This window comes from Dendropsophus ebraccatus, chromosome 11, assembly GCF_027789765.1.
Source record: "Dendropsophus ebraccatus isolate aDenEbr1 chromosome 11, aDenEbr1.pat, whole genome shotgun sequence".
NCBI classification, from domain to species: Eukaryota; Metazoa; Chordata; class Amphibia; order Anura; family Hylidae; genus Dendropsophus; species Dendropsophus ebraccatus.
Window position 1 is genome coordinate 16,447,678 of NC_091464.1, and position 64,128 is coordinate 16,511,805.

The 64,128-nt window shown below is 44.1% G+C and overlaps 2 protein-coding genes across 3 annotated transcripts in view; one reads left to right on the forward strand and one right to left on the reverse strand.

Annotated features, from left to right (window-relative positions):
• Positions 1 to 13,322: 13,322 nt before the first annotated feature.
• Positions 13,323 to 40,375, forward strand: DPT (dermatopontin). Its single transcript, XM_069945754.1, has 4 exons — positions 13,323 to 13,650; positions 35,492 to 35,617; positions 38,487 to 38,594; positions 39,602 to 40,375. The coding sequence occupies exons 1-4, from the start codon at positions 13,364 to 13,366 to the stop codon at positions 39,666 to 39,668; spliced, it is 588 nt and encodes a 195-aa protein (XP_069801855.1). The 5' UTR covers positions 13,323 to 13,363; the 3' UTR covers positions 39,669 to 40,375.
• A 4,401-nt stretch (positions 40,376 to 44,776) lies between these two features.
• GPR161 (G protein-coupled receptor 161) overlaps positions 44,777 to 64,128 on the reverse strand; it is a 19,902-nt gene continuing 550 nt past the window's right edge. For both annotated transcript variants that reach the window (XM_069944555.1, XM_069944556.1), the window contains exons 2-6: positions 59,376 to 59,779; positions 54,391 to 55,112; positions 52,936 to 53,040; positions 50,217 to 50,333; positions 44,777 to 46,495 (exon numbers count right to left, since the gene is read on the reverse strand). In XM_069944555.1, coding sequence (XP_069800656.1) covers positions 46,257 to 46,495; positions 50,217 to 50,333; positions 52,936 to 53,040; positions 54,391 to 55,112; positions 59,376 to 59,737 — 1,545 coding nt within the window. In that variant the 5' untranslated portion in view covers positions 59,738 to 59,779 and the 3' untranslated portion in view covers positions 44,777 to 46,256. The remainder of the gene's footprint in view (positions 46,496 to 50,216; positions 50,334 to 52,935; positions 53,041 to 54,390; positions 55,113 to 59,375; positions 59,780 to 64,128) is intronic.

The window sequence follows — 64,128 nt, forward strand, 5'->3', positions numbered from 1 at the left end:
AGTCTTCAGTCAACATAGTTGGCCAAAAAGAAAAAGAAAAGTTATGGCTGTTAGAATACGGCGCCACAAAAAAGTTTTGTTTTTTATGAAAAAGAATGTATCATCAGGAGGAGCAAAACTTTTTTTTCCCTACACTCTCGGCGCTGTTTTCTCCTTGTGCACTGGTCCGGCGCCTCCTGTGTAACGATATCTCCTCCCCTCAGTGACACGGCTTCATGTAAATAAAGCATGGCCGTGTCAACGAGGGGGGGGGGGAATATTGTTAGGGGCCAATTAAAAAGAAGCGATTTTTTACAATTAACGATAAACGATCACGGGCTAGACTGTTTATCGTTAACCTGAAATCGTTCACCATATTACGCAGAACAATTGTCGTTAGTTACGACCGTTACTACATCGTTACTACAATTGTTTACTCCACCTTATCCCAGCCAAAGGAGGAACGATGCGGAACAGATGCGGGATTACAGCAAACGATTGACGATGATTTGGGGGTTAGATCTAAATGAACCATAAACGACATGTAGTATACCAGAGCATGGTTCCTGTGGCTGGGCTGAGGATGGCACCTGTCTACAAGCAGTTTATTGTCTATTTTAGGAGGTAACATGTTTTATGTGCAACTATTCTGTGTATTTCTCTGTACCAGTAACTGGCAGGCAGAGATGGGTTACATGCTTTACACTGCACACACCACACAACAGCGACACCTACTGTCCCTAGTGGGAACTGCTTAGGTAGTGTGATAAGCTTAGGAAGTTGCTAGAAGGGGGTGTGGTTATGTAGATAGGCCCCCTATATAAGGCTAGATGTTGCAGTGTTTAGCTGAGACAAGTGAGACAAGTGAGACAGGAGACAAGAGACCAGTGAGACAAGTGACCAGCTGTAGAGGGTATAACATCACCTCAGGAGATCACCACAGAGAGAGAAGCTGCTGAGGGGAACAGAGAAAGATCTTACACAGAGCAGCAAGAGAACAAACAGCTGGAGGTGAGAGAGAGACCTTGAGAGACAGTTTGTCAGGTGCCCCCTCAGGAAAGGGCCAGCACGTATACAGTCAGTGGGAATCCTAAAGACAGACACCCAGTGGAGAGACTTGGCTGTAGGAGGGAGCCGAGTTAACTTAGCCTCGGCACCCATCTTCCTGACATTCGGGGGGTAGGATTGACTAGGACCCCTGGATCCTCTGGGACCCGAAAGTTGTGGCCTAAGGCCCGGCCCAGTAATTTTGCAGGAAGCTCCCTGGCAGACAGGGAGGGGAAAAGCAGACTCAAGCACCATTGGGAGAAGTCCACAGGATCACAGTGCTCACCAGCGTCCCACACGTACTGGCAGACCAGAACCTAAGGCAGGTCGTCTCTCTTCACACCACCAGGCTCTCACAAGCACAGTAGCTCAGTCAAAGCCGCCAGTATTCACCACTGTATGCTAAAGGACTGTATAACACCTGCAAGTCTTAGGGCCCTATTCCACGGGACGATTATCGTTCAGATTATCGTTAAATCGTTCGAATCTGAATGATAATCGTTCGGTTGAAATGCAGTTAACGATTAACGACCGAACGAGAAATCGTTGATCGTTTAATAAGACCTGGACCTATTTTTATCGTTGCTCGTTCGCAAATCGTTCGCATTGAATAAGACATCATTCGGTCGTTCTCAATAGATACGAACGCAATAGCGAATAAATAGCGAAGAGAAACGATCGCAATTACGATCATAAGTAACGATTATCGTTCCATGGAAATGAGTGAACGTTTTCAGGTCTTTCGCAATAGCGGTCGTTTGAGATCGTTAATCGTTAACGATTATCCAAACGATAATCGTCCCGTGGAATAGGGCCCTTACAGTAAAGGAGTTGTTGTTACACTGCCTCCCTCCTTGTCTCCCTGTTGTCTGGTCCACCTGCACCACACCACCATCAAGGGCCATATTACCAGGCAGCAGTATTTTGCGGTTGGCCTCGGGGGAACTACAAGTCCACACCACCGACCACCTTACACACGGGTGCAGCCCCCCTACAGAAACCGCTGCAGCAGCCACAGAAGAGAGAGAGATACCCGGGAAGCGCCAGAGAGTCCCCCTGTACCTGCAGAAGCCCTCGTGCCCACCTGTGACCGTGACAAGTTCCAGCCATCCTGCAGGTATAGCACACTCTCCCCCTGCAGCCCTCAGTGCATCCCCTCACAGAGGAGCTCAGCGCCACACTACCAGGAGAGACTACCATCACCATCATCCTCTCCTCATTCCCCTCACTCTCTTCCCATTACCCCGGCTCGCTGCAGACATGTGAACAATTTTTCAATTGTTGCCTGCAATTACACTGGGGGCGCCAGGCCGGTGCACAAGGAGAGAACATCGATAAGCACAGGAATTGGGTGGTGTTTTGATAAAAGGACTGTGCTACCAAGATCCCAGCGCCGACTGGGTAGTGATAAAAAAAATGTCACTCCTCCTGATGGTACATTTACTTTAAACTAATAAACGTTGCTTTAATTTTATGGTACAAAGGCAGTAAAACATTAAAAAAACCATTGGCCTTATTGTATGGACCCACATAATAAAGATGTTTTTTATACCACATGGTGAACCATATCTTTTTTATTATTATTATTATTATTATTATTTTCATGACAGAATTAATATTTTTTCATCTAGCCTCCTCAAAAATGTGATAAAATCTTTCCACTATCTTTGTCAGTCAGTGTACATACACAAATGCTGCTGCTTCACTCAGGATCCATGTTTTTTTTTTTGTAAGCGGCGGGGTTCCAGCAGAAAAATAAAATAAAATGTATTAAAAAAAAGAAACTCACCCTTTCCCAATAAAGTTTTATTACCAAAAACTAAACAATAATCAAAAGGCCATACATATTAGGTATCACTATATTTGTAATGAACAGCTATGAACGGCTATGTTCACACTACGTGCCTCTGAAAATAGCCTATTCAGCTATGGGATCCCGGTACGCAGTGTGCACATAGCCTAAAACTACAATGTTATTCATCCCGCACAGTGAACTCTGTTTTATGTAGAATAAATAAAGTAAATAAAGAAAATAAAGAAAAAAACTATGGTTTACAAGAGATGTAAGGGCAAAAGAAAAGAAAGCCATCCTATGTCTATGTTCCCGCAGTGTTTTTTATTTGTCAGTTATTTGATACTCAAAACCACGACCATTTAAAAAAAAAAAACGGCCGTTCGACGTACTACAGCAACCGTCATGACAGCACTAATGACACATTCAGGCTACGTTCCCACTATTTAAAAATAAGGGCAAATACCCTTATTGATCTTGATCATTAACCCCTTCAGATGCCCATGCAGTAGGAATGTGTATGTTGCAGTGAAATGATAAAATCAGGGATTTGATGAAATCCCGGGAAATGATTAAATGACCGCACCGTTCCATCATTTCCCTGAAGAAAGTTAGGGATTTGATCAAATCCCTGACCCCTTTCAGGGAAATGATGGAATGAACTTTCTCATTTTCCTTGCAACAAAGAATTTGCTTACCTCTCTGCTCCCCCAGCCTGTCCGCTCTGCTCCCCGTCCGCCTCTGCCGCCTCTCTGCTCCCTGTCCGCTCATTTCCCCTGTTACATGTCTCCTGCTCCCCCGGCCTGTCCGCTCTGCTCCCCGCCCACCCCACCACCATATGCCTACCGGGAGATGTGCCACTCTGTTCCCTTTCTGCCTCCTGTCAGCCACGCCGCCATATGCCTGCCGGGAGATGTGCCGCTCTACTCCCCGTCCACCTCCACCGCCTCTCTACTCCCTGTCTGCTCATTTCCCCTGCAACATAGAATTTGCTTACTGTATTGCCTCTCTGCTCCCCCAGCCTGTCCGCTCTGCTCCCTGCCCGCTTCCGCTGCCATGCTTGCCAGGAAATCTGGGAAGGATTTCCGGCACCATCTTGGTCCTCCTCCTCCCCAGAGAGGACCACTGTAGAGAGCTATCTAGCTTGCGTCCTTCCTCTACAATGTCCAACACGAAAGACCCATGCACTTCCCCCCCCCCCCATGTGACTTCCTTGCTCAGCGTATCTAAAGTGTGCTGTGAGTGGGTGAAGAGTGCAACAGAAGTAAAGAGAGCGATAATAGGAGAGAAGAACAGATTTCCATTGGTTTGCAGATCCATGTGACACACAAACAATAACCCTTTGCATACTTCAGCTGGTCAGCATGTGAATACACATATCCAATACAGTGACATCTAGTGGCAAAACGTTATCACTACCTTCATTGCCACTTTTACACAATAAGTACAGGCTTTTCTAAAGAGTGTAACCAATAGTAACACCCGTGGTAGGACACCTCACCCTTATTTAAGGCACCATAAACCTAGTGACAGATTCCCTTTTATGTTCATGTCAATAATGTGCGGCTGTTATTTGGCGAACAGCGGACATTATTTTATATTGTTCATTCATGGATTTTTTTTTTTTCACCGCCCCATCTTTTCAAATAATTCAATGGACTTTTTAAAATTAGCCCCACCCAAAAGGGCCATCATCAACCTGAACTATTGTAATGTACCAATGACCGTCATTGTAACGACGGCCACAAAGTATGTAAAACAACAACCAATATTTTGAGTTTCAAATAACAGCCGCTAGCCATTGTGTAAACAAAGCCTAAAGCTATTTTTTGGACAGCCATTATTTTCATGGCAAGTAACAGGCGTTGTTACAGAACAACGGCTGTTATTTTGACTGCCATCCAGAAAACCTCCATCAAGTACATGAATGTGAACGTTACAACGGGAACATAGCCTAAAACACATTTTCCTTTTGCTAATGGTGTTACATAGTTATACTATAGGTTATTGGGTAATACACATATCTTTATTTAATCTTTTCACTAAAAAGTGACTCATCTGGTCATGCTGTTAAAGTGGTTAGGCAACCTACATGTGTCATAAAAAGCAAGCAAAGAGTGCATTTAACTCTATAATGACCAGGCCAATATTGGTCTTAAGGGCCAAGCACTATATTTCATATTTGTCTATTATGATTAAAGGTGTTTTTCGCCAAAAACACATTTTTAGAAAAAAAAAAAAAAATCTCTTCCAAAGTCTTCCAATACTTATTAGCTGCTGTATGTCCTGCAGGAAGTGATGTATTCTTTCCAGTCTGACACAGTGCTCTCTGCTGCCACCTCTGTCCATGTCAGGAACTGTCCAGCACAAGAAAAGTTTTCTATGGGGATTTGCTACTGCTCTGGACAGTTCCTGACATGGACAGAGGTGGCAGCAGAGAGCACTGTACTAGACTGGAAAGAATACACCTCTTCCTGCAGTACATACAGCAGCTGATAAGTACTGGAAGACGGGAGATTTCTAACCCCCTTCCCGCATGAGGGCGTAACTGTACATCCTCATGCGGGTGGGGAAGTTCAGAGGGGGGCTGCGCGGCGACCCCGCTCTGAACCCACCGCAATCCTGGGTGCCGCTTGTAGCCCGGGACCGCAGTCCATTTGCCGTGCCCGCTAATTAGCATTTTAAATGCAGCTGTCAAAGCTGACAGCTGCATTTAAAATGCTGCTTGGCCACTTCCCTGCTGTCCCCCCCCCATGCGACATTGTAGCGGAGGAGCGATCCCCGCATCTGAGTTGGGCCGGGGTCTGCGCCATAAAGGCGCTGATCCCCGCTCGCCATACTATCACTTTCGGCTGCAGCAGCCGAAAGCAATAGAGTGCCTATCTCATGGATCTATGCAGTATTACTATACAGCATAGATCTCTATGAGAGATCAGAGCAGTCCATAAAATGCATACAAAAAATTAAAGTACAAGCCTAGAAGTCCCCCAGGGGGAATAACCCTAACCCCAGGGGGAATAACCCTAACCCCAGGGGGAATAACCCTAACCCCAGGGGGAATAACCCTAACCCCAGGGGGGCTTCTAGTATAAGTGTCAAAAAGTAAATAAATGCTTTTTTTTTTAATTAATAAATAACCCCTCCCCAATAAAAGTTTGAATCACCCCCCTTTTCCCATTTTATAAATAAAAATAAATAAATACACATGTTTGATATCGCCGCGTGCGTAATCGTCCGAACTTTTAAATGATCACATTTCTGATCTTCTGATTTTCTCTCACAGTAATCGGTGTAAGCATAAAAAAATTCCAAAGTGCAAAATTGCGCATTTTTAGTTGCATCAAACCCAGAAAGATTGTAATAAAAAGCGATCAAAAAGTCGCATATGCGCAATCAAGGTACCGATAGAAAGAACACATCATGGCGCAAAAAATGACACCTCACACAGCCCCATAGACGAAAGGATAAAAGCGCTATAAGTATGGTAATAGAGCGATTTTAAAGGAACAATAATTTATTAAAAAGGTTTTAATTTTTTACAGGCCATCACATAAAATAAAAGTTATACATGTTATATATCGTTGTAATCGTAACAACTTGAGAAACATGCATAACAAGTCAGTTTTACCCTAGAGCAGATGGCGTAAATACAAATACTCCCCAAATTTAAAAATGTAAACATTTTCCAATGTCATCACACATTTAAATTTTTTAAGCCTTACATTGCAAAGTACAATTAGTGGCGCAAAAAATAATGGCTCATGTGGGTCTGTAGGTGAAAAAATGCGAGGAGGAAAAAACAAAAGCGCAAAAAAAAAATATGTCTGGTCCTGAAGGGCTAAATAGAGAAAAAAAAAATCACAAATATGCATAACTTTCTGACACCAGTTTATTTGAAAGAAAAAAAATTTAATTTTTTTTTCCCTTAATTTTTTCCCTTCTTTTTTGGCCATACTTAATGTAATGTTTGAAAGCCTAGCTTAGAGGTTGTTTCAAATGCCTAGTCGTTTACCTGGAGCCATGATTTTCATTGTAATAGAAACTGGTATAGACAAATGACTCCAGGGCAATGATAGGAAATAGAGTAATAGGCTGTAATATGGGATCAGATAGAAATTGTTGAGCTGGCAGGAGTTAATGAAGCTTACATGAAGCAAACATGTGGAAGTGGTCTGTGCATCGTAAGTCTTTTGATCTCTAGTCTTTTGGGTCATGAATGGATTAAACTATGAATACAGACCAAGATAAAAAGCATGAAAAAAAAAAGATTTTTTTCTAACTAAATTCTAACACAGGGGTAGGGAACCTTGACTCTCCAGCTGTTGCAAAACTACAGCCAAAGCATGATGGGAGTTGTAGTTTTGCAACAGCTGAAGAGCCAAGGTTCCTTACCCCTGATCTAATAGCACAGAGAAGAACGTTGTCATATCACTAACCGTATACATTAAAAGTTTTAATAACTGATTAAAAAAAAGGTTCTAACCCTGCACAGCAGTACAGTAAATCAAGAACATGGGAAAATGTTTGTAAAAGTTTAACATTACAGTATTTTTAAAGTGTTCCTGCCATGCCGCCCCTCTGCCGGCTAGTCTCTCTCTTCATCCTAAAGTTCGGGTCATCATGGATACGAACACACAATGAGACTGCAATGCGCCCAACCTCCACTGAATCAGAATTTACATCACTGTACTATTTTTCTCCCCCATGGACCTAATCACTTGGAGTGTGACCAAATATCGAAACAATACAGGCTCGTAAGTCTATATGTCTCAAATGGTATATATTCAGAAACTAAATATGTTTAATTTCACATAATGCCTCAGTTTAGACCTAGTCATTCTGAGTGATACAACCTCTTTAAAGTGACTGTACCACCAGGCCCAGGCTGAAGAACTGGAGGTGGACCGACCCACCCTTAGTGGGAGGAAATCCTAGCCCCTCTATGATAGGGTTTCATTGATTCTAATGGAGTCACGTCATAGAGGAGCTAGGGTTTCTTCCCACTAAGGGTGGGCGGCCTGCCTCCAGTGCTTCAGCCTGGGCCTGGTACTACAGTCACTTTAAATGGGGTATTCTCATCTCAGCTAACATAGTAACACTTGTAGGACAAATCAAGTAAAAAATTTCTGCAAATAAATTTATTGAGCACACTTGTCTCCTTCTTCTGATATGCCGATCTTTTCCTTCCATTGTTTACAGCTTGTTGTCTAGGTTACTGACCATCTGTCTGCTCTAAAAGCAATGATCTGGCTGGTGTATTTAAATCTATAATGTACATTTAGGGTCTGTTCACACGTACAGACTTGCAGCCGAAATCTTGCGGCGAGTTTTGCAGCGAGATCCGCTACGGGTCAAGGTCCTGGCAGATACCATTACTACATACTGTAATGCAGCCGCCCCCTTAACCCCTTCTGCTGCCGCCGCTCTGCTGTCTGTATATACCTCTGTATATTACCTCTCTCCTGCACGGGTCCCGGTGTCCTGCTCTCCCGCCCAGCCAATCAGTGGCTGCGGCTGGGCAACACACTGATTGGCTGGGCGGGAGAGCAGGACGCCGGGACCCGTGCAGGAGAGAGGTAATGTATACACGCAGCAGAGCGGGAGGCGGGCGGGAGCAGAAGGGGTTAAGGGGGCGGCTGCATTACAGTATGTAGTACTGGGACCTGCCAGGACCTTGACTCGTAGTGGATCTCGCTGCAGCCAGACTAGATCGTTAGCGATGTCCATGCAGGCCTTACCCAAACACCTGATACCTTACCTCTCCCAACTCCTGACGGTGCCCAACGATTTTCGCTCCAAACCTAAACCAACGAACAGCCGATAATCTTTTCTTTGGCTGATAGTTGTCTCTATTACACACAGCGATAATCGCCTAAATCGGCCGGATTCTGCCAATTATCACTCCATGTAATAGGGCTCATAGAGTCATTCCATAGTGGAGAACAAATAATTAATAGGCTTCTTTACCCCCTAATCATTGGAGAATAGAAAAGATAAGAGAATAGAACTGGAGAAATTCCACAATATCCCAGGAATTAGATTTATGTACAGTAGTTTAATGATCGGGGAGATCTTATCTTCAAAAAAATTTCAATAAGTTACCTGTGAAAGCTGCAGGTCTCCAGAGAGGACATCAGCTTCCTAAGGCTGGGAAGGAGAAGAGCTGAGATTAAGAGCTGGCTGAATGCATTGATGCTCATGTGCCAATATCCTGCACACTACACCATCTCTATGGTAAATTATTAGAAATGAGCCCAGCCGGAGCGTGCTCGAGTCTGATCCATCGGGAGATCAGGAAAACATGGATACAACCTAGGGTTTAAAGTATAGTTATTGACTAACTTACCCAGGCACTACCATAACAACCCCCTGTACCTGACCATTTTATGGGTCCTTATCCCCAACCCATAAGGCAGAAATACATTCTTCACTTAGGGTGTGTTCACATTGAGGAATAGGCGAGGCCTCGTATGAGACAGACCGTTTCCTACACATGCGTGGTTATGAGTGCCATTACTACGCATATATGAATATGCATAGTGGGCAGAGCAGGCCAAGGTGGGTGGCCTGGGAGCCCGGACAATGCCCACAGTGCTCCTAAGGCAGCAATTTGCATATCTTATTTGATCAAAATGCTCTAAAAACGCCGGGACGCATGGAAGAATTAATAATTGAACTGCCAGTATGAGGTAAAAAGCTGCTGGGGGATATCAGCAGGTTCATTTACATGAACCTGCTGATAGTTCCCCTTTAAAGGACAACTCCAGACAGGGCGATTTTTTGTAAAGGTGCTCGGGGTGCTGAGTGGCCCTGACATGTCACAACCCCAGACCCCTCTCTAACCAGGAGGTGCCCCTTCCCCCAACACTTTTACAAAAAAAATTACCATGCCCAGAGTTGTCCTTTAATGATTAAGGCCTTATGACATGTGACATACATGTTACTATGAATCCTTCACAGTCGTATACTGTGCACACAGTTTCCTCTATACACTTTGACCGGTGTTCAAAAATGCAACAAAAATGCCATGTGGGAACACAGGCCTAATGGGATGACTGGTGTGTGCTGAACATGTGTGATGTGCACCTAACAAAACCGCTCAGCAGCTGGGAAGCAATAGAAAACAGATAGGCCTTAATTTATGCCACATCGGCAATCCATAAATAATCAGCATTTTACTGCTGCCTCTTATCACCCCGTGTCATATAAGAGCACAACATGCTTACATATCTGTATATTTGTATGTCTCTTAGCCCATTCCAATGAATGAAAAAATACTGATATTACTGGTGCCAGAGAAGGGATCAACACAGTGCTAAGACCCCGATCCCCCTACACACTACCCCACCTTACCCCCATCCCCCCATGCACACACTACCCCACCTGACCCCCATCCACACCCACACACACACCCACACTAACCAACCTGACCCCCATCTCCCCCCACACACACACACACACTACCCTCCGGCCTCGATCTCTCCCCACACACACACGGTACCCCACCTGACCCCTTCCCTGAAGACCCCCCAGATCCCGCTGACCCCCATGCCTTCCCACACACACTACCACCAGAAAGCCATCCCTCACAACACACACTGCAAATTACAATACTTGTGCATCGGTCCATGCTGTTGTGAGGTGAAGGGGCTCACCTCACAATGTACGTGTGCCGGGTGACGTCTGGGCGGTACGTGGGGTGGGGAACATGTGGTGCGGCCTAGCTACTGTAATATCGGCGGAGCCAGGGCTGTGCTGGAGCTGGCATATGGCCGCATACTTTTCTGTATGTGTATGCGCCCGCGTACACTTTACTGTACGCTGGCCGCGTGTCAGCGACCATGGTTACGTATGTCAGTGCTGATACACGTGTCATAGGTTCGCTATCACAGAACTAATCCCAAATCATATACGTCCCATCCTGGGATAATGGCTGTTAAGACTATGGGGATCTTTGTTCAGAATTTATTATTATTGTTCATTATTTCCTGAATTATTTGATGCCAATAATGGCTTGTTCACACACAGCAGAATTTTTCTACAGCCCATTCCAAGCATGTGGACTTCCATACTGATTTTGTCATCCCATTCATGAACACAGATTTCAGTGCAGAAATGTAGAACAATTCCACCATCTGTAAACCTGTATTCACTTTGAGGTTATGTTCACACAACTTAGAGACTGGCTGTTCCGTGTCTCCGGCCGGGATCCCATTGGCATCGGCAACAACGCCCGTAGTTTTACGTAGTGTGAGCATACCCTAATGGAACAAAATCTGCGCCCCAAACTGGAGATGAGAGGTGCAGTCTGTGGAAGAAAGTGACCGTGATTATTTTAATACTGAATAACCCTAAAGGGGTTGATCAACCACAGGTCAAGAAAACAAGCAGTGAGTGCACGGTAGAGCATTTCACTCCCCGGCTCAAAGCAATCTCTTTTGGGGAGTGCACTGCTTCTCTCTTGTTCTTCTGATCGGTGGGGGTCTCAGCAGTGAAATCCCCACCTATCAAAACCTCTGACATGTCCCTGTGACATGTCAAAGTTTTTTTTGATGACAGATACACTAAAGGCGCTATTACACATACAGATTAATCTGACAGATTCTTGAAGCCAAAGCTAGAAATGGATTAACTATGTAATGTGGATCCTTTCGCAAAGACAGATATTAAGATAAATTAGAACAAGACATGGAGAGAGAGGAGCGGCTGCACATCACACCTATGGCTGATACTAATGCTGCTAAGCTTATTTTAAAAACCAACTTCAGGATGTTGGCATATAATTTGATCAAACCATACCGCCCCGTGTACCACGTGCAGGTCCCCTGTGGCCGCCAACCCCACAAAGCGTGCGCCTGCAGGGAAGGGAGGCCATGGAATGGCCCTGCAACCCCAATGTCACAGGACCAATCCCAAAATGGCCCACCAATACCCAGCCAGCACCACCGGCGGAGAAGGCTGCCCCCAAACAACACAAGTATGAATATGGTATTGCGCTCAGCACCACTGCTGCAAACAGAATGGGAAAAACATGGAGGTACTGACGTGTGAGCACAGGTATATTCTGCTGATTTGGGTCATGTGGGTCTTATGAAGGGGAGTGCCAGCTGCCCAGAAAAGGGAGAAATGTAAAATACGACATGGAGAGAGAGGAGCGGCTGCACATCACACCTATGGCTGATACTAGTGCTGTGGGTGGGTTTGGTCCTGTGACATTGGGGTTGCAGGGCCATTCCATGGCCTCCCCTCCCTGCAGGTGCACACTTTGCGGGGTTGGCGGCCACCGACCGACACAGTGTGGAGTTAGCGTAGGGACCCGTGTAAACCAGGAGACCTGCACGTGGTACACAGGGCGGTATGGTTTGATCAAATTATATGCCAATATCCTGACGTTGGTTTTTAAAATAAGTTTAGCAGCACTAGTATCAGCCATAGGTGTGATGTGCCGCTCTTCTCTCTCCATGTCGTGTTTAAGATAAATTAGTCTTGTTAACAGCAGTTTATTTCCCTCTCTCCTTTGACAACACATGTACAGGTGGCTTAAAGGGATGTTACAGGAAAATAGGTTGCAAAAAAATAGAAAAGAAAAAAAAAAACAATAAACCTTGTACTTACCACTCATAGCTCCTGCAGAACACCTACTAATAGATATTCAGTTCTGCAGTGACATCACTATAGGCCAGCTCATCAGTAGGTGTTCTGCAGGAGCCAGAGGGTGGGCAGATCGATGCACTATGGGAATAAGCCCCCCCCCCCAGTGCACTGAATGCCATAATTTAAATAATATTTAAACACTAATAAAAGCTAATGATAAAGGTGTGTGCTGCCTCCCTGTCCCCTGACCTATTAGAATCTATAAGTAGGTTAGGAACACCTACCCTGCTGCTAGATTCATTGATGCACCAGTGTGATATGATGAGGACAGGTTTTTATACTTGTAAAAATAATATATATTTTCATTCATTGACAGGAACTGAAGATTTTGGTCAAAATGCTATAAAACCCTTAAAGGAGAACTCCGGGCAGGGTCATTTTTTTCAAAACTGCTGGGGAGGTTGTGAGTGAAAAAAGTACAACAAGTACTTACCTCCCTGGCTCCAGCGCTGCTGTCCACGCCCCTTTCCCCGACCGCTTCCTGGTCTAGAGAGGGGACTTGGGATGTGATGTTCCAGGCCTGGCTGAGAGGGTCTAAATTGTTACATCCCAGTGGCCAGGGACTGTGAACAGGGACACCAGAGCAGGAGTCGGGGAGGTAAGTGCATGTTTTTGGTTTGTTTGTTTTTTTTACCCACCCCCCTGCCCAAATTCTCCTTTAAAAACAAAACGAGATGCTTGTGAATGAACAATTGAACAAAATACATTTCCACCTTAAAAAATCGAACTCGCAATTACATTTCACTTCCATTTTTTTTTTCACTGCTAAACTATGACACACTGCACTTGGCTCAAGATACCGAACATCTGGAAACCAAATGTTTCTTTGGATAAAAAGCTCAAGATCACAAAGTGAGTCCCATAGTCTGTGCCAGGATCATAGACAACACAATGCTGTTGCTGCTCGGTGTACTGCTGCAGTTGGTGGTGGCAACTTGGGCGCAGTATGATTACTATTACTCCCAGCACGACGATGGTGATCAATGGGTTAACCTGTTTAGGCAAGGATTTAATTACCAGTGCCCTCATGGGCAGGTAGTGGTTGCCATAAGAAGCACATTTAGCAAAAAGGAAGGATCGGATAGAAGATGGAATTATGGGTGTATGCCAACCCCTCATGAACTTGGAGAACCTACAGAATGTTGGTGGGAAGATATCAACAGAGCCGGACTGGAATGGTAAGAAATGATCAGAGTTCTCTTTCATGAACACTACAAATGATAGATTCTTATAGGCTACACTGCTTCATGTTTGGTTCAGTTGAGGGGATGTGAATTGTACCATGCCATGGGCCGGTCTGGTATTATACATATTAGCACAGTGCATTGGATAGGAGGATTTGCACAAATGATCCAATGCTTTTGCATTACCTAGAGACCAGATCTTCCCCATAAAATTTTAGTGCAACATTTACAAAGGTCTGAAGAGTTTTTATTGCACAGTGCACATAACATTTTCTTACAGTCTATTTCAGCAACACGTGTTAAGATGGATGTATGGGCATCTGGAAAAATGAGGTTGTTACATAACATTGTTTCTGAGGCTGATTATATGGAACAGGAATTCACGTCTTATATGGGGATGTGAACATGAATAAATCTAAAAATATTTTGTGTGATTGTGGCTAGAAAATCTATACGTCTTGCAAATCTATAAGTCTTGCAAAGGTTCTGCCTAACCAATAGCAAAGGGCATAAGTAGGGGCGTAGCTAGGATTCATGGGCCCCCCATTGCTAGGCTTGGACTGGCCCACAGGGGAATCCCCCAGTGGGCCCTACCCAGGGCCGGATTAAGGTTGGTGGAGGCCCCGGGCGACAATCCCCCCAAAAAAATAAATAAATAAACTATACCGCGATCTATACAGATGGCTGCTTACTGTAGGTGACTTAGCACAGACCCCTCCTCGCTGTATGAGTCAGCATCATCCTCTGTTATGCAAGTGGTCACTAGAGGCTGCAGTGCAGGGGAAGATGCCAGGCTCTAGAGACAGGAGCGGGTATGTTTGTGTGTGTTTGTTAGGGCCCTGTTACATGGCCTGATATCCTGGGTAAGCAGCACCAATCTGCTAGGGTTTGGGCTGTGGGGGCCCCTAAGTGGTGGAGGCCCCAGGGCACATGCCCCGGGTGCCCTCCCTTTAATCCGGCCCTGGCCCTACCCCTTAGTGGGCGTCCCTATTCGGCAGCTCCAGGATGACATATAATTCCGCAGCACTGCTACACACGCCTGTGAGTTATCTGCACTCATTTGTAACTCCACCTCTTATATGTAAATCTGCTGACAAGTTACTAGCATCACTGGTCACATACACAGCTCTGTACAAAGTCGCTATAGTAATGTGAAAGATTTGGTGCTGGTTATAATAACTTGTGTATGCAGGGTGGGCCCCTAGAATCAAATTCCCTGATAGGCCCAAGGTATCAAAGTCCAACACTGGGGCCCCATGGATTCCCCCCCCCCCCGCCTCATACACTAATACAATACCCCAATATTGAGGACCTGCAGGTCATGTGATCCAGGTCCTTCAACTCTCTCCTCTGTATTCAAGACACTGACAGGTCCTTTTCCTCTGTTCAGATCCTTTTGATGTTCAGCCCGCTCACCCTGCACTACAGGGAGCGGGCTGAACATTATAGCGGTGGGCCCTTCTACAGGCCCCTGTGCAGCCGAACTGGCTGCACATGCTGTATGCCTGCCGCTGGTTAGGGGTTGGATGCTGTCAGTTGCATACCATGAAGGAAGACCACACTTCTCCAGGCCCCCTTACTGCACTAGCCCTCTAGCAGTTGCATGGTCTGCCTTCATGGTTGTTACACCACTAAGCATAGGACCAACCTGTGATGGGTTCCAGTGGCAGCCTTATGGTATGTGAGTGTCATTGCTAGCACTTGGCATTTAGGGCAGGCAGTCATCAACTCCCTAATTACATTGTATAGCCTGCAAGATGTGCACAAATGGGAAAAGGTTACTGGGAGCACTAATACTAAAACCATAAAGACAAAAGGATGTATTATAACTTTGGCGGGGCACAAATAGAGACTATTATGTTGTGACCAAAACAAATAGGGTGGCAGAGAATGGGTATTATTGGGAAGCACAAAGGGGGATTATAGTGGGGGCATAAAGGGGGTATTATTACTGTGTAGGAACGTAAAGAGGGGCCACAATTATTTTTTGGGGGTAACAGGTATGAAAACTGCATGTAAACTATTATGTCTTTGCGGTGGCACTGTGAGGGGCACTGGGGGTATTAATAGGGTGTGTACAGAGACTAATTAAATTATTACTGTGTAAGGGTACTATAACCTTGGGGGGGGGGGGGGCACGATTGCTGTGTAATAGGCACTACGAGGGGCATGGGAGGTAGCAGCCAGGTGTAACCATAACCTGGTGATCTGGGGTGTAAATCAAACCAATATGAGCAATGTAATGTATTATACCATGCTCACATGGTGGGTTTAATGCAAAAAGAACTGTGATCAGGGCCGGCCTTAGGGTAGATGGCGCCCTGTGCAGAATATTCTTTTGGCGCCCCCCCCCCCCATCCCCATCCCCATCCCCATCCCAAGCCTATCTCTTGGAGACACACACTGTATATACTGCTTACACAGACAGATACAGTCACATATACACATACAGACACACGGGGGAGGTTCATCAAACATGGTGTAAAGTGAAACTGGCTCAGTTGCCCCTAGCAACCAATCAGATTTCACCTTTCATTCCTCACAGACTCTTTGGTTGCTAGGGGCAACTGAGCCAGTTTCACTTTACACCATGTTTGATGAACCTCTCCCACAGTGTATATACTGCTTACACAGACACATACAGACGCACAGTATATATATCCTGAAAACACAGACACACATACAGTCACATATACACATACACACCACACATACCCACCACTGGGAGTTGTTGTTGGCCTACCACACAGAGCCACACAGGAGCATGCTGGGAGTTGTTCTACCACACAGAGCCACACAGGAGCATGCTGGGAGTTGTTGTTCTACCACACAGAGCCACACAGGAGCATGCTGGGAGTTGTTGTTCTACCACACAGAGCCACACAGGAGCATGCTGGGAGTTGGTGTCCTACCACACAGGGGCATGCTGGGAGATGTCCTACCACACAGAGCCACACAGGAGTATGCTGGGAGTTGTTGTCCCACCACACAGAGCCACATAGGAGTATGCTGGGAGTTGTTGTCCTACCACACAGAGCCACACAGGAGTATGCTGGGAGTTGTTGTCCCACCACACAGAGACACACAGGAGTATGCTGGGAGTTGTTGTCCTACCACACAGAACCACATAGGAGTATGCTGGGAGTTGTCCTACCACACAGAGCCACACAGGAGCATGCTGGGAGTTGTTGTCCTACCACACAGGGGCATGCTGGGAGATGTCCTACCACTCAGAGCCACCCAGGAGTATGCTGGGAGTTGTTGTCCCACCACACAGAGCCACACAGGGGCATGCTGGGAGATGTCCTACCACTCAGAGCCACATAGGAGTATGCTGGGAGTTGTTGTCCTACCACACAGGGGCATGCTGGGAGATGTCCTACCACTCAGAGCCACATAGGAGTATGCTGGGAGTTGTTGTCCTACCACACAGAGCCACATAGGAGTATGCTGGGAGTTGTTGTCCTACCACACAGACCCACACAGGAGTATGCTGGGAGTTGTTGTCCCACCACACAGAGCCACACAGGAGTATGCTGGGAGTTGTTGTCCCACCACACAGAACCACATAGGAGTATGCTGGGAGATGTCCTACCACACAGAGCCACATAGGAGTATGCTGGGAGTTGTTGTCCTACCACACAGAATCACATAGGAGTATGCTGGGAGATGTCCTACCACACAGAGCCACATAGGAGTATGCTGGGAGTTGTTGTCCTACCACACATTGCCACATAGGAGTATGCTGGGAGTTGTTGTCCTACCACACAGAGCCACATAGGAGTATGCTGGGAGTTGTTGTCCTACCACACAGAGCCACACAGGAGTTTGCTGGGAGTGGTTGTCCTACCACACAGAGCCACACAGGAGTATGCTGGGAGTTGTTGTCCTACCACACAGAGCCACATAGGAGTATGCTGGGAGTTGTTGTCCTACCACACAGAGCCACATAGGAGTATGCTGGGAGTTGTTGTCCTACCACACAGAGCCACACAGGAGTATGCTGGGAGTGGTTGTCCTACCACACAGAGCCACACAGGAGTATGCTGGGAGTGGTTGTCCTACCACACAGAGCCACACAGGAGTATGCTGGGAGTTGTTGTCCTACCACACAGAGCCACATAGGAGTATGCTGGGAGTTGTTGTCCTACCACACAGGGGCATGCTGGGAGATGTTGTCCTACCACACAGGGGCATGCTGGGAGATGTTGTCCTACCACACAGGGGCATGCTGGGAGATGTTGTCCTACCACACAGGGGCATGCTGGGAGATGTTGTCCTACCACACAGGGGCATGCTGGGAGATGTTGTCCTACCACACAGAGCACTAACACACACAGAGCACACACAAACTCCACTAACACACACAGACAGAGATAGTTATACTCACAGTCACACTGCAGTAGTAGTGGAGAATGTCTCTGCCCATGAGGAGAAGCAGGTAGAGCGGAGGATCACACTGCTGATGTCTCCGTCGGGGGAGGGGGCGGGGTTATGGGCCTCTGTGAGCTGGGAGACGCTGTGGGGGGCGGGGGATGGGGGCCAGGCTGCAGTCACATGTCCGGGGAGAAGAGCTTCCTCGGCTGCTGTGCAGAGGCAGGGGACGGATATATGGCCTCAGGGATGCAGGTGGCGCCCCCTTCCTGCCGGGGGTGCACAGCGCCCTGTGCGGCCGCACTGCTCGCACACCCCTAAGGCCGGCCCTGACTGTGATACAACTATTGCCATAATGAAAGTACTTGTACATCAAACCAAGCTGACACATTACATTGTTACATTGCACACATTGCTGGCCGCATCCTTGGGGGACCCAGAACCCCCAACTGCTGGATGCTTAGCTCAGTCTAGTAGGACCTTTCTAACAAGGGGGGATTTCCCATAGCAAACAAATCCCAGGACTCCTGTACTGTCCTCATCATACTGTACAAAACAGACTCCCACACAGCGGTGATGGAACGATAAGATACTGGCTGCAGTGCAGGAGCCAGGGAGGTAAGTGTTGTTTATTATTTTCAATCACCGCCTCCCTGGGCAATGAGTGATTAGGTCCCCTGTCCGGACCTCTCCTGTAATAAAAGCTAAATATACCGTATTGAGAATTATAAGTGAATGGGCTACTTATATCCATGAGCTTTATACCACTTTACACTATTTGTTCTTCTTGTTTTCACATCCACTTGTGACTTCTCGTCTTGTTTTTCTTGCCTCTCCTCCATTGAAGGGTAATAGCAACATTATTTGCTTCTCCTCTTCTGTTATAGCAACCATCTCTCTGGCTTTGCGGCTAATGGTGTTTACAGGAATAGCCCCATATTACACCAGGCATTGCATTATGAACCATTGCAGATCATTTACTCTGTCATCACGAAGAGTTAGCTCCCTTCCACTGTATACATAAATTATGGATGACAATAAAGCTATACATACACATCATTTATGTATCTCCTCCTATTAGCTGCAGCTATAGATGAATGCACAAGGATCTCTTACATCTATTATTATTAAGCTATTGTGGATTTCCTATTAGTTTTCATTCCAAGGCTATAGATTTTTCATATAGATACAGCGCTGTGTTCCAGACACGCTTTATACCCTGATGCAGTCGCCGCCACCTTCCATCTCCTCACCTGCTTTGTATTCTAGCTGAATTCTAGATGTAGAGAAAGATTACAAGGTTGTAATGGGAACTACAAGTACAGGAGCGTGCATTGTGAGGCAGATCAAATATGCAATTCTCTTTGTAGATGGGTAGGCCTTCTATTGTGATTTAAAGTGAATCCGTAACCCCCAGTAACCCACATAAAGTTACCGGTAGCATGGTGCAGGTTGTAATAAAACAGGTACAGGCCTTATTTTTAAACTTGTGGTTGTGATGTTATTTGGATAAAAAACACAATTTAATCCGGCCGTGACTGTGTGTAGGGTTCCCGCACCCTGAGCCTGCTATGCTTTACTACTAGAGATGAGTGCAACTCAAGCACGCACCAATCCAATTGTTAGGCATTTGATTACCAGTGGCTGAAGAAATTGGATTCCGTAGGCTGTATCCATGTTTTCCTGGACTCCCTAGACTGCATCCAACTTCTTCAGCCACCGGCAATCAAATGCTGAACACTTGGATTTCAGTATGCGCTCTTCTGTAGCTTCACTACGCTTGTCTCCTGCCTCTCTCCATTAAAGTAATGCCCCTGGCCCGGATTAGGCCACTTAGCCCTGGCCAAATCATGTGCATGCTGTGGCACGGTGAAACAGCACAGGTGCATTTAGTAGGGGCGATTTACCCCAGGGCCTTGTGGCCAATTGCACTTGCAGTGTCCCAGTACAGAAGATTTCTCTTTATGTTTCTTCATATCCCTGTGTATCTCTGTGTTTATCAGTATTTCACTTGTCCGTGTACTGGAACGGGTTAATGGCCACTGCAAACTGGTTGTGTTATGTCGCCCCCCGGTGTTTAAGTCTGGTATGTCTCATGCTTTCCTGTGTATATTCATTTGCCTGTATTCAAATGGTGTGATGATGCAATTGGCCAGTGTCATGTGACTTCCCCGGCTGCCATAGTAACCCCAATAGCCATCGAGCTTTTGGCTGGGGTCAGTTAGTCACTTCCCTTTTACCTCAGGTCTTCCTCCCGCCTCTCAAGGGAGAAGGTCGAGTAGTCTTCTCTCTACCCTCAAGGGAGAAGGTCGTGTTGTTCCCCCCTCTACCCTCAAGAGGGAGGACATGTGCTCTGCTGCTCTGCAAGCAAGGCCGCAACTTAGTGTGATCCTCTCAACTACTCCAGAGACAGATTCCGGTCCACTCCTGACCAGTCTCATCCTCAAGATTCTCCATTTTACTCAAGATCTGGGTGCCGTTCTTCAGTCACTACTTCTCTCATCATCACCAACAGCAAGTATTCTATTCAGTCCCATTCCACCCAGCATCATTCTCAGGGAACTACTACCCTCATTCTCCGTTAAGATTCCTCTCACTCAAAGTAACGTTATCACACTACGGGCTATTGCAGCATCACCCATCTGCTCAGTTGTACCCAAGTTTGTCTATTCCTGGTTGCATCCAGAGAGACTGTTGCTATGGACAACCACCGTGTTAATAAACGCACAACCACCGTTGTTTCTGAACCCTGACATAGGTCTAGTTATTGGTGCCTTGACTATTGGGGTCCCGCCTGCTCAAGTTCCCGTGGTTTTGCGCTGAACCCTCATGCCTATACCGTGATCCTAACAGGTCTGTATATATATATATATATATATATATATATATATATATATATATATTTTATTATTTTTTTACTTTTTAATATGTTTAGTTGATATAGGAAAAGGAGTTATCCCCCAAGCAATTGCACTTATAAAGTTATGTATATATTAACGCAAAGTGAATCTATACAGATAGAGATCATCAAATTAGAATATAGACTGTATTTATAATAGTATAATATTGTTTATTTTACCCTATCCCTATAAAATATGTTTACACTATGTTCGCCGCTGCCGGAGATACTTCCGGCGGCGGTGGAACACAACAGTGAAACGAAAGCAACTTCCGGTTTCACTGCCCGGAGATGCTGGCGATTCGTCACTTCCGGTCCAGCGCAAAATTCGCATGGACACTAATTGGGAATGTAAGTGCATGTATTGTATAAATGTTGTATGTTTTGCTATGTTCTTTTGGCTTGATAAAGGTGGCAACTGACCCACCGAAACGCGTTGCCTATATCCTTGCTTAATAAATTTAACCCTTGGAATCGGGAGCTCATGGAATTCTTCTGATCCATATTACTGATTAGCATCCTGGAGGGGGTTTGGCTTGGACGGTTGGCCTTTCCCCCATGGTGAAGTGAGTTTACCCACACCATTTTGGTGATTCACTGATACTATATTGTGTTTAAGTATCTACTCTGAGCGCTGCACTTTTTTCTCTGGCATATGTTATGTATTTGTTACCAGTGTGGACCCTCCCTCTCGGGCTTTGCTGAGCGCTCTCCATGTGGATGTTCCGGGGGAACAGAGTTTGATGCCTTTGTGTATATCCATGTTCGCTTGGATTTTAGTATAGTGGGGGAAGGGATAAATTCCCATACCCACATACACCGGGTGAATTGTTTTATACACCTTTTTATATACCTCTGTACATATTTAGATGAGCGCTGTCCCCACCCTTGGGTGACCCTAACAGTGGAAGCCCGGGTACCGCTAACATCTATTCCCCAGCGGGTTACTCCACACTAATCAATTATCATCCGATTTATTTGGCTGTATCTGCTGGAGAAAGAGAAGTAGTTTCATTCACTGACTCTGTAGAACTGTTAGATGGCTTACAGCTTGCTCAGCCAATCACAGCTAAGCAAGCTGAGTCATCTGACAAGGGAGGCTGGTCTAACAGGGCTTATACCAGCCTCCCTCTTGATGACATCATTGTCACAAAATGGCTGCCACAGAGCAGCCTGGTGACAACAGTCATCAGATATGAATGAGTTTACGTCATTTCCTGGTTAAGGGTTGAGGGGGAAAAGATAGGGAAGGGGGGCAGATAGGTGGTTGAAGCATATTACAAAGTTATAAAACTTTGTAACGTGTTTCAGTTACTGGGAAAAAGCTTTTTACAGGAGTTGTCCTTTAAGGAACAAAGTACCTGTATCCACAGATGTGAACATCCGCCAATTGCTATCCCATGGCACTGAATGACACAGATCCAGCAACACATCCAGGCCCCACCTAGTGGGTAAAGCAAGCCATCGGGGAGACACCCAAGGTAACCTAGCAAGCTGCAGCAGAGTTCTTGGCTATAATTGCTCTTACCTAACTGCTGACTTCCTGTCAAGTTGTCAAGATGAGAAGAGAAGATAGCGCTCCAGCGTGGATAGGATTTTCGTTTTCCCGGCCTATAGCAGTCTCACCGCAGAAGACACTAGCCTGACATGGCTAGGGTGGAGGTGCTTAAAGAAGAGGAACAGTCTCTTATTTAATGTCCACTCAAGGATGTTCTGGCCCCCAGGCCAGGCCCTGAAAAGTACTCCTCAGCAGCAACAACCCTTGTACACTCTCTCTTTAGGAAACACTGTGAATGAACATAACTGTCCAAAATTGTCATTTAAGTCCATAAGGCTTGCCATAAAGCATGTCACTAAATGCTGTTAAGAACATCTTAGGCAAGATGGCTGCCCCATAACTATGTACAAAAAATGAAATTACTGTCAGAAAAAAGAAAGAGATTAGAAAAAAAAGAACATGGCTCTAATCAGTAAAGGAAAACGTAGACGATCTAAGTACAACTTGCCAGACTTTAGATTCCCCGTCATCTGCTGTCTGAAAATGTGCTGTCGGATGCCTAAGGTTCATTACAGAATGTACTACATCCTTCCAGATTGCTGTGCATACATTAATATATGAACACAACACATAACTATCTGCAAATACTGAGAAAATGACTATTTAAATTTAAAATATTCATCTGAATAAAAGACATTCCTTCTAATAGAGCGATGCTTTACATGTCTGAGTCTATACTGACCTCCAGGAAACAGTCCAACTCAGAGTCAGAAAGATTAATGTAACACAATCCCCGACCTATTACATCAGCTCATTTAAATAATGCAGACAATATAATGGACTCACGTCTATACAAATATCTATATATAGACACGGCATTGTTTCTTTTTTTCTTGCGATCAGAAACAGCTGGATAAATTCTCCAATGAGACGGGTTATATTCAGGTATAGGCACAACACCAACACAGTTTGCAGGTCTATGTCATTTAACGTCTATTACTAGATGTTATGCAGGGGCATAGCTAGGATTTATGGCCCCCCACCCATATATGTCACAACTTTTATAGATAAATATATAAAAATACTGGGAAAATACCATTACATGTTTCTCAACGTTATTGAATCTAGCAACATGAGTATGCTTAGACTTGAGCTTGACTGAATAGACTGACTTGAATGAGAGTTGACTGCTGGTGGTGACAGTGGACTGCCTGCAGGGTAGGGAGAGAGTTGGGACCTATCTAGAACCTCAGTTACTCACCTGCATCCACAGGTATAAACATCCGCCAAATGCTGTCCGTGGGCACTGAGTGATACAGATCCAGGAACACAGGACCCTACCAGGAGAGAACAACCAACAACCAAACCAAGGATCAACCTTCCAACAAGCCACAGTCAAGGATGACATAACTTAAGTAATAGCCAAGCAAAGTATCCATCCACAGACAGCTGTTTAGGGGTATTTGCCCCTCATTAGTGTGGAGCAGGATTCTGGCTGGTGGGAGCAAAGCCTTGCAAGTGCATTCAAAGGAATGGTGGTTGACCTCGGGGAGATCAAACAAAACACTGCAGAGACACCATCAGTGAATCTACAAACATTGCGACCAACCCCCCCACTCCACACTGATGAGGGGCAAATACCCTGAAACAGCTGTCTGAGGATGGACACCTGGGTACTTCCCAGGTCATGTCATGGTTGGCTGTGGCTTGTTGGAAGGTGGTTTCCTTGACTGGAGACCCCTCTTGGCTTGTTTATTCCTTCCCGGTAGAAGGTATGGCTAGCTCCCTAATGGGATGGTGTCTCTGCAGTATTTTTGCATGGGGTGCAATAGTGCAATGTGCATTGCTCATAGATTCACTGACAACGAGAAACACTTGATGGTGTTTTGGTTTATCTCCCTGAGGTCAACCATCATTTCATTAAACTTTTAAACACTAGACTAGATTTAATTGTTAAATATTAATTGTTGTAAAAAGTAAGCACTGATGCCTGAGGCATCCCCCCACCCTCATTGGAAATCATAAGCAGGCGTAGGTTTTTGCAAAAGGTTCTGCTAGAGTTAATAATAGATGTGCACCTCTTAGTATCTCTGGCGGGGTAATTGAGGGCAGGGTTTTATTTAAAACTGGTGAACGACTATGGCGGTCTTGATAAATATCGCCCTATAATGTTCACTGATGTTCATCCATTCCATGGAGGTCTCACTTAGCAACTTACAGAACATCAGGACATAATGGATATATGTGTCTTGAGCAAGATTATTTTTAGAGGTCATTTGGAGTTCATGTCTCGCTGGATGGAGGCTGCTTAGGCGAAGAGAACTACACAATATTAGGCTACTATAATACTATGGCTAATGAGTGTATGTATATATATATATTTATATATACAGTGGATATATATATATATATATATCTTTATATTAATATAAATACATGTATATAGAGAGAAGAGGGTAGCAGGCAACGTGTTGATTCAGCAATGACTCACTTAATATAAGGGTGTTTCTACATAATTCATGCCAAAATCATTTTCACGCTGAAACACGTTCTGACTATTATACTATATGTACTACTGAATAAAAGTCACCAATGTATAGAGGAAATGAGGCTGACAAGCTGGGTTATACAGATACACAAATCAATCTTTCCTCTTGTCCTATCCATGAACACCGTCTTTAGTAGTGAGCACATAGTGGGTACAGTATGTGCCTGTTTTCCAGTTTTAGGTTCATAATAACTAAAAGGTTATTCACCAGATTTACAAATCCCAACATCACCAGAAATATCTACAGACAGAAAAGTGGACATTACAGTGCAGAAACCACTAGATTTATGTAGCTTCCCTGAGAATATTTGGTTCATCCACTGGAATTCAATGTTTCTTTCTGCAATTTGGTCTTATTCATGCGTTCCATAAATGTATCCATAATGGCAGATGCGTATTTTTAGGGTTTCGGAATCCGTGCAGCAAAAAATAGGACGTCTTAATGCAGGTGGTAATTGCAGAACAGATTCACCTATAGAAGTTTATGGGAACGTCCATAAATGGCTCCATAATATTTATGGAAAAACTACCTTAAATGGAAAATCACCTTAATGTAACTATTACCCTGATACGGACGCACTACGGACCAATTTTTGCGGATTGCTGATAATTACGGACGTAATATACGGTCCTAAAAAACTACTAAACGTGTGAATGAGGTCTTACACCCCCCCCCCCCAAACCGCTTGAACCTTCGGATAGCTGCTAGGGATGGTCCGAACCTGCCGAGGCTCGGGTTCGTACGAACCCGGACTCTCTGCAATGATTCCTGCTGTCTTAAACCTCCGTGCAGAGGGTGGATACAGCGGAAAGACCGCCTGGAAAACTGGGAGACAGTTCCTCCTCCCCACCCTCTATATCATTAGGAATGCTCCAGGCAGATTGTCTCCTATTCATCAGCTGTGTGAATACTGAACATGGGCTGGATCGTTAAGACACCTGTGCAATGTTCAGACAGGAGAAAATGTTCCAGTGGCATTCCTAATGATGAAGAGGGTGGGGAGGAGGAATGGAGATGATGTGCAAGCCTAATGCATAGACAGTCTAAGCCCCGGCCGTTGGGCATGGGGCTGCAAGTTTAAAAGTAGTTTTTTAGTACAATAACCGCATCATCTGCCGAACGAACCCCAGGACAGATCTTGGATTAAAAGCAGCTATCTGAAGGTACAAGCGGTTTGGGGGGTGGCAGATTGTGGGTACAGAGTCGCTTCAAGTGGATGGCCGTCATGGCTTATAATGACCAACTCTATGTATTGATTGCAGATAATACTAATCAATCCTATGAAGTGGCATAGCAATGATCAGTATATGCAATCTAATGATTGCATATATAAGTCTCCGAGGGGAACATTTAAAGTATTAAAAAAAAAAACTTCTTTACATTTTTTTTTTTAAACTCCCCCGATAAGTTAAAATCACCCCCTTTTCCATGAAACAAATAAAAATATAAAACAAACAAAAAAAACATTATATATCATAGCGGGCAGAACTGTCAGATCTAAAAATAAAATGTTCCCGCACTGTGAACAGTGTTAAGGAAAAGAGGGGGGGGGGACCCAGGATTGGAGATTTTTTAATACTATATATCCGAAAAAAAATTATAAAAACATTCCAAAGCCCCTCCCCCAATAAAAGTTAAAATCACCCCCCTTCCCAGTATAAAAATAAAACATGTGAAAATAATTGAATAAAAATATTATATATCATAGCGTACAAAATTGTCCAATCTATTTAAATATAATAATATTGTTCCAGCACAATGAATGGCGTAAACAAAAAATGGTGAAAACGCCAGGATTGCTGCTTTTTTGTTACTTTATATATAAAAAAAAAAAGAATAAAAATCACAAAAATGATACTTATAAAAACTAAAGATCATGGCACAAGAAATGGCATCACGTACAGCCACGTAGGAGAAAAAATAAAACTGTTATCAGAGTCACAATAAGGCAATTTTAGTCAGAAATATTTTGGGGGAAAAAATGTTATGTTATTGTTTCATTATTGGTTGAATAAAATACTCATAAAACATTTAAATAATAAAAAAAAAGTTTTGCTGTAAAAAAAAAATAAAAAAAAACATTATAAAAACTATATAAACATGGGTATCGTCGCATTCGGACTGATGTATGGAATAAATATACCTTGTCAAGTTTACTGTAACGTACATTATGTAGACATGGGAACCCTGTTTTTTCCAATTTCACCCCATAAATAATATTTTGAGGGTTCTGTCATACATTTTATGGTAGAGTGAAAGGCACTTTTACAAAGTATTCCTGATCCTGAAAAAAAATAAGTCCATACAAGGCCCTGTAGATGGAGAAAGAAAAGAAGGCGAGGAGGAAAAAAACAAAAATTGAAAAATGAAAATTGGCGCCTGGTCAGCTGGTCAGTTAGGCCATTTTGGACTGGGTCATGAAGGGGTTAAAGCTTTGTGGAAACTGCAGGACTGTATGTTCTAGAGTGCGGAATCAGTCATGCAGAGACGAAGGATTGTCATAACACAGTCACAGAATAGCGATGACTCCGACAAGCACAAAGGGACAAGCTGGTTTCCTATATACACCACACATTCCCATCACTTCCTCCCAATTGTTTGGGGTACTCTGGCAAAAATCTTTTTCTTTCAAATCATCTGATTTTAGAAAGTCATATAGATTTGTAATTTACTTCTATTTAAAAAATCACCAGTCTTCCAGTACTTATAAGGTGCTGTATGTCCTGCAGGAATTGGTATTTTGTTTTTAGTCTGACACAGTGCTCTCTGCTGCCTCCTCTGTCCATGTCTGGAACTGTCCAGAGCAGCAGCAAATCCCCATTGAAAACCTCTCCTGCTCTGGACAGTTCCTGACATGGACAGAGGTGGCAGCAGAGAGCGCTGTGTCAGACTGGAAAGAAAACACCAATACACCACATACAGCAGCTGATAAGTACTGGACGACTGGTGATTTTTAAATAGAAGAAAATTACTAATCTATATAACTTTTTGAAACCAGTTGATTTAAAAGAAAAAGATTTTAGCTGGATAACCCCTTTAATTCCAGATGCACCCCCCCATGGTTCAGCAGCCTAATGTATACATATTATGTTTCCCTATTGAAGGACCTGAATAGAGTCCAATGCACTCTCAGTATAGATTCTGTTTATGTGGAGGCTGATGGCGAACTGAACCTCCTATCAACAGTTTCTCCTCTAAATGGTATTAGAACGGTTTGCTTTAGGGTATTGGAATTTCAGGGCAGATCTGGCAGGTTAACGTGCTTTATACCTCCCAAACAATGTCCCTCTGTCAGCAATGTAATCCTACCATCTCACTTTGATCACATAGCGTACAGAGATTCTAAGAGAAAGGTAGACTCATTCATTCACTAGGATTCCAATGGCAGAGGATGCCCAGGCCTGGCGGAGGAGCTATGTGATACACGGAGTATATACATTTCATGTGGTTGGTTGTACAGTTCAGAGGATTCTATTCCATCCTCTAACATCCATTCATCCATGATTCAAGCTGTTCTGTAAGATCAATGGATGAAAAAGTATCCTCATTTGTGTGTTTTTTTAATTAGGAAACTGTTAAAAAAAAAAAGCTCGATAAATTATTATATTAATAATATTATGTTAGCGATAGAGATGGTTGGTGTTTGGTCCTTTTAATATCATGTTTCCAAATGTAAAATATTGCACTTGGGGAGGTGGAATCCTCTATCCGAGTATCATATCGGCAGTTCTGTATTTGTAAAGACTTCAGGAGAGAAGGATTAAGGGGCAGTGATTTCTGACAGCCTTAAAATGAGTCACCAGTGTAATCAGGTGGTGGGGAAAGCAAATCATATGCTGGGCTATATATATATATATATATATATATATATATATATATATATATATATATTGGTTGTATATATATATATATATATATGCTGGGTTGTATGTATATAATGATATGCTGGGTTGTATATATATAATGGTATGCTGAGCTGTATATATAATGGTATGCTGGGCTGTATATATTTCTGCAGACAATCTTCTATTCTTCTACGGTGGATTCCATTAGGACAAATTGTGTGGTTTATATAAATCATAATCCTCATCCGCAGGAGGAAGCTTTACAAAATTATCCAAAGAGGATGACAAGCTGCTCACTCAGTATATACATGCTGGGTATCAGGAGGAATCTGTGGGAATGTGAACATAATGTGAAGCATTGATTCTTGTGTTTTCAGTAATTACCAAAATGGTGTATTTTACTTCTGCTATTAGGGTGTCCGCATTAGATGTATACTGCCTCAGAGGCACGAAGGAGAGGCGTAGAAGCTTCCATTAAAGGAATAGAACAAGAGGCAATAGGGTAATATCTTCAAGGCCAGAGGTGCTAAACTATAGACAAGAATCCATCAAATTCAACCTAGAGAAACCCTACTGTGTTGATCCAGAGGAAGAAATTCCTTCCGGGCTCCAATGGCCACCAGAATAATCCCTGGATCAGCGTCCTATCACATAAAATCTAATGTCCATAACTTGTAATATAGTTTGTAAGAAAAGCATCCAGGCCTTCCTTGAACTTATTTACCGAATCAGCCGTGACAGCATCATGTGGTAGAGAGTTCCATAGTCACACTGCTCTTACAGTAAAGAATCTATGCTGATGGTGAAATCTTCTTTCCTCTAGGTGTAGAGGGTGCCCCCTTGTCATGGTTACAGGCCTAGGAGTAGGATGTGTTCACACAGGTCTTCCAGTATTTATCAGCTGCTGTATGTTCTGCAGGAAGTAATGTATTCTTTCCAGTCTGACACAGTGCTCTCTGCTGCCACCTCTGTCATGTGACAGAAATAACCCATCTCTGGACATTTCCCTTTGTCAAGATGGGACCGGGAAGCGCTGATTGGCAGGACTGGGCACTATCAGAATGGCAGCGGCGAAGGATCGAGCAGGTAAGTATCTTCTTTCTTTATGGCTGGACAACCACTTTAAAGGACAACTCCGGCATTCCCTCCCTTAATTAACGCACATTACAAAGTTATATATAACTTTGTAATAAGTGTTAATCATCTGCCTCCCTTACACAGAAATTTAGAAAAAAGCTACACTTACACATTCACTTTTGAACACGTCCTCTTCTCCCGCCATTATTTTGTCACAATGTCATCACGATCAGGGGCACCAGTAACCTTTTCACAACCATTCATGCCAGAGGAACCCAGAAGTATAGAAGATGCAAAGACGCGGACCGTGGCTGACAGGAATTTCGAAAGGTGATCAACTCAGGAGGGATGGTGATTATAGGATCTGTCTGTTAGTGTTTATTTTCTGCCGCCGGAGTTGTCTTTTAAGAACAAACCTAGTAAAGGAAATTGCTTTGTTTTTTTTTTAAAAAAAGAGACCAAACACCGGAAGTCCCCGTGCTTTGTGCGCTTGTGATTACAGAGGTTTTACTGCTGTGTGACAGGAGAGCTGACCATACAATGCGAGCACCCCCAGGATTCTTTGCTACTGAATGCGGAGGCAAAGCAGCTGTACACATGTGCAGTGAAGGGAGACACCTAGTGGCTATATGGATGATGCTGATTTAAACATAGAAAAAAAAATATATATATAGCGTATATTGCGAAGCAGCTGCCAATCATAAGAATTGTTTTCTTAAAAAATATATATTTTTACAATAGTGCCTCTTTAATAGGGCTTTCTGCTTCCCTGCACTCACTTCCTGAGATTCCTCTTCTTCCTGGACAACCCCTTTAAATGCCAATGTATGACACATAGGCTGATGAATGAACACTTTCTGGCTGGTCAGCTGATTATTACTGGCAGTGAACCTTCCTGTGTAGAAGCAGTACAGTGTGCTGGAGATTAGTTCTATCATATCAGACCTGCCATCATCATCCTAACAAAGGTATCTACATCTACGTTTGTTCCACCTCACCCTCAGAGCTTGTTTGGTTTCACAATGTACAGTGAGCTCCAGAGCTTTGTACAGATAAGAGCAGGTTTGATAGAACATATTACACAATTACTCTCAACTACTTAAAGTTATTCAACCGCATTATATAAACATATAAAATACCGTAAAGCGTAACCCTCACCTTACTAATCCCCTGATACTACTGTGATGGTGCTTTACATGCAGCTCCTGTTATCTGGATGAATTTCAGTCATTCTTGATCAATATGTCCTGTGATTTAAAGGGGACCTGTCCTATAACCCCAGACACGCTTTTGTTTTTTACATGAACAGACCGGCTCAGGCAGGTGCTGGGGTCCTTTTTTTTTTGAACGGCCACCCGATTCCAGCGGGAAGATCATCACACTGGGGTCTACCCCAGTGCTTCATGCCCGGCCGTTGCAAGGGGAAGAGACCGGCGGTGTGCGCAGGAATCAGGTGGCGGTACAAAAAAAGGACCACAGCATCGGCATCCCCACGCCTGAGCAGGTCTGTTCATATAAAAAACAAAAAGCTATGTGCCTAGTGGTACATTTGCTTTAAGTGCACTTTGATGGGCGCTCCTTTAGGCCTCTTTAGCTGTATCACAGTAAAGACACCCCCTCCCCAACCGTTCTCTCAGTGTGCACATCATGTTTCATTAAGGATATGTTCACACGTACTGGATGCGCTGCAGATCCCTGCCCAGTAAACTCTATGGGTAGACAAACTCGCAGCAGGATGCACATCCCGCTGCGAGTCTGTCAGCAGCCTGCCCCGTTAACACATCCCCCCCGCCGCCTATACTTCACCTGGTCCCTGCTCCGGCTTGCTTCGGGTTTCTCGGCACGTCCCGCTCAGCCAATCAGTGTGCTGGACCACCACAGCGCACTGATTGGCTGAGCGGGATGTGAAGACACTGGGAGCCCCGAAGCAAGTCGGAGCGGGGACCAGGTGAAGTATAGGCTCCGGCGGCGGGGGGGGGGTGGGGTTTGGGTTGTGGTGTGGCGGGGTGCTGACAAACTCGCTGCGGGATGCGCATCCTGCTACAAGTTTGTCTGCCCATAGGGTTTACTGTGTAGGGATCCGCAGCGGGTCTCGCTGTGAATACGCAGTGAGAAATCCGCTGCGGATCCGGTACGTGTGAAGGTACCCTTAATGCGTTTTATGGCCACGACCACACAATGACCACACATACCTGTGGTCGTGGCCCCAGTCTTTAGACACACAGCCTTAGGCTTGGTTCACACTACGATTTTCCAATCTGTTTTTGCAAAAAACGGATGCATGGTGTGATTTTCGTGCATCCGTTTTTATCCGTTTGGCCATTGACTTTTTTAATTTAAAAAAGGATGAAAACATATCCTTTTTTTTCTGTTTACCTTCACAAAAATGTGGTCGATCGCATTTTTGTGTACATTAAAAAAAGGGAGGCACGCAAATGACATAATGCATCCGTTCTTCGTTCTTTTTTGTAAAAACAGATGGCGGGAGCATAATGTGAACCCAGTGTTATATACTGGTGCTGTTCTTTCATTTATAGTTATCATTATTGTATTTATCTATAGAAATATATCACATACAGTTACTGTATAATTCTATATATTATTTGAAGATGTCTCTTCAGTCTTTTGGCGCCAAGCGCAATATTCTAAAGAAAGAAAATTATGTAATGAATGAATTATTGTCTTAGAATGTACATTATAGACTATAGATCAATAGTTGTGTTATGTGTAACATGGATCCCAGATGTATCGTCCTGCTGGAGGCGCTGAGAGCGGATCATTCATCTCAGACTTTACACCATGTTTGATAAATCTCCCCCTATCTTTCCAGCACATTCTGTTATGTACAACCAGCAGTGCGTTCCTGCAAGTTATCAGGTGACCCCAGGAAATTATTTTTGCCAATATTTTAAACTGAGAAATCTAAAGTTTTAAAAACAAGAGATATTAGGGGGAGATTTATCAAACATGGTGTAAAGTGAAACTGGCTCAGTTGCCCCTAGCAACCAATCAGATTCCATCTTTCATTCCTCAGAGACTCTTTGGAAAATGAAAGGTGGAATCTGATTGGTTGCTAGGGGCAACTGAGCCAGTTTTACTTTACACCATGTTTGATCAATCTTCCTCATAGTTTGTAGATTACAAAGCCGTGAAGGAGGTTAGGTTATGTAGAAGCGGAAGTTTGAAGTGATGCTGTCACCCCTGACCCCTGATGACCTACGAGTAAAAGCATTCAGAAAAATTTGTTCCCTGCGTCATTTTTTTTTCTCCATAAAAAAAGGCTTTTATACAGGCTATGACTAGTGTCAAGGAGGCGGGGCCTATTGTTGCCTCACTGTTATACCTCACTGTGCTGTATACCTGTTGCTTTGCATAATTAGGGCCAAGCACAGTGCATAAAGCACAGAAAGGCATAGAGGTGCTAGGGCCCAGGAAACAATAGGCCCCGCCTTCTTGACAGTATTCATGGCTCAAATAAATCTTTTTTTATGACCATAAAAACACAGTCACAGGAAACAAAGGTATATTCTAAATGCTTTTATTAATATCTATCCAGCAGTGTCGTCAGCTCAGTAGGCAGCCAGGGGGTCAGAGTGTCACTTTAAAGGGTTTATCCAGCGCTACAAAAACCTGGCCACTTTCCCCCTACTGTTGTCTCCAGTTTGGATGGGGTTTTGAAACTCAGTTCCATTGAAGTAAATAGAGCTTAATTGCAAACTATACCTGAACTGGAGACAACAGTAGGGGGAAAAGTGGCCATGTTTTTGTAGCGCTGGATAACCCCTTTAAGGGAGAACTTTAGAGATTTTTGGCAGTAAGTAAAAGAAGTAAGTGAAAGAAGTAACTTGCTCTCACCTCCCCCGCTCCAGCGCTGGTGCCGGTATCCCGCAGCTCTGATCCCCTGGTCCCGTCCGCTTCTGAGTGGGGACGTAGGACGTGTTAGGTCCCACTCAGACCCAGCCTCTGGGACCAGAGCTGTGGAATACTGGCACCAGTGCTGGAGCCGGGGAGGCACTCTCCAAAAATCGCCAGACCGGAGTTCTCCTTTAGCTATGTTGGTTGAGATGGAAATACCCCTTTAGGCTATGTGCAGACTATATATTAGATTGGCCCGCCGTTCCGTGACTTTGCAGACGCAGAATTCTGATCCGGGCGCATCCACGTGCGCCCGCATCAGAACTCCCCACAGCACTGACATAGTGTGCACTGACATGGTTTTCTGCGGCCGCTATTCACTGAAAAGCTGCGGCAGAAACCTGACAGCCAGTTGTTTGCGGCGCCGCTAGGGATCCTGGCCAGAGCATATACTATGTGTATACGCTCCAGCCAGGACCCCATAGACAGCAAGGTAACATATATTTTCGTAATAATCCCGACCGTTGTTCAATGGCTGTGGTTTTACGATAATGTATGTTGTGTGAACATAGTCTAATGGTGCGTTCACACCTACAGGATCTGCAGCTGATTTTCTGCAGCAGATTTCATTTAAATAACTGAACACAGCATCAAATCTGCTGCAGATCTGCTGCAGATCCTGTAGGTGTGAACGCACCCTAAATGTGCATCACACTGTATATGTTGCAACACTCTGTATATGTGGTATATATATTGTCTACCATATATTCTGGTGAATTACATGCTGAAAAACATGTGCAGTGTCAGGGTATTGTTTTCAAAGTGAAAATGATGCAAAAACATTGGCAGATTATGTGCCAGAAGCAGAAGTGGGCTCTTCACCCAGCACTAGACTGTCATTCAGATTATATCCCACCAACAACAACTTCCTGCAAGCTGTGATTTGTCTGAGCACAAGAGCAATTATTAATTAAGCAATCAAGACAACATTGTTACAACTTGCTTGTTTCTGGTTTCATCTGTTTACAGGACAACAGTTGCTTAATATTGTACAATTGTCTAATATTGAATCCATCTGCGCCATCTGGTGGACACAATGTGCAATTACAGGGGCAAACATTCCCCACAATATTCTACTGCATATTTGGTTGTTGGAGATGCCAGAATTCACTTTAATGCTCATGTAAATTAAACAGCAACTCCAGCCAAAAGAAAAAAAAAAATCTTTCAAATCAGCTGGTGCCAGAAAGTGCCATAGATTTGTAATATACTTCTATTAAAAAAAATCTCAAGTCTTTCAGTACTTATCAGCTGCTGTATGTCCTACATGCTTATGTCTATGAAATACAGCAGCTGATAAGTAATGGAGATTTTTTAATACAAGTAAGTTACAAATCTCTGGCACTTTCTGACACTAGTTGATTTGGGGGGGGGGAGCTCTTTAAGGATCTGTAGAGGTCCTAGGCCTGAATTTGGGTTAGCTTTACTAATATATTAGTTCCATTCATTGGTGCTGGTAACCAGATTAATATTAGATAGATATTTAGCGTTTTCTGACTTCTTACATCCCTGATAATCAGCTATTTGGAGGGGCTGAATGGGGTGGGTGCAGGGAGTCATAGCTCTGCCAGTTCTACTAAGGGTATATGCACACACAGTGTGGTTTCTGAAATATAGTGATTAGTATGCAAATAATAAGCATTGACTATATCGACCATTGCTCTCTTGTCATTGGCAGGTATCAGACATGCTCTAATAACGGACTGGTCGCTGGATTTCAGAGTCAGTACTTTGATGCTGTCTTGGATAGAGAATGGCAGTTTTACTGCTGCCGATACAGTAAAAGATGTTCTTATAGTTGCTGGTAAGTAAATGTATTAAATGGGGTCTAATGAGGTTAAATGACGTCTTGTTTATAGTACATAAGAAATGCTCTTATTATCCACTGGGAGAGAGTGAGAAGGAGAATGGCTCCATATGGCGCTGTGACCCTTCCAGGAATCCTTCAGGAGTCGCGCACAATGGCTGATAAACAGTTTCTTGAAGAAGGGTATACAGTATGCACATGGAGCAATTCTCGAGGAAATGAAGCAGAAAGTTTTCAGGCAGAATTCAAGCCCCCCATTGACTTCTATAGGATTCCTCTAGCAGATCTACAGCAGAAAATTCTGCTCGGAAATTCTGCAGTGTGAACAACAGAGCAGAAAACCCATTGAACACAATGGGACTTTGCTCTGTACATATTTTACAGGAGGAATTTCAAGCTGAAATTCCTCTTCAATTCCTCACCTAATTCCTCACCTTTTCCTCAGCGTGCACATACCCGCACACAGTGTACAGCAAGTCCTGGTTGCAGGGACACATCCCTCTTCCTCAGACTGCCCAAAAAAATACAACTAGAGATGAGCGAACCGGGTTCGGGTTTGAGTCGATCCAAACCCGAACGTTCGGCATTTGATTAGGGGTAGCTGCTGAACTTGGAAAAAGCTCTAAGGTTGTCTGGAAAACATGGATACAGCCAATGACTATATCCATGATTTCCACATAGCCTTAGGGCTTTATCCAACTTCAGCAGCCACCGCTAATCAAATGCCGAAAGTTCGGGTTCGGATGGACTCGAGCATGCTCCAGGTTCGCTCATCTCTACATACAACCCATTTTTGAGTCTGACGATCATTTTGAGGTTTCCAGGATGAGCAGCCCTGTCTTCTGTACCCCAACTATGTGAGAAAGGAGTATATACATAGAATACAAAAGTGAGAAACCAATCTAAGGCTATGTGCACACTGAGCAATTCTCGAGGAATTGTAGCTGAAAGTTTTGAGGCAGAATTCAAGCAGAATTTAAGCCCCCCATTGACTTCTAAAGGATTCCTCTAGCAGATCTACAGCAGAAAATTCTGCTCAGAAATTCTGCAGTGTGAACAACAGAGCAGAAAACCCATTGAACACAATGGGACTTTGTTCTGTACATATTTTACGGGAGGAATTTCAAGATGAATTTCGAGCTGAATTTCAAGCTGAATTCCTCGCCTTTTCCTCAGTGTGCACATAGCCTAATGGTGGGCACTAGTCTGTGTCAAGCTATTCATGGTCCTTTCACTTCATTTAAGGGCCTTTTCCATGGGTCAATTATCTCCAGGGAGTATTGCTAGAAACGCTCCTGCAGCTGATAAGCGTCCAATGACAGCGGCCAGCTGAGGATGGGGAAAATGTCCAATCCTGGGTTGATCAGGTCTTTAGAGCCTGTTTCAAAATTTATTATTATCGGCCGCACATCTTCCTTTGTAAACAGTGCGGCCGATAATGACAAAATAACAGCACAGATATGCATATGTCTGTGCTGTCAGTTTTCAGATCACACAGGAGTACATACTTACCTAGTGCGCTGCTGCAATCCGACATCCTATTCTCCATGCTTTCTCGTCCAGCTGCTGTATCTTCAGACTGCCGCCTCCTCCAGAATGATTGATAGCGGTAGGAGGCAGGGCATGAAGTCACAGCAGCTGGACGGGAGAGCCAGAGAACAGGATGTTGGATCGCAGCAGCGTACTAGGTAAGTATGTACTGCTGTGTGATCTGGAAGCTGGCAACACAGGTAAATATAAATCTGTGCTGTCAATTTCCATAGCTGCATGAACGATACAAGGATTGTTCGTACAGCCCGCCCACACGATTTCTCATGCCATGTAAAGTCACTGCAAATGAGCTCGGATCTCACTGATCGGTGCTTGTTTACAGCCGCCCATGGATGAGAAATTGTTTAATATAAAAGAACCTTTAAGCTCATTATTCAATATCTCTTATTAAACGGTTATACATGTAGTACTGGGGTTTAGTGCAATTGTGCCCGTTATCATGAGGTTTTCAATCTATCTCGATGCAAATGGATGTTTATGTACAACAGCAAAAGTGCCTCCTCCTGATATGCTGCTCTTTCCCTCCTATTGTTGACAGTTCGTTGTCTAGGTTACCGACCACCACTCTGCTCTAAGTGCAGTGGCCTGGCTGGTGTATATATAGATATAATGTAGATGTATAAAGAAGAGTGGATATATACTACATAATTTACAGAAGATAAGTCCAGCATGGTGAACAGTAGTAAAATCCAAATTTTCTTTATTGGTCCAACGACAGAATCATAAAACCAGCATCGAGACAACACATTTATATATGTGTTGTCTTTATGGGAAAAGATTGCATATAACTTAAATTATTGATTGAAATCTCTGATGTTTTCGTGCTAAGGAGTCCAGTCCATTGAGTGACTCCCCCCACTGGACTCCTTAACAGAATGATCAGGGATTTCAATCGAGAAGTTACAAGTTTTACAGAATCTTTTCCCACAATGATATATATCAATCTGCTCAGCTCTTCCTCCTCTATAACATGATGCTGATAGATTAGATAGCATTGTCTTGCTGACAGGTTCCCTTTAAAAGACCCCCACAGGTCACATGTAGAGTTGATCGAGCCTTTTTAAGTTGAGCATTTAACCAAATTCCCCCTGCTCGGCAGAGCTAAGTGTGCCTGGTTAAACGGAAATAATACAAAGCCATTGGCTGAATCTATGTTTTCCTGGCAGCCCTAAGGCGGCATCCGACTTCTGCAGCCACTGGGAATCAAATACTGAGCGTTTGGGTTTGGTGAACATTGCCGAACCCGAACAGTTTGACAGGTCCGCTCCACACTAGATGTCATTTTACAATGTATCTACTTCCCTTCATACCACAGGTTGACACAAGACTATCCTGGACACTATGGGGAGGACGTGGATATGGTTTTATATTCCTATGGCTATTACATAAGAGGAGCAACCACAACCTTCTCTGGAGTGGAAAGGTTAGATTACTAAATTTATTCTTTATTTATAATAATTTATTGTTCATTTATTATTGACAGATCATGCTAAGTGCTTCAAACATAAGCTACAAAAATAAAATAAAAATTATTAAAGGGGTACCCAAGCAAAAGAAAAAAAAATAAAAATTAAATCAACTGGTGCCAGAGATCTGTAAATTACTTCTATTAAAAAAAAAATCTCATGTCTTCCAGTACTAATCAGCTGCTGTATGTCCTGCAGGAAGTGGTGTATTCTTTCCAAATTGGAGAGCAGTAGAAGTTTTCTATGGCAAGTTGCTACTGCTCTGGACAGTGACATGGACAGAGGTGGCAGCAGAGAGCACTGTGTCAGACTGGAAAGAATACACAACTTCCTGCAGGACATACAGCAGCTGATAAGTACTGGAAGATTGGAGATTTTTTTTTTTTTCTTAATAGAGGTAAATTACAAATATCTGGCATATTCTGACACTGGTTGATTTGAAAGAAAAAAAAAACTTTGGTGAACAACCCCTTTAAATCTTCGTGCTACTGTACTGACACACGGATAATGAATTATGATGCCGGGCATTCCGAATTCTGGTCCGTAGCACATTTTCCATACACGGATTGTAATCACAGAACATGCAAATAACCTCTAAAATCTATATTACCTGCCTTAATGTCTTCTCTTGTTACATGTACACCCAAATACGGAGAGATCTATCAATTTGGGCAGGAGCTGCTCTGATGACAGGTTCCTTTTAAACCATTACTGTTATTAAAAAAAAAAAAAAAATTGAGACCTGTCAAAACTTTTGACGGATCAGGGTCTGTGTGCCGAGACCCCCACCTACTGCTTCTATGGAAAATTTTTGGATATCGTCTCCTGACATATCAAATATATTATATAATCGTTGAGTGGTGCTGTCTCAGGCATTGGGCTTAAAGTGATCAGATCTCAGTAGATGTTTCTTTTCCCATTCGCTAAGCCTCCTCTGAAGTAATTCTGCATATTTTATTTTTAGGGATCGCCAATGGAAATATATCCTTTGCAGAATGACAGATTTTGACTGCGAATTTGAAAACTTCTAGAGAAAGCTCAAAACCTCGATATACCACCAATACTGGATGATAGGAACGCAGCTTCTGTATTCTGCCTTCGCTTGTATGATTGCATTGTGGACGTTACCTGCTCTTTATGGCTTCATTTACAAGCACGGTTATGCTGGGCATCACAGCAGCTGCTTAAAGGGGTTATCCAGTGCTACAAAAACATGGCCACTTTTGCACCGCTCTTGTCTCCAGATTGGGTGGGGTTTGAAACTCAGTTTCACTGAAGTAAATGGAGCTTAAAGGGGTTATCCAACGCTACAAAAACATGGCCACTTTCTTCCAGAGACAGCACCACTCTTGTCTCCAGCTTGGGCGGGGTTTTGCTGCTCAGTTCCATTGAAGTGAATAGAGCTTAATTGCAAACCGCACCTGAACTGGACACAAGAGTCGCATTGTCTCTGAAAGAAAGCTGCCATGTTTTTTGTAGCACTGGATAACCCCTTTAATTGCAAACCACACCTGAACTGGAGACGAGAGGGGTAAAAGTGGCCATGTTTTTGTAGCACTGGATAACCCCTTTAAGGCTTCACTGTGACAAAATAAGATATATCCTTATGCCACATTAGAAATGAGTGAACCTCAAGCACACTCTGGTCCGTCCACACCGGAATGATCTATGTTTGATTACTGGCGGCTTAAGAAGTTGGATGCAGCCCTAGGGAGTCCTGGAAAACATGGATATGGCCTATAGCTGTGTCTATGTTTTCCAGGACTCCCTAGCGCTGCATAAAGAGGTTATCCAGCGCTACAAAAACATGGCCACTTTCCCCCTACTGTTGTCTCCAGTTTGGGTGGGGTTTTGAAACTCAGTTCCATTAAAGTAAATGGAGCTTAATTGTAAACCACACCTGATCTGGAGACAACAGTAGGGGGAAAGTGGCCATGTTTTTGTAGCGCTGGATAACCCCTTTAAACTTCTTTAACTACCAGTAATCAAACGCAGATGGTTCGTGTTTGGACGGACCCAAGTGTGCTCAAGGTTTGCTCATGTCTAGCGCAGAAGAATTTTATATTTTCTACCTTAAAGCAATGACTGCTTCTCGCTTATCTTGTTATATACTAATTAAGTAGGGGGAGAGTTATCAAACATGGTGTAAAGTGATACTGGCTCAGTTGCCCCTAGCAACCAATCAGCTTCCACCTTTCATTCCTCACAGACTCTTCGGAAAATGAAAGGAGGAATCTGATTGGTTGCTAGGGGCAACTGAGCCAGTTTCTCTTTACACCATGTTTGATAAATCTCCCCCTTTATGTAGAAAGATAGTAAGATTTCCAGACGTCATAGTATGTTTCTTGGTGTCACAAGCAAATGAAATAAATGCCAGCTACATATACACATGCTATACACAGTTACAAGCTATACAAGACAGAGGGCCTCAAAGCAAATACAGTCAAATCAGGACCCAACTTTCCTTTTTTTTCTAGTTCCTAACATGAAAGCAGCGATGTGATTGGCTGAGGAGCTCCTCTACTTTTTGTCAGTATTAGTGAGGCCCAATGAGTTTTTAGTTTTTTTTGTTTTTTTTTTACTGTGTGGAAAAACGATGATGTTCTTAATCCCCAATGTATGAATGTATGCCACTATAATCAGCTACAATAAAATGCTATCAACCGCTTTTTCTTACCTCTTTACTTTATTAGTTCTTTTTATTTTACATAAACGAAAGAGGAGCATAAACTTCTTAAAGGGGTTATCCAGCACTACAAAAACATGGCCACTTTTCCCCCTACTGTTGTCTCCAGTTCAGGTGCAGTTTGCAATTAAGCTCCATTTACTTCAATGGAACTGAGTTTCAAACCTCACCCATTCTGGAGACAACAGTAGGGGGAAAGTGGCCATGTTTTTGTAGCGCTGGATAACCCCTTTAAGGGTACGTTCACACTTACCGGATCCGCAGATTTCATTTAAATAACTGAACACAGCATCAAATCTGCACCATCTGCTGCAGTTCTGCTGCGGATCCTGTAGGTGTGAACGCACCCTAACTCACATACTCACCTGCAAGTATGTATTCTCATAGGGATGAATGGCACTGGATCCACAGCGGAATTCGCAGCGGTACGTGTCAGACACTAGCTTATCCCCTCCCCCCACCCCACAGAGAGATTTATCTGACAAATCTTTGAAGCCAAAGCCAGGAACAGACTATAAACAGAGAACAGGTCATAAAGAAAAGACTGAGATTTTTCCGATTTTCAAATCCATTCCTGGCTTTTGATTCAAAAATCTGTCAGATCTCTGTGTAAACGCAACATTAGAGATGGTATGAAATCACTGTATTAGAGGTGTGGATATAATTCTGGTTCCTCGACTTGTGTATTTTGTGTTGCAGCTCCTGTTCTCATACTGTCCTCACAGGTTTACAAAAATAAAAAATAAAGCGCGACACTTTTAAAGTACAAAACATGTTTTATTAACAGATGAATATGTGCATTGGGAATGCTATGAAATGTGCACATACAGGTATATAGAAAAACAAACTCCATGCAAACCAACGTAATACAAAACACATCCATACCGTTCAATCTTGGCAAAAATATATAAATATCTACAATTTGATTGTACTTATAAAATATAAGGCAGCATCACTGTGCTCATTCATCTGGGCACTTTTCATAGAACACGTAGACAACTGATAATCAACATGAAGCCATCCATTAGGATAGATTGGCCGGATTCTCCCGTGGAATTTTTGTAAGAGTTCTTGAGCCAAAAGCAAAGGAGTGAATGCTAAAAGAGGGAAAGGTATAAAGGATAGAATACTTCCCCCACTTGCATCCACAACTGTGTTTGGCTATTAAAAAAAAAAAAAAAAAAAAAAAAGCAGAAACCTCACCAACTTACTGCCCCCTTTTCCCAACCAGTCCTGTGCTGGTGTACAATCTGCTTATGGAAAAGCAATACCAGTGCTCTGCAATAACTACTGGTGATACCTGTGAAAACAGTGTTTAGGGTGCGTTCACACGTACAGGATCTGCAGCAGATTTGAATCTGCAGCAGATCCGCAGCAGATTTGATGGCCCAGAGTTACTTTGCATTGAATCTGCACCATCAAACCTGCTGCAGATCCTGTACGTGTGAACGCACCTTTAGGGTACAAACCTACTTGACGTATTTGCTGCGTGAATCAGTCTTAAAAATAAGCAGGCAAAACGCAGGTTGGCTTTATACAATTGTTCTGCGTTAAAATACGCAATTGCGTATTTTTGAAGCGTGAAGCTTGTTGTTAGCAAAGCATCAGTTGTTAACAACCTGTGCGAAAAACGCATGTAGCTTCACGCTTCAAAAATACGCAATTGCGTATTTTAACGCAGAACAATCGTATAAAGCCAACCTGCGTTTTGCCTGCTTATTTTTAAGACTGATTCACGCAGCAAATACGTCAAGTGGGTTTGTACCCTAAAGGTGCGCTCACACGTACAGGATCTGCAGCAGGTTTGATGGTGCAGATTCAATGCAAAGTAACTCTGGGCCATCAAATCTGCTGCGGATCTGCTGCAGATTCAAATCTGCACCATCAAATCTGCTGCAGATCCTGTACGTGTGAACGCACCTTTAGGCTGGAATCACACATGGCAGTTTTAAAAAATATAAAGGGAGGACTTTTGGAGAACTTCGCCGAACCTGAACAGTTTGGCCTCTGTGTTGAACACTAGTCGTGATGTGTTCTTATAGTATTCGGGAGTAAGAACAGGTACACCGTGCTAGACATATTAAAACATTTGTATTCCCAAAATGGACACACTGGCACTAGAGGTCTCCCATATTCCTAACCCAAATACCTTCTGTATACCAGGGTTGGTCAAAACTCTAAAGCCAAGTAGCCGACTTATCTAGAAGCTGCTACTGCTGCCATGTTTGGCTGCTTTCTACCGACTTCTGTTTACTGGACCAGCAGTAGATAAGAAAACCTGAAAAAGGTCAACATAGCAACACTTTTTTCTCCATTTTTCCAATGGAATATTTTAGAATGACTTTTCACATATATGCTGGAGAAGAGCTATAATAATTTTTTTGCAGTCAATTCTATTTGTTGATATCCTTGGGGGCGATTTATGAAGACCGGCGTACAGGTGTAAATCATGATAAATGAGGTCCCGTCCCCCAAGCTCCCCCAGCCCGCCCATTGGGCGAGCGGGCCGTACGCCAGAGAGAAGGGGCGAATCTGCACCTTCTCCCTAGCGTATCATTCATAATTCTGTATCCACAATAAGCAGTTCTTCTGTATTAAAGGGGTTAGCCAGCATTAAAGGAACATGGCCACTTTCTTCCAGAGACAGCACCACTATATATATATTTCTCCTTAATCACTGAACAATAATTGTTCATGTTCAAAGCTTCCTTCGGTTCACAGAAGTTGTACCTTGTAAAGGGTACAGTATGGGGGACACAATTACAGAAACGGTCAGCCAGTCAGCGGCCTTAGCGGGACCCCGCCTCAGCCAATGACTTGCTGAGCAGACCTCACACATCATGACCTAGGTCCCTGGAACTGGAGCGTCAGTATGCGGCCACCAGCGAGGGAGCGGGGGTGGTAAGATCATATTTCTTTTATCCTGCCTAGCACTTGAATTTTCTGCCCTGTGTGAACATACACTTATGCAGAGCACGGAAGACTACAGAACTGGTGCCCAGGTAGGAGAGCTATTTGATATATGGTAAATGTGGTAAGAGCAAGACAACCTGAAGAACAAATTGTGTTCTTTCAACTCCATTTTAGAAAAAGAACAGACACAAACCATAATAACCATAATACAGTTATCCATCATCATAGAGAACAAACAAGGACCCCCCCCCCCCCCCAGGTGTATAAGGGGCTCCTGTCCCTGTAATTACTAATGTATACAATATTGATTATAATAAGACATTTGGCAGCAGAGTATAAAAATCGGCAGTTACTACTAAATCACAGTAGTACAAAATCTGCATTTTTAACACTGGACAATGTAGAAATATCCAAGATTACATAAAAAAACAAAACAAAAACACTATACCCAGATGTAAACTGAAAGGTGCCAAAGCAAAAGATATATCCAGCAAAGAGCACACAGCGGCAATCGGGCGGCCGGGGCTACAGGGGGGCGATCGGGCGGCAGGGGCTGCAGGGGGGCGATCAGGCGGCCGGGGCTGCGGGAGGTGTTAAAGGGGCTGTGGGCGGACGGGGCCCGCTCCGGCTTGCTGAAGACACCGGGAAGGTAAAGTATCAGCTCCGGCGGCCGGGGGGGTTAACCGGGCGGGCTGCGGACAAACTCCGCAGATGTACATCCCTGCTGCGTGTTTGCCTGCCATTGAAAGTATAGGGACAGGATCCGCAGGGAGACTCGCTGCAAGTACGCGGATCCGGCAAGTGGGTTTCTACCCTAAAGGTTTTATAAAAAGCAAAACCAGACCGATCATCTGATTCTGCAAAAGGAGGACAATTCAGCACCAAGATTTAAAGAGGGTTTGCTCCAGGATTAGAAAAGCATGGCTGCTTTCTTCCAAAAACAGCACCACCCCTAACCTCAGTTGGCGTGTGGTACTGCAGCACATCTCAATTGCAGAGCTGCAAAACCTGTAGAAAGGTATGGCGCGGTTTTCATTTCTACATGTGAAAATACTCAATATCTGAATTCTGCATGTCCTGTACTAGTAGGAACGTCTCAGAAATAGCAGCTACTCAGGGCTTTAATACTACTATACCCAAATGTTTCATTTGTTTCCCATGGTTCATGAAACACAATACTCCCATACAGGAATTCCCATCTTCAAGACAAATTACAATACTTAATAACCATTTAGTCCGATTCTAAACGAAATACTGACGTATAGATGTAGCACTCTAATGCACTGTATGTTCACTCTATAGGTCTTTTACAGTACCATGGTAGCATAGACAAGCACTATACCTATGAAATGTAGTGTGTAAAGTCAGTGTCACTTTCCTCTGAAAAATTAAATGCACTTTTAGAGCAGAAAATACAAAAAAAAAACACTCAATGAATATAAAATAAATATATGTAAACAAAAGATCTAGTGCTATAAAAAGAACACATACGTTTGTATAAAATAAAATAAAAATACAAAAAAAGTGTGCTGCAGTCATCAGAAATTAAAACGGTTTTAGATCTTAAAAGCAACAACAGTACCAAAATGTAAAAACAAAATAACATAAAAAAGTAACAAAAGGGATTATCGTATTAACATCAATACTACAGGCCTTATTCCCACGTTCCGTGCAGAGTCAGTATATACGTGCGGCTGAATCGGTACTGTAGCGCAAAGATTTAAACTTTTTCTGAGCTCCTGGCATCATAATGCTACATGATGCCGGGAGTCCCAATAATCCGTTCCATTGCACGGAACGTGGGAATAGGGCCTACTGGTTTATAACACTGGGTGTGACCAAAGAGCTACAATTATTGTATAGCGCTATAGAGGTCATTCTCATATCTACTCTATGCAAGTGGTTGAAAATAGGCAACAGCACATGGCACCAGGAATGAATCACATGGACTTCCCATTGCATGATATCCTCGCTGTGGAAGCCTTCTATGATCGCAACGCCTGTATTCATGTATAGATTGTCATGTGGTCCCTTCCTCGATGCTTTGCAGTACGACCCTCGGCTTCTGGGCGGCATGGTTTCTGTTACCTCGGTTCATCCCAGAATTCCCTGTTGAGGGCTGCGCGGTGGAAGGCGTGCGCAATACTTCTTCTCCGAACAGGCTGATTTTTGCATCCATTTCAATGGCTTTGGCCAAACTGAACGCATAGGATTCTAAGGACACTGTAGAGGTTTCCTCGGCTGGGGCTTTTTTAGCATCTGTGGACACAAGTATGTTCATCAGACCTTAGAAGTTTTCTATGAGAAATGCACAGGTTTAAAAAAATAAAAACTTTTTTTTTTTTTTTTACACAGGCTCAGTCTGAGTAGTTTCCCATTCTTGCTCACAGAGCGTGAAACCTGCCTTTACAAGACCAAACCTTGTAAATATTCACATGGACATGGGTCATTGTTATTTTTTTTGCTCTTTTCTCAATGCAAAAAAAAAAAAAAAGACTAATACATTTGGCACAGATTATGTATTTTTCTATTTGTATTCTATTGTATTCTATTATGTATTTTTCCATTTGCTTAGCAAAACCCTCCAGAGGTCTTCAGTGTTGAGTGAGCATAGTACTCCACCAAGCATTGGAGTGCTTAATGCTGCCTTTACACGTAACGATTATTGAGCGATTTTTTGCGATAGCGATTGAATTCGAACGATAATCGTACGTGTAAATGCAGCGAACGATCAAACGACCAGCGAGAAATCGTTCATTTTAATCTTTGAACATGTTCTCAAATCGTTGATCGTTCTCAAAAAATTTGCTTCCGTGTGAACAGTCGTTCGCTGATTTAACCAATGTGTGAGATAGGCTCAAGCGATCGCAAAACAAATTTTCCGTACGATATATCCTACCGTCTAAATGCTGATAGTTATGAAAGAAAATCGTTACTCCGACGTCGTTAGTCGTACGTTCGGGCCAATTATCGTTTCGTGTAAACGCAGCACAACTGAGCTCGATGCTTGACAGAGAACCTCACGGTGCTCGAGTAAAGGTGGCCGTACACCTTCAATAATTGATTGCCAAATTTTGGTCAGCTGTCAGTTATATCTCCCGCCCGCCGCAGAAACCTACTACATTTAAATTTTTAGATATTTTGTCTCTTGAGGGGACGTTTAAACTAAAAATATTTAAAAAAAAAAAAAGGTAAGGTTAAAAAAAAAAAAATCAAGGTAATGGAATGGGAGCTGTAGGGGTCTAGGACTAAGCATATTTTGTGTTTTTTTTCCCCCTGCCCCAGCAGCATATAAATGTTTACACTGGGGTCAGAATACCCTTTAAAAGGCACTGAGAGGGTATTCTGCCTCTGTAGGTATGTTCACATTGAGGAATAGGAGAGGAATTGAAGAGGAATCCGCTCTTAATTTCCGCCTGAAATTCCTCCCGTAAAATGTAAACAGAGCAATGTCCCGTTGTGTTTAATGGAATTTCCGCTCTGTTGTTCACACTGCAGAATTTCCAAGCAGAATTTTCTGCCGCTGATCCGGTTTCTAATTGACATCTAGGCCTTTCATACCAAGGTGTTATGCTGCGTTTACACGGAACGATTGCACGATAACGATCGAATTTAAACGATAATCGTACGTGTAAACGCAGCGAACGATAAAACGACGAGCGAGAAATCGTTCATTTTGGTCTTACATGTTCTTAAATCGTCTTTCGTAAAAAAAATTTGCAGATCGTTCCGTGTAGACAGTCGTTCACCAATTTAACCTACGTGCGAGATAGACAAGCGATCGCAAAACGATTTTTCTGTACGATATATCGTTCCGTCTAAACGCTGATCGTTATAAAAAAAAAAATTGTTACTTCGAAATCGTTCATCGTACGATCGGGTGAATTATCGCTATGTGTAAACCCAGCATTAGGGGAAGTGGTATTGTGGGGGCATGTGGCAAACCGGCTCAGCCCAGGAAGACCACCAGTATTGCAGAGGATTGCTTGAGCAACCAACAAGCAGCTCCTACAGTTTCCTCGTTCACAATTCAGACACAGGTGGCACCGGCATTACATCCCCATCTCTGCCGGGTTCATTTTCAGATGATTTGCAGAAGGAAATTTGGTGTCTGGGAGCCCGCTATGTGTCCGGCCATTGACATCCAGCCACTGGTGAATGAGAAACCCAGACTGCTATGGACAAGAATCCTGGTTCTGTTTGCAATCTGAGGGTGATGGGGCCTCGCAGTGTGTGGTAAAGCTTTCCTTTGCTGTGGAGTGGCCCACTAATGCATCTGTGCCCGAATTGTGAACTTTTATCCAGAGTTATTATGTACGCTTCTCGGACACTTTCGAGACACTTTTCCACCAGAAAAAAAACGGGACATGGACTAAAGTGCGACATAATATATGGCTTAAAATTCTGGCGCACGTTATGCAAGCTAATAAACAAAATACTACTATACTAATCGATTTTGATCAGTTTTTTCATTGAATTCCATTATTAAAAAAATATATCAAAACGGATCCCTTTTTTTTTTTTTTTTTTTTAATGCAAAAGGATGCTGGCTGACCTCAGGGAGATCAACCAAAACACCGCAGAGACACCATCACATGTCTCAATGTCAGTGTATTCTAGAACATTGCCCCCTGGGAAATCAAATATGCAAAACAACACTGCAGAGACACCATCACGTGTCTTGACGTCAGTGAACTAGCCAGACCTTCCTCCGGGAAGGAACAACTAAGCCAAGGAATGTCTCCAATTAAGGAAACCACATAAGCAAGGTATCCATCCACAGACAGCTGTTTCAGGGTTTTTGCCCTCATTTGCCCCACTAGCCAGAAACCTACTCCACACAGGCCCGCTTCTGCCATGAGGCGGAATGAGCCTTCCACCTTAGGCGGCAGATTTTGCGGTCCGACAGGGGGCGGCATTATGTCCCCCCTGCTGTAATTTTTGTTAAGTATCACTTAACAAAAATTACAGCGGCCGCTCACCGCTGTCTCCACATCCCGTCAGGTCCCGCGACGTCACCCTGCAGCTGTCATCGACCTCCAGGCTGTGGTGAGTGCCTGGGGTCGGTGGGGGATGCGCTGGGGTAATCGGGTTCACCCCAGCTCACTCACCACAGCCTGGAGGTCCGTGAGAGCTGCAGGGTGACGTCGCGGGACCTGACGGGATGTGGAGACAGCGGAGAGCGTGGGCCGGATGCGGCGTGGGACCGGTTGAGCGGCCGGTTGGGGGGGGGGGGGGGGGGGGTTTGGGGAGTTAAGGGTGCGCAATGCCGGCCAACACTCAGGGGGCAAACCTCAGGCAGCAGAGACCCCAGAATCGGCCACACTGATGAGGGGCAAAAACCCCAAAACAGCTGTCTGTGGATGGATACCTTGCTTAGGTGGTTTCCTTAATTGGAGACATTCCTTGGCTTGGTTGTTCCTTCCCGGAGGAAGGTCTGGCTAGTTCACTGACGTCAAGACACGTGATGGTGTCTCTGCAGTGTTGTTTTGCATATATTTTTTTTTTTAATAGACACATAAATGAGGTCAACTACGTTCAATTTAAAAACGGATGCACACACATGCATCAGTTTTTCATCATTTATTTGCAAAAAAAAAAAACAGATTGCTAAAACGGATTGCAAAAATGTAGTGTGAACCCAGCCTTGGGGTCCATTTCCCAGGAAGATTATCTGTCAGATTATCTGCCAAACATTTGAAGCCAAAGCCAGGAATGGATTTGAAAAGAGAAGAAATCTCAGACTTTCCTTTAAGACCTGATCTCTGTTTATAGTCTGTTCCTGGCTTTGGCTTCAAATCTTTGGCAGATAATCTGTCCGATAATCTTTCTGTGTAAATGGACCCTTAGTCTTCCGATGCTAAAGATTTATGACCCAGCCTGCTCCACAGTGATCAATCTGCCGCACTTGAAGTCTGTCTACTCTCAGTTTGCACATAGATGATTTTAGTAAATCTGGCCCGTTGTCTGAAAACCTTACCGTTTTTTTGCTCCACTTCATCTTCAAAAGTAACAGAACTTTTCCTTCTGGAATAGAGGATGCGAGAGTGCTGGGCGCTGTCAGAGCTGCAGTCGTCTAGCAGCATGACATCAGTACCTAAGGGAGGGGGGAAAAATAAGTCATAATGGAGTGACTGGTTTAGCCTTGTTGATCTGATTCCAGGTTAGCAGTAACAGGGACTAGAGATCCATGCACTAGTAACTAATAGGGGTCCCTGGGATCTAACATTTATCAATTATTCTCTAGAATATAGATTGTATGATGTAATTGCCCTCCCTGTCTGTTACATGCTGCCCCTGGCTCAGGCGGCATAAAAGCACATATGGATTTGAAAGCTATAAGTTCTTCTGTCAATTCGTTATTTGAATCATTTTTGTGTAAAACATTGGGGATTATTGTTTATATTTTATTTTTATTTTACAAAATTTTGATATTATATTATATTTTAAAAATAATAGAAATAACTGTCTGTCCTTTTTATTATTAATATTAGCTCAAATTGCAGCTAAAATACGCTTTTAAATGGTGTTACCTTAAATTTTTTCATATATATATATATATATATATATATATATATATATATATATATATATATAAATGAGTACATGAGTACTCCATTGGAATTTTTCACTGTTCTCCCTGAGTTCAGTGATTGTTGTGTTTTGTTGGTCTGTTTAGCATTGCCCCAGTAGCCAGAATCCTGCTCCACACTGACGAGGGGCAAATACCCCGAAACTGCAGTCTGTGGATGGATGCCTAGCCTTGGTTACCCTTGTCTTATGTCGTTATACTCGCCACAGAGTTAGACTTTGACTCACAGGGGCCACCCTGGTGTTTCCCTATTTAGGTCCTAAAGCTCGCAACAGAGTGAGGACCTGAGGGACTACATATCAGGGTGGTTTGGTGCTCTCCCCACTAGGATACACCCCTTGGCAATGGGCTTCCTTCTCTGGAGAGAGGGATATCTGGCTATTCCCGTGTTTTGAGACTCGTAACTGAGGCTCCACGGACCCCTTTTTTGCATATATATATATATATATATATATATATATATATATATATATATATTTATGAAAAAGGCATTTTGTCCATATACAGTGGTACCTTGGTTTAAGAGCGTTTTGATATAAGAGCTCACAGTTTTTCAAAATTATGACTTGGTTTAAGAGCATTGCTTTGGTTTAAGAGCTCCCTGTACTGTGGGAGCGTGCATGGAGGAGGGGCATGGTCTGTATAGCGGGGTCTAGGGCCCTGTACTCAGACCCAGAAGGTCTTTTTCACCTTCCAAATCATAACAGATCCACTTCAGGCTGGGGCTTGCATCAGGGGACAGGACTGTGGAGGTAATCTCTCCATAGCTGTAACCCCTCTCTCCCCGGACAGAGAGCGCTGCATGTATGTGCCCACATCTGCCCTGCTCATTTCTTCATGCTCCCTGCAGTCTCTGTCAGTCCTTGTGTTTCCCATCTTCTCCATTACTGTACAGTAACTTATAATATCACATATTCTGCTGTTTCTGAATGTTTGTTTCATTATTTTACATGTTATTCAGAATAAAAAATCATTATTTTTGGAGTGTGGAACCAATTGTCTGCATTTCTGTGATTTCTTATGGGAAAATTTGCTTTGGTTTAAGAGTGGATTTGGATTACAAGCACGGTCCCGGAACGAATTATGCTCGTAATCCAAGGCACCACTGTATATATTATAAACAAAATGCCTTATATCTCCTGCTGAGTTGTATACACACGCCTCATTGAGCCTTGTGTATACTGGTATACTCTCTCTGCTCCTACAGCGACAGTCTCCGTACAAGTGAAAACTCTGACAACTACCTGGACGTTTTAAAGCGTGCCTGTCAAAAACTTTTCTTTTAAAGAAATGAACAGCGATTGTGACTGCAAGCAGTTTTGCAACACACTCTATTTGTTATACTTTTTTCTATGTTTAAAGGTACGTTCACACTTACCGGATCCACAGCGTATTTTCTGCTGCAGATCCGCAGCAGATCTGCAGCAGATTTCATTTAAATAACTGAACACAGCATCAAATCTGCTGCAGATCCTGTAGGTGTGAACGCACCCTAAATCAGTGTTATACATACGGCCAAACTGCGCTCCATGCCGATAGCTGGTCTTTTCTCTGTTTAAAATAAGAGACCAAACACAAGAAGTCCCTGTCCTTTGTGCGCTCACACAAGAAAAGACACCTGTGCATCATACAGGTTGTATATCAGCTGAGGGCAATTACCTTAGGATAATTATATTATTAACTATTGCTAATTCTATTATCAGCTATATGTGCTTACAGGGAGACAATTCTCTTTGTTACATAACAATTCAGTCAGTTTAATGTCACTGTGTGCTTACAGAGGTTTTGGTGCTATGTGACAGGAGAGCTGACCATACAATGCAAGCACCCCCAGGATTCTCTGCTACTGAATGTGGACATTCAGCAGCTGTACACATGCACACAAAAGGGAGACACCTAGTGGCCATATGTATAATGTTGATTTAACCATAGAGAAGCAAAAAAACAAACAAACCTGTATATTGAAAATCTGCCTGCAATCACTACCCATTAATCTCAAAGAATGGATGATTGACAAGTGGTCAAAAGGAACGTAAAGTGAGTAAACACACCAAAATTGACTAAAGATTTCTATAATGCAGATACAACTGGATACAGACAAAGTTACCTGAATCATTTGAGTAGCTGAAACCAGTGTTAGTTGTAGTGCTTTGGTGATCGGAATCCTTCCCACTTGCCATCAGAGCAGTTAGATGTGGGGACAATCCAAGATCTATTCAAGAAAGAGATAACATCAGTAAAAGTATATGTGAATGTTCACAGCAGTCTCACATAAATACAAAAAAGTTTTCTGTAAGGCTGGGTTCACACTGCCTTTTTGCAATTTTTTATTTTCATCTGTTTTATGCAACACATGAAAAAACGGATGCATTTGTGCGTTCCGTTTGGGTCAAAATGCATCCTTTTTTTAGCATACACAAAAATGAGGTCGATCACGTTATTGTGTACACTAAAAAAAAAAAAGGAACAACTTCGTATAGAGAGTAAAGATGAGGCACTCACTCATCCATAAGCATATGGTTACTTTATTGAAAAATCTTCATAGGAACACAGGACGCGGTCAAGTTAGTGAACGGGTGACAGCCTGTTTCGTGTGATGACGTTTGCGCTTCCTCTTCTTTCCTCTGAGGAAGCGTGAACGTCATCACGCGAAACAGGCTGTCGCCCGTTCACTCACTCGACACTGTCCTGTGTTCCTATAAAGATTTTTCAGTAAAGTAACCATATACTTAGGTGAGTGCCTCATCTTTACTCTCTATACGAAGTTGTTCCTGCTACCTGTCTGTTACTACGGATGACTGAGCACCGCCGAGTCCAAGGGGGGACTAGATGCAGTTCACACATAGACGTCCGCTATCACTAGTATTGCCGAGGTGAGACTTTCTTTTGAGATTTAAACACAAAAAAAAAAAAAAAGGATGAGTTTTGATCTGCTTTTTCATCTTTTTCTTAAAGGGAACCAATCAGCCCAATCGGCCTGATATGGTTCCCTGAACCGCTGTATACAGCTCCTGCAGCAGCTGGGGCACGTACCAGCCATGGCTGCAGCAGTAGCTGTATACCCAGAAAAAAAAGGACTTTAATCCCCCAGGCGTGTGACAGGCAGCGGCGGGGAAGTAGTCATCTGGGCGGCTCTCTAGTGACTGCTCTCTGCCTGTCAGCGCGTTCGGAGAGGATGAATGACAGGCAGAGAGGTCCATTACTGGCCTCTCTTTCTGTCATTCATCCCGCTGATAGGCAGAGAGCAGTGACTAGTGACGGGCGGGGAGCCGCCAAGATGACTACTTCCCGGCCTGTGCCTGTCATGCGCCTGGGTGATTAAAGTGCTTTTTTCGGGTATACAGCTCCTGTCGCAGCAGGTACGTGCCGCATCTGCTGCAGGAGCTGTATACAGCGGTTCAGGGAACCATATCAGCCTGATTATTTGCCTTTAAAATGGAAGTCAATGGAAAAAGGGATCCAAATGGATGCACACAAATAAATCCTTTTTTTTGTTGCATAAAACGGATTGCAAAAATGCAGTGTGAACCCAGCCTAACGCTTTTCTTGCTCAAAATATTACCTGTAATCCTATTAGAAATGCTGAACATCCGTGAAGTTCTGTGCTGCTGGTGGAACGGATCTCGGTAGCGGTTGCCAAAACACATGCTGAGAAGCTCCTTCCGCACAGTCTTGTTCCAAAGTCCATAAATGAGAGGATGGCAAATTGCACTTGTGAAGGATAGCCAGGTAGCCATAGTCTCTACCACAGGAGAAACACTATTCTTCCCCCATAAGGCCTCAGTGCTTATGACAATCATGTAAGGCCCCCAGGTCAGCACAAAGGCCCCAATAACAACCAGTATGGTTATGAAGGCTTTGCACTGGTTAGCCGAATAGACAACGCTGGAAAATCCGTTCCTTCTGCTTCCAGAGGATGATGTGGAAGTACTGGAATTCTTCCTCCCGTTCTTCTGGGATGACTCCTGTACAATGATAACAGTTCCGCAGTGGATCTTCCGAGCTTTTATACGCGCCACTCGGAAGATGAAGCCGTAGCAAATCATCATAGTGATGAAGGGGAGCAGAGCGCACCATATCTGCCAAAAGGCGGTGTACCCGGCCTCCTTGTGCCATGCCGCTACACACATCCACTTAAAGTGGTCGAACTCCAGCGATGACCAACCGAAAAGAGGAGGAAGGCATCCTATGAGGGAATGCAGCCACACGTAGGCTATGGCCAATACTGCCCGATTTCCAGTTATCTTCATAGGATAGACCATTGGATAAAGAACAGCATAATACCTGCATAGAGCACAGAGAACAAAAATCTGTCACCACACAATGAAAATGAGAGAGTAATACAGATTACTGCCTGGGTCTGGAGTCAGAAAGTTTTATAGATTTGTAATTTACTTTTATTTAAACATCTCCAGTCTTCTAGTACTTATCAGCTGCTGTATGTCCTGCAGGAAGGGGTGCATTCTCTCCAGTCTGACACAGTGCTCTCTGCTGCCACCTCTGTCCAGAGCAGGAGAGGTTTTCTATGGGGATTTGCTGCTGCTCTGGACAGTTCCTGACATGGACAGAGGTGGCAGCAAAGACCCACCACTATCTATAATATCTATTATACAAATCTGTATAACTTTCTGACACCAGTTTTTTTGCAAAAATTTTTTTTTTTTTGCTGCAGTCCCAAATCTGACCTACTAATCTAACCTATTGTGCATGGGGTGCCGAGGATGAAGGTAAGTTTCTCTGCGCTGTGAAGTGTAATTTAATCCCTTGGCTAGTAATGTGGTGTGGTGCACTGGTAGTTTCGCCCTCTGTGCAACTAAACCCCCTTAGTAGCCTAGATATTAACCTACATGAAAACGGTGCCAAGGATGAAGGTGAAGAAACTTTCATCCTCAGTGCCTTGTGTGCTATAGGGAGATATCAGCAGGCTAGATGCTTCTAAGGTGCTGATAGTTTCCCTTTAATAAAAGTTGAAAGGAACATTCAATTCTGATAAATGACGAGGGCCAGCGATCAGTAGATCAATGAGAAAACTTTTAGTTGTCAGCTGATCGGATCATTTATGCAGGAAAAATTGCCAACTATGGTTACATTAAAGTGCTGCATGAGCTTCCTGTTTTCGTTCATTCAATCCAATGGTTGAGCTATCCAAAGGGATCCTTAAAGGGAATCTGTCACTAGGTTTATGCCGCCTTAAATGATGGCAGCATAAACTAGTGATAGAAATGTTGAACAGATCGGTGTATTACTTTCATCATTTTGTTTAGCCGTTCTCCTAATATGCAGGAGAACAGGATTCTTGCCATACTCCTCCCCCCAGCTGCTGATTGACAGGTGACTGCCTATACACAGCATGGATAGATAACTGCCAATCAGCAGCTGGTGGGCGGAGTTTTCTGCTTCTCATAAATATCCAGGACTACTGAGCCCACACACATAATGGAGAGGACTACTTATTGTCCATGTTATTCAGGAGGATATCTCTGGATCAGCTGCACAGAACAATGTAAGTGATACATCATTCTGCTCAGCTTCTCTGTCACTAGTTTATGCTCTTACATAGGACAGCCTAATGGTGCGTTTACACAGGCAGATTTATCTGACAGATTTTTAAAGCCAAAGCCAGTTCCAGACCATAAACAGGGAACGGGTCATAAAGGAAAGACTAAGATTTCTCCTCTTTTCAAATCCATTCCTGGCTTTGGCTTCCAAAGTCTGTCAGATAAATCTGCCTGTGTAAACGCACCATAAACCTACTGACAGTCTCTTTAAAGAGGGACCAATCTGCTAGATTATCGCACATATACAGGCACGGGTGCTAAAATAAAACGGAATTTCTTCAAAGAATAATCCAGAGCCTTTGATAATCTTGCCCCCACCCGCTTCTGCCAGATTAAGGTTATGTTAGCCTATACTACCTTATTTAGCTAATTACAGTTCTCAGACCAGACAGAAAAGGGATTTCTAGAAATGTAGGATACAAAGAGACATTTGTTCCTCACACCAAGAACGTCCTCTGAATTTCTGGGCTGTGAGCCACGACTTAAGTGCTTGAAGCCAATAAACACGTCTGGTCACCGGCCCCGGCCAAAACGCGACAGCTGAACTCCTACCATTCAATAAGAACTTTTCCCTTTTTTAAACACACGTAAAAAAATGGGAGCAAGTGTCAAAGCCTGAGATACAACAGCTGTGGACGTTGGCCCGTACGACATCCATCCCCTAGGCTTCAAGTAAATGCCTGGACATGGCCTGATCTGTACGGAGAGCTGCTGGCCGCAGATGTGGATTTAGTTCCAGGAACTCCATGTAAAGCATTGAGGAGCCTCGGAAAAACTGTACGCACCACAAAGTGCAAAGGGAACTGAAATAACACAGGTAGCCAGCTTAATCCTATGCGGTGATCGGAACTAATGATCCCTATTTTTTTTTTTCCTAATGGAATGGAGTGCAGTCAACTAAGCTTAATGCGTGTTACCTGTATAAAAAAAAAAATTGTCGACTCAACCTCTCCACCATGGCTGTCTAAGGACACCAGGGACAAAACTGTAGACCTGCACAAGGTTGGGATGGGATAAAGGAAAATAGGCAAGAAACTTGGTGAGAAGGCAACCATTGTCAATGCAATTATAAGAAAATGGAAGAAACCTAATATGACTGTTAATTGGTGTTGAGCAGACCTGTCAAACTGTTCCGGTTCGGCAACGTTCTCCAAACCTGAGCACTGAACACTTGATTCCCGCGGCAGCACAAGTTAAATGCCACCCTAGGGAGTCCTGGAAAACACTACATGGTAACTCAAAGGGTCCCCAAGCCTTACAAGTGTAAAGCCCCTTAATGCCAGCAACAGCTCCAGCGTTCTATGTGGCTTTAAATAAGCGGCCATACGTGTTATGTGATTGGCGACGGCCCAAGCTGACAAACACCACTTTTACAGCCTTGTTAAGTGTATTTATAGGACCACAATGTACTGAAAGAACTGAAGGCCGGGCTGTTAGGATGAGGAGAACACTTGGAAGTCTGTTCTATGTTATAATAGAGCCACCAATCGGTAGACAAGACCTCCGCACCCTTAGTACCTCTGGTTCTCTAGTGCACTGAGACTCTACCAGGTTCTGCAATCTGAACAACAAAAAACAAAGGAAAACTAAACAGAAAAAATATCACAGATCTTCCTTTCTCAGTCTCCCATTGAAGTTAATCCTATTTTGACTCCTAACACAATTAAAATTGAGAAATGTATAAATGTATATAGGATAAAAGATTAGGCCCCACCCCCTTGGCTAAACAACAACACTCAGTCAGTCACCGGCTGAAAATCAGAGATATGAGATTAAACAGGCCAAAAAATATGGCCACTTTCTTCTAGAAACAGCACCTTTCTTGTCTCCAGTTCAGGTGTGGTTTGCAATTAAGCTCTATTCACTTCAATGGAACTCAGTTGCAAAACCACAATTTTTCTGGATTTGATGCAACCAAAAATGCACAATTTTGCACTCTGGAATTTGTGCTTACGTCGTTTACGGTGCGAAATCAGGAATGTGATCATTTACTAGTTTGGGCGATTACGCGCGCAGCAATACCAAACATGTTTATTTATTTATTTTTATTTATAAAATGGGAAAAGGGGGGCCATTTAAACTTTTATTAGAGGAGGGGATTTTTTATTAATACATAAAATAATTAGAAGCCCCCTGGGGGACTTAGATCCAATAGATCAGTGCTCTATTATTCTTGTCTGCTGCAGACCAGATACATGGATTGCCGAGGCGGGATCCCGGGAGTCCTGACCCAGCCAGTACAACGCAATGCGATCACGGAGGGGGATCCCCCCACTGGACACCAGGGAGAGGGGCTATTGAGGACTTTTTAAATGCAGCTTTCATGTTTGACAGCTGCTTTTACCAGTCCTAATAACTGCGGTACCGGGCTGCAGAAAGCTGCAGTGTTTCAGAGTGGGCTCGTGGCAGTGGCCCCTCTCTAAACCTCCCCACCCACAGCAGGACGTACCAGGACGTCCTTCTGCGGGCAGAGGTTAAATAAACCGTGAGCGGGACCAGCAGGAGCGAGTAGGTATTGGGGGCTTTACTGGGGGGGGGGGGGGGTCAGGCAGGCTCTGTCACCGGTGACAGGTTTCCTTTAAGACCTGATATTTATGAAACTCAGATCAAGGCTGGGTTCACACTACGTATATTTCAGCCAGTATTGTGGTCCTCATATTGCAACCAAAACCAGGAATGGATTAAAAACACAGAAAGGATCTGTTCACACAATGGTGAAATCGAGTGGACGGCCGCCAATTAATGGCAAATATTTGCTGTTATTTTAAACGACTATTATATTGAAATAATGGCCGTTATTTACTGTTATATGACGGCCATCCACTCAATTTCAACATTGTGTGGACAGATCCTTTCTGTGTTTTTAATCCACTCCTGGTTTTGGTTGCAATATGGAGGACCACAATACTGACTGAAATATACGTAGTGTGAACCCAGCCCTAAAGAGATTTATAGGCACAGAAGACATGGAAAGACAAGTATTACTGACCTGTCAATTGCTATAATCCCCAAGGTAAGCATACTGGCAGAGCTGATCAGCATGTAGAGGAGCGCAGAAAAATTGCACCACACCACTCCAAAGATCCATTCTCTGAGGATTGAGCTGACAACCACGAACGGCAGGACCAGCATAGACAGGAGGAGATTGGACAGGGTCAGGCTAAACACAAACTTATTGCTGAGAGACAGGAGGTAAGATTTCTTATAAAGGGTGATGACAATCACAAGGTTCCCAAGGCAAATCAGGACGTCAATAATAATGATGGCAATCGATTCGGCTACAATGGTAGCTCCATTTTCTACGGTAGACTCTGTTTCCACGCCATTTCCTCCGGATGAGTTGATGCTCATTGTCAATCACAATGGAATCCTATCTGAGTCATTGCTGGGACTCTAAAGAGAAAAAAAAAAGAAAGAAAGAAACCAAAATTATATAACACAGAACAGTATTACATCAATAGCTATTAGAGTTAGGTGAACTTCAAGCATGCTTGGCTTCATCTGATCCAGAGCTTGCTTATCGGTGGCTGAAGAGGTTGGATGCAGCCCTAGGGAGTCCTGGAAGACATGGATACAGCCATAGGTTGCATGTTTTTTTTGGACTCCCTCGGGCTGCATCTAACCTCTTCAGTCACTGGTAATCAAATGCAGAGAAATCTGACTCAAGCGTGCTGGAGCTGCACTCATCTCTAGTCAGGACTTATGATTCCATGATGACCCAATAGCGCATGTATCAGTCTATATACATAATTCAACATGATACGGAGACAACCTATTTTTGTATGGCCCAGATAACGCCATCTTGTCAGGTGACTAGTCAGGTCACTTCTCCTAAGATTTATATTCATATATGTCACAGTGCATGCACATATTAAACATGGCAGTGCATATACCCTGGGGGACAAAGAATGAGGTTTGCTGAAATCTACCATGATGATCCTTGTTTTCCCCAACAGCGGACATCGGTATAGCAACAGCAGTAATAGCAGAAGGTGGTATAGTAACAGCAGACAGCAGTATAGTAGCAGCAGACAGCAGTAACAGCAGACATCGGTATAGTAACAGTAGTGACAGCAGACATCGGTATAGTAACAGTAGACATCGGTATAGTAACAATAGACAGCAGTAACAGCAGACAGCGGTATAGTAACAGCAGACACCAACCAACCAGCCCTGTCTGATATATGGGGATTTTCCAAAAAATATAGTAAATCATAAGGCCCTCTCTCTGCAGGTGAGATTTTCTGCTCTAAAGTGGCCTGAAACTGATGTCAAAAACCCTAAATTTCAAGGATTTTATTGGGATTTACTATAAAAATAGGCTGCAGATGTTAAAATTCACGGCACAAGGGGGGGGGGGGGGGGGGGGGGAGGGGACTGGGGAGGCCCAAAAACCATTTATTCCTGAGCTCCTTATAAACAAACCTGCATATTCCTATAAAGTGATGGCAATTTAAAGGACTTGTTTTGCCCACTTGCAGTAATGACATGCCCTTAAACCCATAATACCAATGCCGCCAATCACTGGACCCAAATGAATATGGAATGAGACCAATAACACCAGTGAGTGGCTGAAGCTGTGACACGGGTATACGGGCAATAGAGATCAGCCAATCTCCAGCACTCTCAGGTCTGTCCGAACCTGAACACTCAGTGTTTCATTACCAGTGAAGAAGTTGGCTCCAAGGCTGCCTGGAAAACATGGATACAACCATAGGCCAGGTTCACACTACATATAAAACACTGGCCATTCTGTGACCCGGCCAGGTCACAGAATGTCCGGTGTTACTGAAGATCATCTAGGCCGGTACTACATTACCGGCCAGATGATCTTCATTTCTGGTGAATTCGGATGCACTTCAAAGCTGCACACAATGGAGCGTGTGACCGGAGCCGCACACTCCATTGTGTGAACTGACAGGTTCTCTGCGGCCGCTATTCAATGAACAGCCGCCGCAGAAAACTGACATGTCAGTGTTCCGAGCAGCCGGATAGAATCCCGGCTGGATCGTATACTATGTGTACTCTATATGCTGCGGCCAGGATTCCATTCATTCCAATAGAACGTGTGTTTTGAATAAATCACGGCCATTGTTACAAATTGTATCCCTGTTTTACCAGACTCCTTAGGGCTGCATGAAACTTCTCCAGCCAGAGCGTTTAGATTCAGACAGACACGAGAGTGCTCGAGATTCACTCGTCTCTGACAGGCCTCTAACTGCAACAGCCAAGTGTGCAAAGGACGAAATGGGGGTACGACAGGAAAACAGCGGAAGACGGCAGCTGATGGCATCCCGTTTTACCACCATAGACCCCTTTACCCCTACAAATCCATAGAAAGCATCACATATATGACCAAAACAAATCTGCAATGTGCACTATAGTCCCTACTGACACCTCTACAGTATAGAGGAGCATCTCAGCAGTATGTGAGATAAAGCGGGGATCCCGGGCAACTCACTATACAGCCTGAAGTAACAGGGAGCTTATACTAACAACTATAGGGATCATAGAAGGAAACATTAGTCTACTAATATATATTCTACTGCTTGCTGCAGCCATGAGAATCCTCCAGCAGGAACCACTCACTATAGGCTATGGCTATACCAATCACAGGGGAATGGGGTGGGTATATGGTGAGTATATGGTATATGTCAGTATATAGTGGGTATAGTACATGGTATATGTCAGTATATGGTTGGTATAGTATATGGTATATGTCAGTATATGGTTGGTATAGTATATGGTATATGTGAGTATATGGTGGGTGGGTATATGGTGGGTATAGGATATATATCAGCATATTGTTGGTATAGGATATATGTGAGTATATGGAGAGTATATGGAGAGTATATGGAGAGTATATGGAGAGTATATGGAGAGTATATGGAGAGTATATGAAGAGTATATGAAGAGTATATGAAGAGTATATGGAGAGTATATGGAGAGTATATGAAGAGTATATGGAGAGTATATGGAGAGTATATGGAGAGTATATGGAGAGTATATGGAGAGTATATGGAGAGTATATGGTGGGTATAAGGTATATGCGAGTATATGGTTGGAATAGGATATATGCCAGTATATGGTAAATATATTGTATATGTGAGTATATAGTAGATATAGGGTAAATGTCAGTATATGGTTGGTATAGGATATATGGGAGTATATAGTAGATATATGGTATATGTGGATATAAGGTATATGGGAGTATATAAGTGGATAGAAGGTATATGAGAGTATATATATGTGGGAAGGCTCCTGGGTAATAATACTCAGCATCGGATCCTGGATCTCCCCGCACAGCCCGGCTCCCCCCCTGCTCCGCCATACATAGTGATGCCAGGCACTCTATGGCTCCCCTGCTCTCCCCTCCTGCTCCGCCATACATAGTGCTGCCGGGCTCTCTATGGATCCCCCCCCCTGCTCCCCCATACATAGTGCTGCCGGGCTCCCCTGCTCTCCCCTCCTGCTCCTCCATACACAGTGCTGCCGGGCTCCCCTGCTCTCCCCTCCTGCTCCCCCATACATAGTGCTGCCGGGCTCCCCTGCTCTCCCCTCCTGCTCCGCCATACATAGTGCTGCCCGGCTCCCCTGCTCTCCCCCATACATAGTGCTGCCGGGCTCTCTATAGCTCCCCTCCTGCCCCCCCATACATAGTGCTGCCCGGCTCCCCTGCTCTCCCCGATACATAGTGCTGCCGGGCTCTCTATAGCTCCCCTCCTGCTCCCCCATACATAGTGCTGCCCGGCTCTCTATAGCTCCCCTTCTGCTCCGCCATACATAGTGCTGCCCGGCTCCCCTGCTCTCCCCTCCTGCTCCCCCATACATAGTGCTGCCCGGCTCTCTATAGCTCCCCTTCTGCTCCGCCATACATAGTGCTGCCCGGCTCCCCTGCTCTCCCCCATACATAGTGCTGCCGGGCTCCCCTGCTCTCCCCCCCTGCTCCCCCATACATAGTGATGCCCGGCTCCCCTGCTCCCCATACACAGTGATGCCCGGCTCCCCTCCTCTCCTCTCCCCCATACATAGTGCTGCCCGGCTCTCTATGGCTCTCCCCCCCTGCTCCCCATACATAGTGCTGCCCGGCTCTCTATGGCTCTCCCCTCCTGCTCCCCCATACATAGTGCTGCCCGGCTCCCCTGCTCTCCCCTCCTGCTCCCCCATACATAGTGATGCCCGGCTCCCCTGCTCTCCCCCCCCTGCTCCCCCATACATAGTGCTGCCCGGCTCCCCTGGTCTCCCCCCCTGCTCCCCCATACATAGTACTGCCCGTCTCCCCTGCTCTCCCCCCCTGCTCCCCCATACATAGTACTGCCCGGCTCCCCTGCTCTCCCCCCCAGCTCCCCCATACATAGTGCTGCCCGGCTCCCCTGCTCTCCCCCCCTGCTCCCCCATACATAGTGCTGCCCGGCTCCCCTGCTCTCCCCCCCTGCTCCCCATACACAGTGATGCCCGGCTCCCCTGCTCTCCCCCCCTGCTCCCCCATACATAGTGATGCCCGGCTCCCCTGCTCCCCATACATAGTGATGCCCGGCTCCCCTGCTCCCCATACATAGTGCTGCCCGGCTCCCCTCCCCCCCCCCTGCTCCCCATACATAGTGATGCCCGGCTCCCCTGCTCCCCATACATAGTGCTGCCCGGCTCCCCTCCCCCCCCTGCTCCCCATACATAGTGCTGCCCGGCTCCCCTGCTCTCCCCTCCTGCTCCCCCATACATAGTGCTGCCCGGCTCCCCATACA

Bases quoted from the DNA above. Each gene is read 5' to 3' on its own strand.
- DPT (XM_069945754.1), top strand. From the start codon at position 13,364: ATGCTGTTGCTGCTCGGTGTACTGCTGCAGTTGGTGGTGGCAACTTGG. The intron at 13,651-35,491 runs GTAAGAAATGAT...TGTCATTGGCAG, and splicing joins AACAGAGCCGGACTGGAATG to GTATCAGACATGCTCTAATA. The intron at 38,595-39,601 runs GTTAGATTACTA...TTTTATTTTTAG, and splicing joins ACCTTCTCTGGAGTGGAAAG to GGATCGCCAATGGAAATATA.